Source organism: Bidens hawaiensis, unplaced genomic scaffold (assembly GCF_021521415.1).
Source record: "Bidens hawaiensis isolate Kalapana, Puna unplaced genomic scaffold, B.hawaiensis_p1.1 tig00022894_1, whole genome shotgun sequence".
Taxonomy (NCBI): domain Eukaryota; kingdom Viridiplantae; phylum Streptophyta; class Magnoliopsida; order Asterales; family Asteraceae; genus Bidens; species Bidens hawaiensis.
In genome coordinates, this window is record NW_027493580.1 from 234,788 (window position 1) to 306,876 (window position 72,089).

The 72,089-nt window shown below is 35.9% G+C and overlaps 3 protein-coding genes and 1 pseudogene across 4 annotated transcripts; 1 reads left to right on the forward strand and 3 right to left on the reverse strand.

The window, feature by feature from the left end:
• The first annotated feature begins 29,708 nt into the window (after positions 1 to 29,708).
• Positions 29,709 to 34,395, forward strand: LOC143566474 (enoyl-[acyl-carrier-protein] reductase [NADH], chloroplastic-like). Its single transcript, XM_077053166.1, has 12 exons — positions 29,709 to 30,160; positions 30,240 to 30,349; positions 30,436 to 30,491; positions 30,588 to 30,672; positions 30,787 to 30,834; positions 30,921 to 30,995; positions 32,692 to 32,803; positions 32,886 to 32,937; positions 33,041 to 33,092; positions 33,183 to 33,240; positions 33,779 to 33,877; positions 33,965 to 34,395. Exons 1-12 carry the CDS (start codon positions 29,890 to 29,892, stop codon positions 34,120 to 34,122), a joined length of 1,176 nt encoding a protein of 391 aa, XP_076909281.1. The 5' UTR covers positions 29,709 to 29,889; the 3' UTR covers positions 34,123 to 34,395.
• Positions 34,396 to 36,411: 2,016 nt separating this feature from the next.
• LOC143566475 (obg-like ATPase 1) lies at positions 36,412 to 40,748 on the reverse strand. Its single transcript, XM_077053167.1, has 12 exons — positions 40,634 to 40,748; positions 39,834 to 40,001; positions 39,548 to 39,671; positions 39,251 to 39,342; positions 38,753 to 38,851; positions 38,546 to 38,659; positions 38,397 to 38,461; positions 38,144 to 38,260; positions 37,948 to 38,023; positions 37,747 to 37,839; positions 37,362 to 37,412; positions 36,412 to 36,707 (listed from the first exon to the last, which is right to left on the reverse strand). The coding sequence occupies exons 1-12, from the start codon at positions 40,715 to 40,717 to the stop codon at positions 36,609 to 36,611; spliced, it is 1,182 nt and encodes a 393-aa protein (XP_076909282.1). The 5' UTR covers positions 40,718 to 40,748; the 3' UTR covers positions 36,412 to 36,608.
• Positions 40,749 to 45,518: 4,770 nt separating this feature from the next.
• Positions 45,519 to 47,898, reverse strand: LOC143566476 (DNA-directed RNA polymerase V subunit 5C-like; annotated as a pseudogene). Its single transcript, XR_013141238.1, has 4 exons — positions 47,622 to 47,898; positions 46,322 to 46,498; positions 45,930 to 46,043; positions 45,519 to 45,811 (listed from the first exon to the last, which is right to left on the reverse strand). The product of XR_013141238.1 is annotated as a DNA-directed RNA polymerase V subunit 5C-like (transcript).
• Positions 47,899 to 53,613: 5,715 nt separating this feature from the next.
• LOC143566477 (uncharacterized) lies at positions 53,614 to 54,481 on the reverse strand. Its single transcript, XM_077053168.1, has 2 exons — positions 53,757 to 54,481; positions 53,614 to 53,725 (listed from the first exon to the last, which is right to left on the reverse strand). The coding sequence occupies exon 1, from the start codon at positions 54,410 to 54,412 to the stop codon at positions 53,816 to 53,818; it is 597 nt and encodes a 198-aa protein (XP_076909283.1). The 5' UTR covers positions 54,413 to 54,481; the 3' UTR covers positions 53,614 to 53,725; positions 53,757 to 53,815.
• Between the last annotated feature and the right edge of the window lie 17,608 nt (positions 54,482 to 72,089).

Below are 72,089 nucleotides of genomic sequence, written 5' to 3' on the forward strand. Positions count from 1 at the left end.
TGAGAAGTAGAGTTGGATGAGCCACCAGCAGGCTTGTTGATCCCATGAGCTTTTAGAGCTTGTTTAACTACTTTGTTTGATGATGGTTGCTGACTTGCAGTGGACTTGAAAGCGGTATTCAGTGGAGATTGTGCAAAATATACTTTACCCCATTGATCGGATGAGCTGTAGGATGAGCTTGCCTGAGGAAAGAAGTGCCGATTCCTGCTCCTATAGAGATTCCTGCATGATTGAGTGAACTGATATGATTACCTAATTTGATCTTGTCGTCCATTTCAAATGACCTTATGGTGGAAGTCAAGTCAGACAATGATGTCCTGTCCAAATTGGTTGTTCTTTTAATGGTGATGACACCGCTGTTCCAAGTGTAGGGCAAAGAATTCAACAACTTATCATTGATTTCTGATTGATCATAAACAATCCTAGCACTTCTCATCTTGGTGACCAATGTCTCAAATCTATTTATGAGAGTTCCAACAATTTCTCCTTGGATTTGATTAAATGTGTTGAATTCAACTTTCAACATCACCTTATTACTATTTCTCATTTCCATGTTCCCTTCAAACTTATCAAACAGTGCATCCAAAAGTCCTTTGGCAGTAGTGTGCTCTTTTAACGTTTGAGAGATTTCAAGTGAAAGGCAGACACTCAGGGTTAGAGGTGCACAAACCGTTTTTTTAAAAAAACCGGTTCGGTTATTAACCGGACCGGTTTTTTTTGCCCGGAAAAAAACCGGTTCGGTTAATAACCGGACCGGTTAATAACCGGTTTTTTTCTGTCAAAACCCTAACCGGTCTAACCGGTTAGGACCGGTTTAGAAACCGTTTAGAACCGGTTAATAAACCGGTTTTTTTATTAACCGGTTTTTTAATAACCGGTTTTTAGGTTAACCGGTTTTTTTTTTTTTTTTTTTTTTTTAATAACCATTATTTTTTCACAGTATAAACAAACCGGTAACTACAAGGCAAAACTGACACCGCTCCTTGATTCGTCATCTCCGGCTGCGAACTACTTCCCGATTCGTCCTTCAAGGCCTTGCAAAAGGGCCTTTGTACATGCGCTTTTAAAGTGGAGTTTGCATCTTTGCCATAAAACTTCAAACAATGTTTGCATCGAGCTTTTTGGCTACCGTTAGACATTTCGCATAGGTCGAAATGTTGCCAAACATCATGGTTTCGTTTCGTGGGATGCCCCGAACGACCGTTTCTCCCGTGTTCGAGGCACCCATGTTGACGGATGAAGCAGCACTTTGGGAGGCCATGATAATCGACTACGAAATAAGAGTGGTATACTCGAGTATGAAATAAACGACTACGAAATAAGAGCGTATGGAGTGGTAATGTGGTATAATTGAGCGTGAGATAACAAAATAATCGCGTATGAAATAAACGTTTAGAGCGTTTGGAGTTGTATAATCGAGTGTGATCTAACCAATACCCAACCTAAACTATATATAGATGTTTGTGGGGGTAAAATGGTAAAAAAAAAAAAACGGTCCAAAAAAAAAACGGGCATATAGCCGTTTTACAACGTTCAAAAACCGGTTTTTAACCGGTTAACCGGTTATGGAGAAACCGGTTAACCGGTTTTTCCACAACGGTCAAAAACCGGTTTTTTTATAAACCGGTTAACCGGTTTTTCCATAACCGGTTATTAAAAAAAACCGGTTTTTCCATTAACCGGTTCGTTAACCGGTTTTGGATCTAGAACTTGTAACCGAAAGACGAACCGGCGGTTTGTAAACCGGTCAAACCGGTTTTTAAAAAACCGGTTTTCGTAAAAACCGGTTTCCGGTTTAAACCGGTAAACCGGTTCCCCAACCGGTTTTTTTGACCATCTCTACTCAGGGTACCATAGGCCTTATCATCAAGTATCATCTTCTTGTCATCATCATCATAGGCTGTGACGGGCTTATCAACTTGTCCATCAGCAGTTATAGTAGTGGGCTGGTGAGGACTGTTTTCAGTTGATCTAAGAAGAGCAAGGTCATTAATTCTTAGATAGGCCTTGAGCATCCACATGAATTCTTCAAAGTTGCTATTCCAGTTAAGCAACTTTGGAGGCTTGTTGGTGGTACGGGCTTCATTTTCAAATATCAAGTATGTTTTCAACATCTCAGGATCAGTTGTCATTTTGAAAATCAGAATTCAAATTAAACAGTCTGGCAATAGCTTCTGTTAAAATGTTCTAAGTATAAACGGATCGAATCGAGTTGTATTGCATCGAATCGAGATTGAAAAGGATCGAATTGAGCTTGAAAAGGATCGGATCGAGTTTGCAAATGAATCGAATTTAATTAAAAAGTCGATTTGATTTGTTTGAGATTTCAATTCAACTAGATTCAAAAGTTCTATTCGATTGATTGAAGACTTCGATTTGATTGGGTTCAGTTTTTCGATTCAATTGGTTTTGAATTTTGATTCGATTTGAATTCTCGGAATGTACAGTCTCACTTTTTTACGGATCTTCAAGCGAGTACGCTTTTCTTCCATTTTTGGAAACTCTTAAAACACCGGTTCAAACAAATTTCAGCTGATTTCAAACTTATAGAAGCACTTTGTAATACCGAAATCCACTCACAACACTTGAACAAACAACAAATCACAACTACACACTTCTCAAACACACAAACGAGACCAAAATTCAAGGTTGTGACCCAAGAACTACAACTAGTAGAGTCGAAAGCTCGTATACCAATTGTAGGTCCCGTAAATGAATCTAACAACAATTAAGTTCTTGAATCAATATCTCCTACTAGCTAACGGAAATCACTAGTAAGAAACCGAGATCTCGAATCTTGATGGTGTTTGGTTTATTACCGAAAGAGGAAAGATAGATAGAGTAGGGAGAGAGTTGGTAGATGGATAAGAGGGATTTAACAAAAAAAAGGTTATGTGATACATGCACATGTTTCCCTATTTATAGGAGAAGCATGCCATGCATCTTTTTATTAGGTTAGGCCTAATGGGCTATTGTTTACAAAGTCTCGGGCCCAAACATTGAAAGCTAGATTAATACATCGATAACAATGAAAATAAAACAAAATACTAATTAACAAAACTAGGCTTTAAAATATCATATATCATATTACATTGTATAATATTACATAAAACTATATGATATAATATCATAATGTAGTGTATTATATATATATATATATATATATATATATATATATATATATATTAAAATTTGTTTATGGATTTTCGTGACCCAAAGGATTTTCTTTTTTTTTAAGTTTTACTTTCATCATTTATACTCTAAAACCCTTTTAACTCATTTAATACCCATTCAATGTATTTTCTTTGATAACTTATTTTCACTAGCTTTAAAAAAACTGATTACACGATTATGGTTAATATTTACCTTTAATTTGATTTTTATATACTTTGTTGAAAACAAAGTTATATAAGTTTTTTTAACATAATTGAAGTATGTTTTTCCACTCAACATTTTGGTATTATTTTTTAACAGTCTTTTTTTTTCTTTTTATCATTGTAACTTATACTGGTGTCTATATTATTTTTGGCATATCACCATTGTATTGTATTTTATTTTATTTTATTTTTTCTTTATTTGTTGTAGGGAGTATTATAGCGAGCCGGCCGAATTCCCACCGGCCACATCGCACGAGGAAATTTAATTTGTTATATTTATAAAGAGAAGAACTAGATGCTGATATTGACTAAGAATGTTTTGATTTTGTCACTCCCCTTGGTCAAGGGGATACATATGAGGCATTGTTTCAAACTCATCGTTTAGTTTTAAAAAAATCGTTCGTCAACTTAACATGAGAGAAAAATTCAAGGGTATCCAAAAAAATGTTTTCGGACCTAGAGATGTCTTAATATTTCTTCAGTGGTATCCGGGTACATAAAATGTGGGGAAAATTTTTATATTGGCTCTGTAATTCGACCCTGAAATATCTGCCCAGATTAAAACATTTATAATAGACATAAAATTAAAACCAGACAAGTGAACTTTTATGCATCTGATTTATTCCTTCTGTTTTTTTATATTTTATTAAAAACTAGTATTTATATCGATACAAAAGACAAACGAGCAACAAGTACGCTGCTAGGCCTTTTTGGATAGCAAAACTAAATCATTTAAAAATAACATTCATAGAAGGTAGAGTCATAGCATTACTATGAAAAATTGATTTATTTGGTCGAATTAACAATAAAATTGGAAAATTGATTTATTTATATACTACTCAGTTGTAAAAGACGTAGTTGACTGGTATATAGTATTTATACCTAAGCGATATTGCACGTTTGTGTATTTCATTAATCAATTACAAAAGATTTAAAATGCACTTAAGCCGATAAAAAGAAAATTATTGTCCGATATGCATATTGCAAAATATTCTCCTTGAAATATTGTTAATTAGAATGACGAAAAGGGTAAACGCCTTCATGCTACCAAAAGAAAACGTAAAAGTAAAAAAACAATCTCAAATAATGGATTTGTTAAACAAGTAATAGTAATAATAATAATAATAATAATAATAATAATAATAAATAATAATTTTATAAAATAATATTTTAAATAATTTTGGTATCTGTTTTTTTTAATATATTATTCGAATGTGAATATGAAATTTCGGATATCCAAAATGTTTTATAATTCTGCTTCGGAATTTTTTAACACCCCTACACAACATCAGCTAATAAGATAGGCATTGCATACAAAACACAAATGCATACTAAAGCTTGTATAGATTAAATAATATTCATCCAATGTCAAACATCATGGGTTTTCTATCTCCAATCGTACAAACATTCTTAAGATTCATTACGACCCAATGACGTCTTAAATGACACTATTAACAAAGGTCTGACTTAATTTACAACTTTTTAGCCCAATAACTCTTGCTTAAACTTTCCTTTGCGTCTAATCCGACCCATCCAACCTCCACAGAATTTGCATTGCATTGTGATCCAATACGTTAGCCCACCATTGTTAGTAAGTTGTAAGCCCAATAACATGTGCTGAACTCAATATGTAAGCTTGATCCATCCTTACTGAACACCCAAAAATACCTATGATGCAAACTGGGCATTATAATTATCTACTCTAGTAATAATGATCTAGTAGTTAAACTTAGGGGCATCCATATATTTTCCCTTCTTAAACTTCTTTAATTACATATATCCTCACCATAAAAATCAATTACATATGTTCCCTCTTTAAAACATATATATTACACATATATATCCATTTTTATAAAAAAAACAACCTTTTGATTTACTATTTTACCCTTTATATTAAAAAGCTATATATAAATTAGATATAAAAATTAATCACCATCATCTTCTCCAAGTATTATGTCCAATTCCCCCAAAGAGGTAAATGAAAGAGCCCACGTCGTCTCCGATAAGCAACCACCGCACCACCACCACTTCATCCACTCCCTCTGCCACTCTTCTCGATTCCTAATTCGCAAACGAAGATAACAAACCAGCACACGCAACCCACCATCACCACCATCTTGTTTTACCGTTTTGCTAGACACGAATTCTGGCAAACACAACAACACTCAAGGTTTTAATATCTAAAGCGAAACCCACCCAAACAACTAGTAAACTCAAGAATCAAGCAATCGTTTGATTCTACAATCGTTTTGAGAATAGCGGGGTGGAGGAATTGGCATCATCGGTGGGGTTAGGTAGAGGGAAACGGTGGAAGAGGAGAGGGTGTTGAGCAAGTAGGATGTGAAGTTAAGGTTGGCATTTGCATCAAGAAAGGGGGAAATAGAGTATTGTGGAGGAGATGACGGTGGTTTCCGATAGTGTGAAGTGACCGGAAACTCGTCGAAAAATCAAGTCACTAAGTCTAGGTTGGAGAAGAAGATGTCACTCTTAATTATTAATTTATTTATTTATTTTCTTTTATTTTAATAGTTGTAAAGGATTTTTAAGCATTTTAGGAAGGGTAAAAGGGTAATTTAATATGAAAAGGGAAATTATGTAATTAGATTTTTAAGGTTGGAGAAATATGTAAAGGGGTATATATAAAAATCCCTTAAACTTAAATTGAGCCCATATAGTTAAAGTCAAGCAAGGTTATTTGATGTGGGTATAATGATGCTCTCACAACTAAGCTTTAAATTTATTAAACAAGACTCCTAAAGAAACCACACAAAACCGGCAAGTGTACCGATCACTAATAGTATAGCACTAAGGAAGTCCGAGTATCGAACACAATGACACTTGAAAACGTTAATGATACTTAACCCTAACCAAGACTCACCTAAGAATATTTAAATGATTTTTAATAATTAACTACTTAACCTAACTTACTTTAACTAAGTTAATTAGCTAGACTTAACTTAACTAAACACTTAACAACACTTGGAAACTTAACTGCAATCGGAGAAAACGTCTACCTACGTAAGAATCATATTGAAAGTATAATAAGGTAATGGATTGAAGAATCTCACGACACCGGTTCTAAAGGATGACACAACTAAGGTTCGCTCAAGAAGGTCAGATCACCTCTCGGTCTCACTAACAAACTCTAACTTATCTTAGTTGATTTTAAGAACAAACCGGGAAAACAAATTATTAACGTGTTCTAATGCCGACTCACCTCTCGGTCTCACCGACACACTAGCCTAATGGAAACGAATACTACGCAACCAAGGATAGAGGAACAATTCAACTTAACTTAAACTAGACCAACTAATCGCTCAAACACCCAAACCCGACAAGAACAAAACCCGCTCTCGCGCGATCTTAATTCTAACAAGTAAAAGTAATGCGACGAGTTTACTTCTTATCACCTCTCAGTCTCTAAGAAGGTGTTTCACAACTGATTTTATCTAATTAATTTACCCACTTATCTCTACGGTTGATCACCCCGCAAACAATCTCTAGACAGAAAGTAAAGAGTTCAAACAAGCTAAAATCAATCAAAACCTATTCAATTAATCAAAGCAAGAGGTATATGAGTATAACTAATAAATTCACAGCCAGTAAACACAACCTAATTCAATGTTAAACCAAACTTTTCATTAACAATTCAAGCCATGATGGTCAACAATCCATATTACTCATTAAAACCTAACAATATTCATCTAACCTAGGTAGAACTAATAAGTTTAGCCAATCATAATCAATGAACAATAGATGAAATAGATATAAATGATAAGCATGTTCATATAAATCTGATTACAAAAGGTTTGAATGCTTAAAAACCAAAAACGAACTCACAAACGTTAAAATAGTCAAAACCGACAACCGAAGGATAAAAGATGTAACCGTAAGCTTGTCCTCCTTGGTTTCTCCTCTAGAGCAGGTGTGGGATGGCTGGAAAATATGTTCTAAAATCGTTCATAGGGTATAAACCCTTTATATATGTGTTTAAACACCTCCTTCCAAATATAAAATAGGTTAAAACAAGCCTACTAGGTCCACTAGAAGACAAAATAGATGTGGTAGCTGATTCTTGAACATTGTTGGCAGCCTTGTGACATGTTGGAATCTACCAGATGCTTCTTGAATGGTATGACCAGGTCGCGTAGCTCTAACATGACATTTTCTGACGTTTTTCGACTTTCAGCTCGTTTATCTTCGTTTTTGCGTACCGGCTTCATCCGAGCTCCGTTTTAGCTTATGGGACCTATAATATACACAAACATGGGACCTATAATATACACAAACATTTAATTTCATGCAAGAAAAATTTATATTCGTTAACGTTTTACGCACAAAACAACCCAAAAACGGGATAAAAACGCTATGTGTTTTGCAACACATCATTATTAAAGTCACCATTATGAATGTACAATTTCTTTATGTTCTCTTAATTATCATTTTTAACTTTACCATATCATATGATTTTATGAACACCTTATATGTTCATATCATATGATTTATGAACACCTTATATGTTTTTATCATCATTAAACTGAATTTGGCGAAGATATGTTATGCAAGGACCAAAGGAAATCGTCATACCGTTGCCTTTTTAAAGTACGAAACAGACTTGATTCAAATTTGATTTCTCCTATTAGAAAAAAAAAATAAAACAACGATAAACCGCCACAATAATTACTCACTAAAAGTCATGTTTACAAACTTCTCTTTAATTGACAGAAATGCTACTTATATAAACAAAATTATTGAAAGTAAATGTTACAATTGAAATCAGTAGAACCTTTTTTATCATGAAATATCATCTAAGGGAGTATTATTATTATCAGTATTATTATTTTAATTTTCATGGAAAATCAAAATGGAGCATTGTTAGATCACCCGCTATGGGGCGTGGTCAAGGGTTATGGCGGGCGCCCTTGGGCACGGAACACCACCAAGGGGCGTCCTTGGTGGTGGGGCGCGGACCCAAGGATCATCCAAACGATGGGTGCGCTCTTGGTGAATGTGGGTCCCCCCTCCTCCTCAATGGTCGCCTAACGGTAACATAAAAATACTAATAATAATAATTTGTTTATTTTATGTATGATAAACCATTTTTTCAATTTTTACTCAACCAAATATCAAACTTCACTCAAGCAAACTCTCAAATTTCACTCTAAAAATCTCTCAAATTTCTACCATTGATCCTTTATCAAATTTCACAAGCTCGAGCTGTCAAACCCGAACCCAAACCAGTGGGATCCTTCTCAAAGGTGGTGGGCTAGTATGCTCGCAAACAACAATAACCCTACCAACTCTTTCTATGCCAACCAACATCTACCCGTAATGCCTCCAACCATGCAATCGTTTCCCAACGATATGTTGTATTGAATTCCAATGTCGTTTATGTCTCCGCCAACCTAAACCCAAACACCCCAACACCAGATACCCGAAACCCAAGTAGACAAACAGCAAGTTCGTCGCAGACGAAGTCATAAAAAGAATAAAAAGAAGGTTGATGTCAGTCAAACAACCACCGAAAGGGCACTGGGAAGATGATGAGGAAGCGGCGTTGGCGCAAGCGTGGATCGACTCATCCGAAGAGTTAATTGAAGGTAAATCATCAAATTATTTATATATATTTCACGTTTTATTTTTATATTTTTGTTTACTAATACTAAGCTTTTATATGTATCGTAAGTGACGGTAAACACAGCACGGTATTTTGAGAAGAAATACTTAGTAAGTTCTTTGAGATAATGGGTCGAGATCGCTACCGCGGGGATGATTCCGTATCCAACAAATGGAAGGCAGTGGTTTTAAAAATGAACAACTTCTCCAAAATTCACACTCGCGTTACAAACAATAAAGGAAGCAGCATGAACAATTTCGACCTCATTGAGACTTGCTTGAAACAATACAGGGCCCTTCATGGTCACGAGTTCAGTATGTTGGAAATTGGTGGAAATGCACGAGCTCGCCAAAGTGGCATCCAGTCCCAACATCTTCACTACAACCGTCCAAACGGTCAAAAACAGCGTCTACTTCAGCCAATCAATCGTCGTCTCAAGTCGGGTCGGATGCTCGTTCTCAATTTAACTTAAACGATAAAGGAAGCAGCACGAACGATGCCGACCTCATTGAGACTTGCTTGAAACAATATAGGGCCCTTCATGGTCACGAGTTCGGTATGTTGGAAATTTGGAGGAAATGCACGAGCTCGCCAAAGTGGCATCCGGTCCCAACATCTTCACTGCGACCGTCCAAATGGTCAAAAACAACGTCTACTTCAGCCAATCAATCGTCGTCTCAAGCCGGGTCGGATGCTTGTTCTCAATTTAACTTAAACGAGATTGATCCCGATTTCCTTTTTGATGAATCGGATGAGTTACCACGTCTGGTAGGAAGAGAAAAGGCCAAGGCGGTGGCTAGAGGTGGGGGATCTTAGTCTAGAACAACATCCTCGATGAGTTCCGATGTGAGTGCGCAGTTTGACAACTTGGAGCTTGCACTTAAAGAGTTTCACGATGAGAAATAACACTCATAATATGAACTCAAGAAAATACATGAAGAAAGAAAAGCGATGCATGCGGAATACAAAGCCATGCATGAAGAATGAAAGAAGGCTAACTCGCAGCAGCAACGAGAGAAGGATTTCAAGCTCCTCGCAAAAGGATCTCTCGTATCTGGATGGGTCCACACGGGCTTTTTTGGAGGGGGAAAACAAGGATAATGACAAAATATACAAACGAGGACGATGAATGTTAGTTCTATTTTTTTTGTTTTTTTTTATTTGTACGTTTTTCATTTTTATGTTTTTTTTATTTATATGTTTTTTGTTTAATTTAGTTTGATTTTTATTATTATTGTATTTTAAGTTTAATAAATTTGTTGGTTTTATGGTTTTATAAAAATAAATAAATAAAGTAAATGGGCTTCGAAGCCCCCTCATCATAGAGGGGCATCTTTGGGTCGGGCTTTGAAGCCCCCTAGTGCCCGCGTGGCGTTGACGTGGCACTGTAGAGAGGCTTCGAAGCCCCTCACTATAGAGGATGGTCTTATTATTGCAAAAATTCTCAAGAATGCATTGCTCGTTCTCCCAAAAATTTGTATATCCATTGTGATACGTTAAAATAGGTTTTAAAGCTTTAAGTCAAAATCTAGGTTACCAAATAAAACAGTTATAACTTTAGCATTTAACCAACAAAAGATAAATAATACTAATAATAATAATAATAATAAAGCATTACTATTGTACACATGGCAATCAACTAGGCTATTCACCTATGCATCCAACTCACCTTGTTTCCATTTATGTTAATTCCACATCAGTGTTTTGATACTCGGACCTGACTGGCCGGTCCGGACGAAACCGGTGAACCGCCGGTTAAACCAGTAATTACATTGTTTTCTATTAAATCAAAAAGATTGTGGGGGAAGGGAATCGAACTCAGGCATAAACGGACATGAATGCTCTAACGAAAACAACAAAGCCAACCAACCGTGCTTGAATTATGTTCATTGAGAAGAAAACAAATCATAAATATATAAATTTCAGTTGTTGATTTGTTTCATGTGCAATTAATTAATTGTTAAACTTAATAAATGGAAGTAGTTAATGCAAGCAATTAATGATTTGATTCCCTTTTTACATATAAATTTTTTTTCGAATGGTGACTTTCACAATTAAGATATCTCACTGCTCAAACACGTCGCGCCCCGCCACTCCCACTCAAGCCAACTTTGTTGACATGATCGGGACCCTCGCTGGCATCCGAGTTTGGCTTGGCGTTCCCAGTAAAACCCAGTTGGCTCACCCCGCCCGAAGGCACGACAGGTTTTAATGCTCTGGTAAAATCCGGTCGGAATCAGGATTCGAACCGGGACATCCGGGTCATCCATCATGTTCCTAGCAATTGAGGCAAATCCCCCTGGTTTTCATATAATTAATAGCTGATTTCAAATACAAATTACAAAAGAAAAAATTGAAACTAAACTAAAATACATAATATATATATTTATATCTATATATTATTTATGACGTTATCTGGGTCAATGTTCGGTCCGACCTTCAGGGTCGGTCCAACCTGTGACCCGGTAAGGAATCCACGTATACACTATTATTTTTATTCTAAATTTTAAATCCAAAATAGGCGCGACCCGTTTCTGTTTTAACCCGATACCCACTAATATTACACCCGTTGTTTTGTTATCAGCTCTATCATCCCTAATTTGTTTATACGGCTAGAATTGTTTTACATTCATGACCGCCTTCTCTCCAATAACTCTTGTTCGTAAATTGTTTATCCATGAAACTGGTGCGTCAACGATGACTGGTGTCTTCAATACATCTGTTGTATTAATTTTTCCTCCCAATGGATGCAGCAACGATTTTCGTCTTTCTCAATACATAAGCAAACCTAATTTGTTATTCCGGCCAATTGATGCAGATACGATCACCGTCTTCCCCATTTTCAAAATGTCCATCTTCTCCATCAAATATGTGTTCGTATGTATGTTAATTCTTGATTTTTATATTTTTTTGTATTTTATTCATTTTTATTTACCTAATATTTGTTGAAATTTGTGTTAATTATTTATTTAATATAAAATAATTTAATTTAATTGGAATTTTAGAATCTATATAAATAAAACCTATTTGTTTTACTGCAATTTTAATTTAGTCAACTATGTTAGTCAATTATATTAAAAGATTGTAAATTAAAACCTATTATATTTTTTTTTAGAATTTAAATATTTTTAGAAATTTTAAATTTTATAATAATTGTATTTATTATGCTTTTTCCTCTTGTAATTTGACTGTCATTTAATTTTATCGATTTGGTTTTTAAAATGTAGTCAATTTCTTTAATAACTGTTTCCTACCTTAAGTAACATTTTACTGCAATTCAAATTTGAATTCAAGTTTTAAATCGTTTGTAATTTTTGATTGTTTCAAAAATTATGGTCCGGATTTTGATTTTAATTTTAAATTTTATAATTATACGTGGATTTTATATATATAGGGTGTAACTATTTTGTATACATGTATAGGTTATACAGGTTATACTATATATATATATATATATATATATATATATATATATATATATATTTGTATTATTTATAGTCTTTTATATACTAGATATAATATTTTATTCTATACGCTTTATTCAATTTGATTATTTTGTAAAACTATTTCTAAATTTACGAGACTTAACAAAAATAACCTTCAATACTATTAAAGCAATGCAATGTTTCATATGGCGTTCAACTAGATGAGCTTGACAGTTGATTATGACTTTATTTGTAACATTAACCTTATTGGTTATTTTAAATTAATTAAGAAAATTCCTTATTTCTTTCGTAAAATATATTGATTAATTAACTATGATTCTTATATGTTTACTATGATGATTGATTTTTGACTTTATTATTTCTAATTATTAATATTAGTCAACATCTGTTGGTTAGGAAATGTATATAAATTCATAATTGTACTCAAATCTTTGATGTGACTTGAATTATAATAATTTAGGAATTGTCTATAATTATGGTGATCATTCAACGAGTGTAATTTTTTGTAGTTTCAAAATTTATGTTTCTTATTATTAATTCATTAAAATTTAAACTATATTATATTAATTATTATTTATAACTGTTTCTAAACATAACAAGTTTAACAAAAATAGCATCGTCTGTTTTTACTATTTAAAAACGTGAGTTTATAATCATTCTTCACATTCATAACAATTTTATTCCTTTCAAACATCTTAGTGTAAGTTATTATTCATCCCTTATTTACATATTTTTATATGAAATGTTGTATTGTAAGGCCCCGCTACCGGTGCCTCACTTAGGACGTTGGATTTACTCATAAACACAGTTCTAAATATCAGAGTTAATTAAAAACTTTCGTGGAATATAAAACTTTCATAAAACATTATATAATAATTCATAACTTGTCTTAATCAAACACTCTTGTCTTTCAAATTAAACATCAAATCATAAAAACAACTTGAGTCTTCAGATGCCAGCTTCTTTATTCCACTGCCATGAGCCCCGCTCAAGCTAGCTGCTTCATCCTACTCACCTGCGTGCATACTAAAAGTCAGCTACGCTGAGTGAGTTCTAGTTAATCATTGATGACCGTCGTTTTAGTCATTCGATAACCCAATTAAACTAAATAGTTAGAGGAAGTAGGGTATCATATCCACAAAAAGCATGTGGTAAGTATTACAAAGTTTGTTTGATTTTTAATATAAAATTAACTAAATAAGATGGACAATTGATGTCAAGCAAAATTAGAAGATTGATTTAAAAAAAACAATTTAAAGAAAATGCAACCTCCTCCAGGTTTCAGGTTATAGGTTTGACACAAAACTCGTTTCATTAATTGGACACCACATGGACATGGAGTTGGAAAGTCGGTTAATTTAGGTGGTAATCAAAAATAGATATTTGTCATTGGATCTTTTATAATTCAATTACCCTATTTATTAGTGTGAATCGACCTACTCTATATCACCCAACAAGCTACTAGGTTTTGTCATCAACCAAAACAAATTGTAAAGTAAGGATTACTAACACAAGTAAATAGTTTAAATAAACCAACACATCAATATGTTCATATAACGTTGTCAATGTCAAGAACAAATCCAAACATGAATAAAATTGAGAAAGTGTTAAACCCAAACGAGCCGTTCACCCGGAGAAAGTTACCATGAGATTAGCCTCGCGTCATGATGATTATCACATCTTGATTTTCGTGCATAACAGCCATGACGCTGCTCTTTTGCGTCAGCTTTTGCGTTCTCTCGTCACACAAGGATGCCGTCCCCCAAGAAAAAAACTCCCCCTGAACTGAAGCCCTATTCTCTCTTTTCTAATTGTTGTCATGTCTGACCCATGAAGCTCATGGCTATTAATGGGCCCCGGTTTTACTTCGTTGTGGGCTAATAAACGTTTATGGTGAGTGCTCCAAGACTTGTTTTTGGTAAATCAATACTTCAATCCATATACATTTCGTGAATTACTATTGTCACAATTCATAAATAAAAGTCAACTAGGCAATCAATATTTTGTGTGGCTTCAAACATTAGTCAACGTCACTTTTATTATTATTATTATTATTATTATTATTATTCAATCTCGAATCGAGCGCGATGAACTCGATCTTCTCAAGACTCCAAAGCATGCTCGTAATTATTTCCAATAAGTGTCTTTAATGCTCAATGGCCTGAATACAAAAACACGCTTGAAGTACCAAAGTTCACATAATATTTAAACTAAAACTAAACAAATAATATAATAATATACACAACTTTTGCCCGACCATCACATCCCCACACTTATCTTTTGCTTTCCCTCAAGCAAACTCTCATGCAACACATACACCTCGATCGATGATTCATAAATTACCAAGATTAATACTAGTGAGGTATAAGGTCATACCCAATTCCCAAGAACTGACACTGTCAAGGTTGATAACCCACCAAATAATTTAATGTTACAATTTAAAACTATGGAACCGCCCAAACAAGTGTACTTTGTTTCCGGTTAAGGCACAATGGTCATACCCCTCATAATATAATATCTCTCCTCTCGGTTTAATATCTGAACCAACAAAAAATGTGCTAGTATCTCTCTGCCCTCTATACCAAGTATGAACACAATGTAATAAGCTCGGAAGCAAGTCATATCTCCACCCATTACCCACCGGTTGCATAGAGAATAGAACTAAGGGTTTTTTTGTGGCTTAGGTTAGGGTGTGGAAGCGGATTTATTTAATAGCTTATGGTGGATGAGACCCAATTTATTCAAACAAACAAACAACTCACTCACTATTATTTATAAACGACAGTAACTCAAACATCGACTCTTTTTGAGCTTTTCTTTGATTTTCCAACTTTTTTTCTTTCTTTCTTTTTTTCTCTCTTTTTTTCTTTTTTTTAAAACAAATACTTACATCAATATATACAAACAACTGAATCGAGACATACGTACATTGTGTACTATGATCGACAAACAACTTATATACAACTCTTGACATACCAAATTTCATCCACAGGGTTAAAAATAATAAAGTCCAAGGCAAACACGGCTTGTAATGTGGGTTAAACAAACGAAAGGGAAAAGGCACAAACTTGGCTCCTAGGGGATAATGTAAGGTTGGGAGTATTTTTATTTCATGTAAAGGCCATTATATGTGGGTTTCTACAGTCCTATTTTTCCATACAGGTGGTGGTATTAAGAACTCGAAATGCATGAGACAACCAAGTTCTAGATATCATGGACATACTGGTTACTCTCTATAATGGCACCCGTACGACATGTGTATATACTATGTATTATATATGTATTATATATATGTGGTCAACTCGCACACGTACCGGAGGAATAAGGTTGCCGATATAAACATGTGTACCTGTCCCCATGGCTCGTTATCCCCATTTAAACGGTCCATTTTATTTATATTTTTGAAAAACATTTGCATGGGAAGACTTTCGAGAAGCTTAAAAACTGACCATGACCAAAGACCTCTATTTGGCATTAATAATAGCAATACATTATTTACAATTCCGGCTTTTGCGCACAATCAATGCACTCTAAGACAAAAAATTAATTTTTCCCCCATCCCCAAACTTGAGGTTGACATTGTCCTCAATGTTTAAAATTTAGCATTACAACGAGGATGGGGTTAAAATTGAATGATTATAAATTTTAAAACCGGGCTTATTGTGATTGTCCTAAAAATTATACAACTATACAATTACACTTTTAACAATAAAACTAATAAAACAAAAAGAATTATGAAAACAAAATCACCTGATAAGAAAAATAAGCCACTCAAATATACTCTTGGTTGCGCTCAACAAACCCGGCTCCTCAATTCACTCAACAGTATCTGCAAACTCTCACACGTGTAGAAGCACGCTTCTCACAACTGTTAGGATATGTCTTTTAAACCGGTTGCAAAACCGTTAATTTTAATTACCAAGCCCAGTTAAATAAATTTCATAATTAAATTTGTTAAACTAGTAAGATTGTTAAAAGACCTAACTCACTTTCGTAGGAATCACAATTGCATTTAGCGTATGCAACAAGCCCTTTAACCCCCCCCCCCCCGGTACCCCGGGTGGACGAGTGAGGTCTCGTGAGGGTTTATAGTGAACTACACCTACAAAGTTCGAATACAACATAATATACACGTACCTGAATACAAGGTCGGGTTGCCTCTCGGTTAGCGCTAAATTTTTGTTAAGGTCTTCAGCCAGACCATACCTTATGTGCCATTCATGGTGGTCTCGTAGGGTGCTTGCCTCCTTCCGCTCCTAAACATGTTCCATTCTCATCATTAGTTTCCTAGACTAGATCATAAAATTTGCAAGTTTCTCTGTAATAGTCATACTCCAACGATTTCTTGACCTTTTTTCTTCTTCTCCTTGACTTCTTCTTCTCTTTCTTTACATTTAACCTGTCAATCATAAAACATTCTTTCTTTTCTGTTTGATTCTCCTTGTCAGAAGATCCACACTTGTCAATTTATGAATAGATAAATTAGAAAACAACTTTAAACTCATTTTATTTTCCCCGAACCTCATTCTAACCGTTCCCTCAGCACAGTTAATAATAGCCTTTGTTGTAGCTAAGAACAGTCTACCCATAATAACAATCGGTTGTATATTCTTTACACAATCAAGCACGAGGAAATCCACAGGATAATAGAATTCACCAACTTTTACAATCACATCCTTGACAATCCCCCTAGGACACTTAGGAGTTTGATCAGCCAACACCACTGTTGTTTTAACTTTTTGTAGAGGCCCAAAATCATACTGATCATATAAAATCCCCGGTAAAATACTTACACAAGCTCCAAGATCCAATAAAGCCTTATCTAATTTAAGATCACTTATTTGTATTGAAATAATAGGTGTTCCTGGATCTTGAAGTTTCGGGGGAAGGGTACCCATCAAAACGGCGTTCACACTAGCAGTTAAATCAAATTGTTTAGGAAACTTGTGACGTCGCTTGTAGGTTCTTAACTCTTCTAAACACTCAGCATGATCAGGACTCGCTTTAATTTGTTCAAGCAACGGTTTATTTATTTTCACTTTTTCAAAATTTTCCCACTTTTCACTCTTAGGTTGTTCCCGTTTACTTAATTTTTTTGGTGCAAGTAAAACCATTGAATATGGAACTTTCACATTCAAATTACTAATTCCAGAAAACATGTTATTTGAATCACTTTCAGACTTTGTAAAACTTTTAACTTCATGATCATGTTCACTATCACCCTTAGACTCGGTTATATCATTCACCCCACCCTCAACACATTGTGGTGAATGAGTTTCAACAATAGAAATTTCAGAAAGAGGACGAGTACTTACCTCATTTATGTGGATACTCGTTATGTTAGACGATTTGTGAGCTGGACATATCTGAGTATCACTACAAAGCTTACCTTGATCTCTTCTAATGAATGTCACTTCTTCAGTTAATTGTCCAACCTGCTGTGACAATGCCTTGATTTCCTTATCTCTAATCTCGTTGCCCTTTTGAATATCCATCATTAACTCAATAATTGTATCCAATTTTTCATTGATGGAGTTATCATCTGACCCATGCTGACCCATTTGCCTATTCCCTTGATCATGCCAGTTGCTTTGGTAGTTACTTTGACTTCCTTCATAGCAATTCTGAATTGGTGTCTCAAAAGATCTTGCATTCTGATGTGGTGGCCCGAACAGTGAGGCGTTCTTTGGTAACCAACTCCTTTAACCGGGGCTATGTGATTCGACCTTAGCACTCCATCCATATAATCATCCTGACCCTGATGTCCTCCATAATCGTTCTGCTGATCACCATTATACATTGCCGACCGAACTTGACCCGATTCTGACCTCTTTGATTAAATGGTGGCATTGAAGACACAATCTCATCATATTCATATTGGTTTTGGGTTTGAGGATGTGGCTGGTCAAAGTTTAAAAATTGTTGGTTTCGTGAGAATGATGGGTACAATGGGCTATTTAGTGGACTTTGATTACTGTAATAACTCATAACCGAACTACACGTATGTTGCCAACACGATAATAAGTTCCTGCACAAGCAAAGACAAGCAATACCACGCGTAATACCAAACTTAAACAAAAATAAATAAAAAGAAAAATAATTTTTTTAATATATATTTTATTTTTTTTCTTTTATTTTTAATCAAACAAGTAACGCACTAGCTCCCCAGCAACGGCGCCATTTTGATGACCGTCGTTTTAGTCATTCAAAAACTCAATTAAACTAAATAGTTAGAGTAAGTAGGGAATCGTATCCACAAGAAGCATGTGGTCAGTATTACAAAGTTTGTTTGATTTTTAATATAAAATTAACTAGATAAGATGGAGAATTGATGTCAAGCAAATTTAGAAGATTGATTTTAAAAAAAAAAATTAAAGAAAATGCAACCTCCTCCAGGTTTCAGGTTATAGGTTTGACAAAAAACTCGTTTCATTATTTGGACACCACATGGACATGGTGTTGGAAAGTCGGTTAATTTAGGTGGTAATCAAAAATAGATATTTGTCATTGGATCTTTTATAATTCAATTACCCTATTTATTAGTGTGAATCGACCTACTCTATATCACCCAACAAGCTACTAGGTTTTGTCATCAACCAAAACAAATTGTAAAGTAAGGATTATAACACAAGTAAATAGTTTAAACAAACCAACACATCAATATGTTCATATAACGTTGTCAATGTCAAGAATAAATCCAAACATGAATAAAATTGAGAAAAGTGTTAAACCCAAACGAGTCGTTCACCCGGAGAAAGTTACCATGAGATTATCCTCGCGTCATGATGATTATCACATCTTGATTTTCGCGCATAACAGCCATGACGCTGCTCTTTTGCGTCAGCCTTTTGCGTTCTCCCGTCACACAAGGATGCCGTCCCCCAAGAAAAAAACTCCCCCTGAACTGAAGCCCTATTCTCTCTTTTCTAATTGTTGTCATGTCTGACCCATGAAGCTCATGGCTGTTAATGGGCCCCGGTTTTACTTCGTTGTGGGCTAATAAACGTTTATGGTGAGTGCTCCAAGACTTGTTTTTAGGAAATCAATACTTCACTCCATATACATTTCGTGAAATACTACTGTCACAATTCATAAATAAAAGTCAACAATGCAATCAATATTTTGTGTGGCTTCAAACATTAGTCAACGTCACTTTTTTTATTATTATTATTATTATTATTATTATTATTATTATTCAATCCCGAATCGCGCGCATTGAACTCGATCTTCTCAAGACTCCAAAGCATGCTCGTAATTATTTCCAATAAGTTTCTTAAATGCTCAATGGCCTGAAACATAAAAACACGCTTGAAGTATCAAAGTTCACATAATATTTAAACTAAAATTAAACAAATAATATAATAATATACACCACTTTTGCCCGACCATCAATCATACATCATTCAATACATACACTTACCTTTAATTATGCATCCGAAGATACATAATAATTACTTTACTGACTTACCTTCATTACATCATTTCATACATAGATTCGTACTTATTACTTTCATACTATATAATTACTGTCCATTCTATCTCAGATATAATTAGGGTATGATCCCTCTTTTATTTGTCTATCTCAGATATTATTAGGGTCTGATCCCTCTTTCCTTTGTCTATCTCAGATATTTAGGGTCTGATCCCTTTCTTGTCTATCTCAGATATTATTAGGGTCTGATCCCTTTTTACTCCTAAATATTATTAGGGTCTGATCATTTTCTTCTCTATCTCAGATATTATTAGGGTCTGATCCCTTACTTCTTCATCTTCGTACATACTGTCTTTACATACTCGTAATATACATATACTCATATTTTATACATAATCTAACATACACATTCAGTTATCATATACATACCTCCCTTGTCAATACGTGCAATATCCGAAAATCATTCACGTACATACAAGCTTTCATTCACATTCAAAATATACATACATAAATAACATATATATCATACATGGCATAGACTTACCAATTAAGGTAAGTGTATTAACTATCACATCGAGTATGCACACAGCCCCGAAAACATAAAAAGGAATGGGGCTAGAAACTCACCTGAACTCGGTTAGGCTCATCGTTAATGGTAATCCCTTTCTTTAGTTATGCATGGCTAACTGTATAACAATTACGCGTATTAATTACTATCACCTTCCATAACGTATTTCTAGTATAATCGTAATGTAACATCTTGTTTTCTAGTTTCGGTTAATAAAATGAGAATATGAGTTATTATGAGTCGGGATAGTGTTGGGTAAATGGATATGGGTTATGGACTTGGGTCATGAAGGAAAGAAGAAAAATACTTAGGCTTAAGCCCATGATCCATAATTATATAAACCTTAATTACCCATTTTTCATTCATTTACACATATTCCATACACCACCAAAACACACACTTAGCTCTCTCTCATCTTGCTCTCTCTCTCTCTAGCCAAAATCACCAAGGAAAACCAATCCTGATCCAAGGTAATGATAGTATGATATTGTATTAGCTCAACCCGTTAGATTTAATCACAAAATGATGAGCCGACACTGTTAAACCGTCAAAGTCACGAGATCCGGGTGGAATCGGGTGTAAACTGAACCTAATATGAGCTTAGGGGTCGCCCTAGCTCAGATCTGGATCGAACAGGACGAAAAACGGTGGAAAACGAGCCAGATCTCGTTTTTCCGATGAAACCGCGTTTTTCCGGCGACGGGGCCGGAAAGGCGGCGGGTACGAGGAAGGGAATGTCAGAGAATGTTTCTGACATTCTCTGACCTAACCCTAATTCGTTAACGGGAATTTAACAAATTAGAGGTGATTCGTCAACGGGAAGTTAATGAATTAGAAGCAATTCGTCTGATGATTCGTTAAAGGAAACCTAACGAACTAGACTCAGTTCATGTTCAAGTTCGTTATAGATAAGATAACGAACTAGATCCCAATTCGCATTAATCATTCGTTAAAAGAGATAACGAATTAGAAGATCAAATTCGCTACATGGACTAGTTCGCTATATGAACTGATTCGTCAAGGGTCCAGTTCGTTATAAGGTCCAAATCGTTATAAGGACCAGTTCGTTACAAGGACCAGTTCGTTATGATAACCCAATTCGTTAAAAGCAAATTAACGAACTAGAAGTTTGAGTTAATGACAGAATGTTCCCTGGACTTAGAGAAAGAATGAGATAATTACATATTAGTCCTTGGACTTTGATAATTGATTAAAGATACCTTTAAAGGTTAACGAGTAACGATTAACTAACCGGAAAGGGTTCAATGAAGTAAAACCGGCTTAGACGCTTAATATTAATTAAGTAATTGATAAGGAGAGCTAGAGTCGTATTTAATATATGTAATGATTAAATAGTTAGTCGTGCACATCTAAAGAAAGGAATAACAATTAACGGCGAGCGTAACCGAATTCAGGTGAGTTTCTTGCCCCACTTCCTTTTTATGTTTTCGGGGCTGTGTGCATACTCGATGTGATAGTTAATACACTTACCTTAAGTGGTAAGTGTATGCCTTGTACGATTTATGTATGATGACTTTTTGACGATGCATGAACGATCTTCGGATATTGCATGTACCGTCAAGTGATAGTTAAAGGCATGATTGATATGCATATATGATAAGTGAAAGATGTATGTATGTTATGATGATAGAACATGAACGATCTTTGGATATTGCATGTGTTGCCAGGTGATAGTCAAAGATATAACTATATATATGTATGATATATATAAAAGATGTATGTATGTTATGATGATGGTACGTGAACGATCTTCAGATATTGCACGTAATATTAAGAAAGGAATGTAAAGACAGATATGGTACAATGTACTAAATATAGGGAACCGACCCTAATAATGTCGACGAATGTAGGGAACCGACACTAATAATGTCGGAGAATGTTGGGAACCGACCCTAATAATGTCGACGAATGCAGGGAACCGACCCTATTAATGTCGGCGAATGCAGGGAACCGACCCTAACAATGTCGGCGAATGCAGGGAACCGACCCTAATAATGTCGGAGAATGTAGGGAACCGACCCTAATTGTTGGGCCATAATTTGGTTAGACTGACGCATATCAAAAGGCCATGACATGATCAAGACTAAAGTGACATAAACGAAGACGAGTTGAAGAATTGCATTATGATTATGGTGATGTAGTACCGAAATCCCTATGGATTTCGGTTGAGCTTGGGCTATGTATGTAAACCGAGATCCAATATGGATCTCGGTGGGCTTTGGGCTATAGTTGGGTTAGTGTGTTGGATACCCTATATAGAGAACATGTTGTATAGGGTTTTAGGGGCTAGTTCAGTGGTTGTTGAGCAGAACCAATATTAAATCAGTAGTAGCCACCATCCATAGAGAAAACTCATGTACCAGACGATTTGTTAATATAATCGTGTGCATTTGGAGTATTATTGTTTTCATATATTCATATCGTTTGTATTATTGTTCTTGAATCACCACGGTGTTTGGATTCCGCACTAACATCGTGTTCGGGTTGATATCATATTGTAGTGATCCAGATTCGGGACTTACACCAGGGAACCGACCCTATTAATGTCGGAGAATGCAGGGGACCGACCCTAATAATGTCGGCGAATGTAGGGAACCGACCCTAATAATATCGGCGAAGGTTATAGGGCGGAATGCTATTTAAAACGTATATGTATGAATGAAAGTATGTATGTAAGTATGAAAGAAAGAATGAAAGTACGTATGTATGTAAGTATGTAAGTAAATATGAAGGTATGTACCATCGGGTGCATATGTAAGTATGTGGATGTATTGTATGTCGTCTGATTAACTAGAACTCACTCAGCGTAGCTGACTTTTAGTATGCACGCATGTTAACAGATTGAGACAGCTGGTTTGAGTAGGACACATGGCAAGATTATAGAGGCTGGCATCTGAAGATTTGTAATGATGTTTTGATACTATGTTTTTATTATGTTTTAAAAAGACAATGTTCAAATATTTGTAATGAATGGTTGACTATTATTATTATTCCACGAAAGTTTTAATTAACTATGATATTTAGAACTGTGATTATGAGTAAATCCAACGTCCAATGTAGGGCACGGGGATCGGGGCCTTACATGCAACCCTCAACGAACGGGGGTCCGGGGGCAGCGCCCCTGGCAGCGAGGTTCTAGAGGCGGCAGCCTCTAGCGGGGTCCAAGGGGCAGAGCCCCTGGCTGGGGTTAAGCTGCCAGGTTAACTTGGAAAAATTTTATTTTCATTAACTGTCTTAACACATTTTCCATTAGGATTTTTAGATTATTATATTATTCTCTAACTCATTCGTTATAACAAATTAGGCCTAATTCGTGATCTGAACACAGCCTAATTTGTTATCTGCCCATGATCTGATTCGTTATCTTAACATAGCGAATTGGGTAACTAACGAATCACTTGATTCGTTGTCTTAACATAACGAACTGGGTGAGCTAATTCGTTATCTTGACATAACGAATGGGCGAGTAACGAATTACCCGATTCTTTATCTTGATCCGTTCATAATAACGAATTAGCATCTGTTCTTATCCAAACTTTGACTAAGGGGTCAAGGTCAAAATTGGTAAGAACAGACGCAGTCAACCCTATTAGATCTGCGATTAATCCCTCAAATCATGATGAAACAGCATGATTTTGGTATCATTGAACTCAGATTCACCTCGCCTACAAACCCCAATCCACTAATCACCCAAATATTGCGTTCTACACCGTGCTATTTGAACATTTATACGTACGGCTCATTTACCGTCGATTAATCTATCAAACTTTAACGGATTTTACTGGGAGTCGTTTCGTTTGATTAGTTTTTATCATATCTACATATCTATGGATTCTAAACAAGACGAACACGTGTTTCTCTATAAAACGTACCTTTAACGAGTCGTCTACGAGCACGATCTAGTATCGATATAGGTTTGGTTCGACACCACGTTCTAGCATCAACAAGCTCGGGTTTTCACCTTCGGATCTTGGCTTGGGATATAGGATGGTGTTTGTGTGTGTTTTTCAAGCTGTAGGCTATGGTGTAGAGATGGATAAAAATGGAAAGGTTTAGGGTTTAAGGGGTATTTATATTCCTTTAAGCCCATGGACCAAAGGCCCATTCCATCTCTTATTCCATCTTCTAAAGTCCAAGCTCGCCCTCTTATAGTTTATTATCTAAACCGATGCACGACACATTATTTGAATAAACGAAATTTCATTTATTATTATAACCAAAAATAAAAATAGGATGTTACAAGTATTTTCACTAAATCTTTTTTCATTTTATTTTAAATAGCTTACAATGAAGGTTTAAACATTTACAATGCAAGTTGTTCGTACAATTTTATCTTACCAACACAATTCAATGTTTTGTATACAACTGATGTTTGTTTAATTCATTTGTTACTTTCAGAGCTCAATAGAGGTTCAAACCTTCACCATAGGGATGAGCACGGTACCGGTACCAGTACCGAAAATACCGATCCCGAAAATCGGAAATTCTTGGTACCAGTACCGAAATATACGGTTCGGTACAGGTACGGTACCGGGATAATACCGGTACCGAGGGTAAAATATCGGAAAATACCGGTACCGTACCGTACTGGTACTGGTACCGTACCGATCCCGAAACTTAAAACTTTGGTACCGATTCGGTACCGATTTTGCTCATCCCTACTTCACCATGCTTAATGAATTTGATGCACTCAAAACCTAGCCACGCATCGTTAAGGTTAGGGTGTTAAAAGTTTGAGTCATATACTGATTTTACCTGTTTCAAATTTGGTAAAATATGTTTGAAGTTAATATTTGACATTCGGATACGGGATATTTTGGAAATTTAATGTGGGTTAAATTTCTAAAAAGGCATTTTGGGCATCATGGTTTGTTTTAAATTACTAACTGGTCAAAGAAAGAATTGGTTATGGGTCTGTTTGATTTGTTAAATTATTTTGCATCATGAGCAATTTTGGAATTTTCTGAAACTCTAAATTTGTCAAAAGGGGTTATGTTGTCATTCATTACTCAGGTTAGCTTAATTTTGGTCTTCTATGCTTATGTTTCTGTAATTTATATATTTTAGTTTTCAGTTTAATAAAAAAAGCAGACTAATTTGCTGATTGTTCAACATTTTTGAAAAATGAGGGTCAATATGTAAATATAATGATCTTGTGATGGCCATGGTGCTGTTTATGTTTTTTTTCTAAGTTGCTATTGGTTTTAATAAATCTTGATTAACTGAAAGCTTATGTCACAAATATTTAATATATCTTCTATATTGTGTGTAACACTGGCTTTCATTATTAAACATGTTATTATTTTTATGGTATATTTAATTTGGATGATATTGTTTTTTAAAATTTTCAGATGGTGAAACAAAATGAGTTTCTTTTGTTAGAATATTTGAAGAAGTTGATGGTGGTTTAATATGAAAGAACATGTTTAGGTCTTTTGTTGATGTTTTTTGGTCGTTTGGTGTACACTAATTTATTGTAACTTTAAACTTTTAATATTTAAACATTGTAAATTGTTTTGGTCCGAAAGTTGAAAAAGTTTTGTGTTGCTGGAATTTGTTTTTTATATTTATTATATTTGTTGACATGTTTTTTTCACTCATGTGTAATGCGGGCCTATACCCTAATAATAATAATAATAATAATGGCATGGTCTAAAGCATCCGAACACCTAATCATACGGCCCTTCTAAGCTTATTAACTTGAACCTGAAAAACATGGCCATCATGCCAGACCACCATCAGCAGCCCATCTTTCTCCAACCCTCACCCTCACTCTCTGGCTTCTCTCTAAAATTGAAGCAAATGAATAGAATTATTGAGGATTAAAATATTTTATACTTGAGATTTTTACGTGGTCTCCGTCAAACTATCTTATGAGTCAAATGGTTTTAATTAGGGCTGTCAATTTATGACACGGACATGTTGACACGACACGACATGGGTTTTAACATATTTTGGTTTGAGCTTAACATGTTGTGTGTCTTCAACAAGTCGACATGTTTAAGACATGTTAAAATTTATGTCCTAACATGTTAGACCTGTTAACCTCTTAATAACATGTTTGGATTTTTAATTTAAAAAGATATATATATATATATATATATATATATTTATATATATATATATATATGCCCTCCTAAAGTCCTAAACCTAAAGTCATACTTATATACAACATTTTACTAATGCCCGTCAGAACTCGCTATTATATTTTTAATGGATGTTATGATTTGCATCTATGGTTTTTTGTTTCAAGTATGTTATCGATTTGTGGTTTTTTTGTTTCATATATGTTGAGGATTGTGGTTTTTTGTTTCAAATATGTGATGGGTTATGTGTTAATTAAGACATTTATATTTGTTTTGAAAATTTTTGTTTCATTAAATATGTTTTATTCATTGTATGTTAAAGAGGTCCATTAACAAGTCTTAACAGATTAACCTGTTACTAAACAGATTCGTGTTCGTGTTTGGAAAAATGACACGATTAGTTGTCATGTCGTGTTCGTGTTTAGTTCAATAGGTCATCATGTCTTCTCATGTTGTGTCTAACATGCTATGACAACCCTAGTTTTAACCTCACTCAAACCGTTTTACTAAAATATAAAAGACATTTTCAATATTTTGAAGAAGAGTTAAAACACCATGTAAATATTAGTCTTCTTTTCATAACCCTTACTCTCTTCCGTTAAATCTACTAAAACATTATGTATAAGCGGATTACATGGTTCTTGACATCATATTTATTTAGTTATGGGAATAAGGGCATCTACAAAAACCTCCAAACTCCAAATCTATGTGGCATCAAGTGGACAAGGAAGACACAAACTTCATTGGTGTGAAGTAACGTTTGTGGGGCGGGGTCTTTGTCTATGAGAAAAACTTGAAATGTGATGTGGCAATTATGTGACGGCTTGTACGAGTTTGTTGTAGTATATTAGGTGTTGTTTGTTTTTGAAGACAAAAACTGTCTGCAATCTGATTTCATCTGATTTCATGTCTGCAACTGAAGATATGGTCTGAAGGTCTGCAATCTGAAAATATAATGTTGTTTGTTTTATAAACTGGATATCGTCTGCATAAGCTGAAGATTAGTTACCTATCATATATATCACATTGGATAGAAGTCATTTATTGTCTATAAGCTACTAAAATAATTGGTGGTGTACGAACTATGGAAATGAGTGGTGGTGTACAAACTATGAAAGTGGATGGTGGTAGACGATTGTGGTAGGCGGTGAAAGGTAGCGGTGGACAGTGGGTGGTGCTGATAGGCGGTTGTGGTGGGTGGTATACGGTGGTAGTGGACGGTGATGGTGGTCGATAGTGGGTGGTGGTGGTGATGAACGGATGTAGAGAGTGGTGGACTGTGGTGATGCCGAACGGTGGGTAGTGGTGGTGGTGGCGGATGGTGGGTAGTGGTGGACGGTGGCGGCGGACGATGGGTGGTGGTGGCGGCGGGTGGTGGGTGGTGGCGACGGACGGTGGTGGGTGGTGGGTGTTGGTAGTGGACGGTGGTTGTGGCCGACGGGGGTGGTGGTGGTGATGGAGATGGACGGTGGTGGTGGTGGTGGTGGCGGACGATGGGTGGTGGTGGTGGATGGTGGTGGTGCGGCGGACGGTGGGTGGTAGTGGTGGTGTTGGACATTGGGTGTTGGTAGGATGTTAAGAAGTGTGAAGAAGTTTGAAGATGGTGGATATTAGCTTATTTTTTAAGAGCATAAAAGCATTTTTCAGATCTTTTTTATCTATTTAAACAAATTGTCTTCAAAGGCTTATGTCTGCACGCCCGCAGACATAAGCCTCTTGCAGATGTTTGAAGCAAAAACAAACACAACCTTACACTGAACCTAAGGAAAACGGGAAACAAGTTGTGCGTCGTTATCCCCCTTTTAAATTACAAAACTCATTCTTTTAAAAACTACTTTGATTGAACTTGAAGTCAAAACATTACTATACATAACCCATTGAACTTGGCTAAGTAACTCCGCATCTCAGCACGAGCAAAACCAAAAGTGTTAATACAAAAGGTATAAACACATATTGACTGTTAAGACACGTCTTCTCATGTTTAGTAACTTTGCACGAAGCTGTTTTTAAAACATCCTATCGTGAAACAACTACTCCATCTCTAAGCTCACTAGAGGGGAAACCTCTGGTTTTCTTCATATCCATTCAAAAACCGAAGAGATGAACTTACATCCAACGTGTCAGTCAAGAAATTCACACTTATGAACCCATGGGCCCGCATGGTATAAACCCTATTGTTTGAAATGCCAACTATTTCAGTCTCACCAATCTCTCACCTGTCATTTATTTCGATACTTCCAAAGCTCTCCAACGGCCCTCACGAAGCCCATCTCAACTCAACAACTATTTCTTTCTTCTTTGTTTTAATCGACCAACATCCCCCCACTTATTTATATACTTATTATTATTATTATTACACAAACACTCACACACACAAACTTGAAACTAATATTATCCCTGATCGGAGAGGTAATAATAATAATCAACACTCAACTTATGTTATGTTACATTCTCCGGTTTACTTCCGATCTGTTATTTATGTTGTTAATTCAATTTCTAATTGTAATTGCATTCATCTGTGTAAGCCTTCTTTATTAGGTTCGAGCTGCAAAATGCAGATTAGGTTATATATATGAAATGCTATGTTACTTTATGAACTGGAGTGTCGATTAGATTAGAGTGTTAATAAGTTGATTTCTTCGATTCGAAACTGTATAGAGTTGGTTTTAAGTATAGGGGAAAAGGACGATGATAACTATGTCAAATAAAATTAATGCAATTTGAAAAAGTTTGTGTCGTTTTTTTTTTTCGATTAGAAAAGTAATTAGTTTGATTATGATGATCAAATTTGTAAACCTAGTAGGCGAACCGACAGTTTGGTTTTTATTTTCGTAAAAACCGAAGATTTGATTTGGTTTCGGTTTTGCGTGTAACTAAAATCGGAAAAACCGAACCGAATTTATGGATTTTCATTTTTTAGTTTTATTTTAAGAAATCCGTAAGAATTTAATAAATATGTAGATCAGATAATCTAGCTTAAATATATGATAATCGATTAGTTATTGATTAAGAAAATATTTTAGGCCCAAATTCTTTATTTTCTGCCAAAACTTTTAAGATCAAGTGGCAAAAACCGAAACAGAACCTAACCTTAACTGAAACGGAATAGTTTTAAAAAATTTCAAAAACCGAAGTTTTGGTTTTTGGTACGTGCTTAGCCCAAACGGACTCAAACCGAACCGTGCACACTCCTACTGAAAAGTAATTAGTTTGACTATGATGAAAAAAAGTTGTAAATGTAGGAGACGAAAGTAAGAAACTCTTTGATCTGCATTTTATTATTATTCATGTTAATTGTTATGATTCTTGTGTGAATTGCAGGTTCAAGAATAACTTATTGAAATGGCGACTACTACTAATATGCACATTGCTGTAGCAAGACCCTCTGCCTTTTCTGCTCGTGAAGTTTCAAAACCGGGCGTTGCAGTTTTCAGTAGTAACATTAAAGGGGGGTCATGTGCAAGCCTTAAAAGCTCATGTCACATCTCTTCTACACAATTGTTATCTCAGACTGTCAAATCGAGTCCTTTGAGATTTGAAAGGATGATCACGAAAGCCATGTCAGATTCAAGTGACATCAAACCCCTTCCAGGGCTGCCTGTTGACCTAAGAGGTTAAATTGTTGCAAGAAAATAGTCGAATACCTGACTTAAAATAATATTAGATTTACTAACCTATGAAGTTATCTGCAGGAAAGAGGGCATTTATTGCTGGTATAGCTGATGATAATGGATATGGTTGGGCGATAGCCAAATCTCTAGCTGCTGCTGGTGCTGAGATTCTTGTTGGCACATGGGTCCCGGTACGTTACTTATCCTAGTTCTAGAATAGCAATCCACAAGTCACTTGAAAATGGATTTGTTGGTGATCACGCTTAACCTTTTTTAGGCACTCAACATATTTGAGACTAGTCTTCGAAGGGGAAAGTTTGACGAATCGCGTGTGTAAGTGTTTATATTCCATCATGTTTTTTTCATTTACTTTAGTATAATATGGCGATAGAAGGATTGGTCAGCTAAGAAGCATACATGTCATTTTAGGTTGCCAGATGGATCTTTGATGGAAATTACTAAAGTGTACCCATTAGATGCTGTTTATGATACCCCTGAAGATGTTCCTGAGGATGTAAGTTCACCCTCCCATAAGTCAAACATGTTCTTGACTTCTTGTAATTTATGAAAAAAAAAGAGAATGGTGTATTGTTTGTCGCATATCCATAATGCATGCTGAATTATGCAGGTGAAAACAAACAAGCGTTATGCGGGGTCCTCAAAGTGGACGGTTAAGGTATCAGTTTATTAATCTTATTTGAGTTGTTCTCGCTTCTATGCAACGTCAAACATAACTGTAAAGTCAAAGTTTACTTTTTGTAGGAAGTAGCTGAATCTGTGAAAGAGGATTTTGGCAGCATTGACATTCTTGTGCATTCATTGGCCAATGGACCTGAGGTATGCTTTATATTTTACAATATTCCTTTTTTTATTGATGATAATTATAATATATTAGCAGTCTAGCACATGTCATCATGTTTATCACTTAATCTATGCATGTAATTTTTTTTCACTCATAAATTGCAGTAAAAGTAGCAAAATGGGTGGGTTGGCACATGTTAAAGATTGGTAATTTTTATGATGTGGAACCTTTTTTTGTTCGAACTTATTAATCTTTTTTATAAATAGTTCGTGTCGAGTATGACCACATAACTATAACGATCTATTTTCTAATACAGTCATTTAGGAACTTGTATAGTTGTATGCATCAATAGACATCGAACAACATAATTCCCATTTGGCCAATTCTTATTTTAGCTGAATTTGTTGATTTGGCTCATTTGACCCTTTTCGGTTAAAACTTAAAACACAACCCATATCAACCTGGGTTTTAAAAAGTTTGCCGGGCCACAAAGCGGACTCTCGACTTGAGGCTGCTATGGACTTTTTTAAATGTAATAAAAATTAGTTGGTAACTATTAATCGTGTAGCGGTGTAGGCTATTTATGTTTATATGGTTACCATCTGCAGATGTCAAAACAGTTGGGCCATTTAGAATTGTGTTTGTAGTCAAGTAACATGCTAAACATGTGATTAAGCATCCTCGCCAAAAATGTTTTCTCCCCATACGATCAATAGACATAGACTGATGAAATCTAAAGGACAAAGATTATGTAAACACGATCAATGGTCATTATTTACAAATATTATGTTATTTAGGTTTCATATTTATATGTTTCCTATATTTGGGGGTAATATATGTTCAGTAAGGAAGCTTAATCGCATGTTTATCAATGTTATTTGACTTAAAAACATAGTTCTAAATGGCCTTAACTGTTTTTGACATTTGTAAATGGTAATATAAACATAAATACACTACATGAGTACATGATTAATAGTTACCTACAATATTTTACTACACTTTAGGGGGCTTTGATTTCAAAGTTCACTTCGGGCCCCGAGGTTGAGCCAGAGAAATATAAAAATACCTGAATTGCGCTTTTTAAAACTAAGATATTGACCCGTTGGATTTATTCACCTCATTTGATATGTTTTTTTAGCTGAATTTGATGATTTGGCTCGTTTGACCTGTTTAACTTATTTGACATGTACCTCTTTAGGCTAGGTTTGCCAATTTTAGGGGTGTGCAAGAAACCAAAAATTTGAACCGAAAAATCCAAACCGAGAAAACCGAACTGAAACAATAACCGACAGTTTGTTTTAGGTTTTTGTGAAAACCAAACTAACGGTTCGGTTTTGGCTTTGCATGTAATAAAAACTGAACCGAACTAAATTCCTAAATTTTTGTTTTTTTTATTTTATTTTTTATATCAAGTAATTTATAAGAATTTAATATGTAACTCAAATACTTTTGGTCTAATGTATAATAGTCTGTTATTTTACAAGTAACAAACTTATTTATACCTAAATTCATTATTTTTTCCAACTTTTTTTCGGCCTAAAATTTTCAAGCTCAAATGGCCGAAACCGAACTGAAACCAAAACTGAAAGATTTTAAAAACTCCAAAAACCGAAGTTTTGGTTTTAGCCTAAAATCGCACCACGCACACTGCCCAATTTGGCTCATTAGACCTTTTTAAGATAAAAACACTACCAGCATCAAGTCAACAACCATTTGACCTTGACTTTGCAGGTCAGCAAACCGCTTCTAGAAACATCAAGGTACGGATATCTTGCTGCCATCTCTGCATCAAGCTATTCCTACGTATCTTTGCTCCAACATTTTGCCCCAATAATCAACCCAGGTACCATTCTCATCTCTTTTGACTGGTCTAAGTCAAACTCATTTTTTAATTCTCAAACGTCAACTTAATTGGCATATTGCAGGCGGTGCTTCAATCTCTCTGACCTACATTGCTTCTGAAAGAATCATACCCGGGTAATTAAATAATTTCTTCTTTTTTTAACAACTTTTGTTTCATTTGAATCTTGTTTTAGAAAAGAAAAAAGAAAGACTTAAAATTATTCACTTTAAAAAACAGATACGGTGGAGGTATGAGTTCAGCCAAGGCTGCTTTGGAGAGTGACACACAAGTTAGTTCCCCTATCTCGGTTTTTTATTCATGCTGATTTTTTTTATTATTAAATTAACTTTTGAGAATATTTATTAATTATGAAACACAGGTATTGGCATTTGAAGCTGGAAGAAAGCATGGAATCAGAGTAAACACAATATCTGCAGGTACCGACACTTTACAGAAAATAATTTGTTTATAAGACAAATTAAACATAAAAAATAAAGAGTTAATTTCATATATACCCTTATAAGCTTGAAAATTTTCATATACACCCAACCAAAACTAAAAATATCATATTAATGAATTTTACTTAATGACCATTCTACCCCTTTCCATTATATTTGTATAAACCTTATTTTAAAGTTGTATTTTGATTGACATTGATGATATATTTTGAGAAAATTATTGTTTATCGGTAAAAAAATTAAGTTAAAAATTGGTAGTATATATGAAAATTTGAAGTGCTCAAAAGATATGGGTAAGATGGTCATTTATTAAAATGGGTAATAAAAATTTAAGCCAAAGATATGATAATTTGAAGTGTTTGAAAGATATGGGTAAAATGGTCATTTATTAAATTGTTATATTGAATGGGTATAACCGATATTTTAAATACTTTTTAAGGGCATATATGGTATTTTTCATGTTTGTAAGGGTATATATGAAATTGCCCCTAAAAATATCTGTTGGTCATATCTTCAGGACCACTAAGAAGTCGTGCTGCAAAGGCGATTGGTTTTATTGATATGATGATTGATTATTCATCCGAGAATGCACCACTGCAAAAGGAACTATCAGCAGGTGAGTCTGAGTTTGAACCATCACTATATAATGCACATATATAATTTATTAATTATGTGATGCTTTAAATAATTTTAATATAAACAGAGGAGGTGGGAAATGCGGCTGCTTTTCTAGCATCACCTCTGGCTTCAGCCATTACAGGGACGGTTTTGTATGTAGACAACGGGCTGAATGCAATGGGAGTTGGAGTTGACAGCCCGGTTTTTAAGGATCTTGACATCCCAAGAGCCGACAAACATTAAGATGGTGGTGAGCTAGTACAATGTTGTTTGGGTTTTTCAATAAAATTGTAGTTTGATAGTGTTGTTTGGATTCAGTTTTACATTAAGATGAGAAATTTGATGGTCGGTCTCGACATTGTATGTGACAGCCATGAAAACATTTCTAGAGCGACTTATAATCGTTCAAAAAGGACTAAAAGTGGTAATTTTGATGGGGCTTATGCCAACATGCATTTGTCGATGGAAACTAGGGATGACATTTTTTTCGATCGTACTCGTACCGAACCGAAACGTACGGTATTTGGTACCTATTTTTCTCAAATTTGGCATTTGATGTTTCGGTATTTAGTGTCGATTGGAAAATATATAGTTTTACTTGGGTATCAGGTATCGATACCCTTACGTTTCTTGTTTTTCTGTCAAAGTTGATACGATTTTTCGGACAACTTACATATTTTAGTTTTGGTATTATTGTTTCTTGATTATGAGTGAATCTTAATATCTTATATGTTTTTTGGTTTCTTGATTACCCTCGGTTACAATGAATTTGATACGAATAATGGAGAGTAGGAAAAAAAAATACTAAACCGGTACCAAAGAGAGGGCCGCACTGAACCAATAGAATCGGTATGGTATTCGGTTATCATTTTTGTTCAAATTTTGTGTCAGTATTTTCATTACCGGTTGCGATATAAATCACATCCCTAATGAAAACTAGAGAGCAGGGAACCAATCTGATAACTGGTAGAAAGAGAGATTAGAGAGAGAGAACATAATTAGGTCACAAATCAATCGATACTGTTATTGAACGTTAATACCGAAGTACAGACTGACTAACTAACTCATATCACTATTATACAATGACACCTACAGTCCCTCTACTTTTTCAAGAATACAAACAAAACCCTCAAGACTACTTTGACTTATTGACTTATAACCAACAAACCACACAATCCTAGTCTTACATAAGCTATAATCTAATGGCTCTAGCTAAGTAGTATTTAAAAGTAACTAGTATTGAGGACTTGCGCTTTGCGCTGGACCTGTAATTGTAACTGTAATTTAGCTAAGCCATAGGTTCCATTCGTGCAAGTAGTTCTTAAAAAATAAGTAAAAGCAATATTTTTTTAATGATAAGGATGAAAAAATAAGTTAAAAACGATATGATTTAAAGATTAAAAAGTATTTGCATTTGAACAATAATAAATTATTTATGAGTACAGCTTCAAAAAGTATTTACATTTGAACAATAATAAATATATTTTCAAATTATGGTCCATTTTAAATTTTTACTCCTCCAACTAGGCCTGTAAACGTACCGAACGCTCGGTGAACTGTTCGTGAACCGTTCGGCGAGAAGTTCGTTTATTTAATAAACGAACAAACATGAACACAAAATTTGTGTTCGTTTAATTTATGTTCATGAACGTTCGTTTATGTATTAATAGAAAATAATTAAATATTATCTGGATATGTCATCCGCTTAAAGGTTTTATATTTGTTAATTTATGTTCATTTATGTGTTTTCATATTTATGTTTGTTTGTGTTCATTCATATTGGTTCATATATGTTTATTTATGTTCGTTTATCTTTGTTTAGTTACGTTAGTTTAGATTTTAAACAAACGAACACAAATGTCCATTTTTAAATAAACGCACTTGAACATAAATTTTTGTTCGATTATTTATAAAGTTAAATGAACGAACACGAATATGTCCTTGTTCGTGCTCATTCGATTCATTTACGGGCTTTCAATATTCACATTGATGAATACATCGGTCTTATTCTCTAGCCTCTACCGGTTTTATTTGTGTTTGTTTGTGTTCGTGAACCGTTCATGAACACATTAATTTTCTTAATGAACGAACACGAACATAAAATCTCGTTCGGTAAGTGTTCGTGAACCGTTCGTGAACATAATATTTTCTTAACGAACGAACATGAACAAGGCCCTGTTCGTGTTTGATCGATTCGTTTACAGCCCTACCTCCAACTTGTATGCACAACAAAGGTTCACACTTGACACACACAAATTCATCAAAATCAAAATTCAAAGTAAGTTTAAAACAGGACCGTCACAAAATCAATGATTTAGTGTGCATTCACCCTTGTCTCCTACAAAGAACCGAACAGATCTACGTTCTCCTGATCATGAATCGCTTTATGAACATTCATAATCATAAACGTAACGAACAAACAAGATGATGCCCATAGAAGATGATGCCCATGCTCGTTCATTTATTACATCAAAAAGCTTCGTGTCAAACAATGAACGGTTGTAACAAAGCACAACTGATAATTTGGTACATGCATGCCATTCTATATTTCATAAAATATTCAGAATGTTAGCAACATCATCTTCAAACAAAGGATAACAACTTATGTCAAAAAAACATTAGTACCAAAAAAAAACTGTTTCTAGATAATACAAAGTTGGTACACAATCCAGATAAAATTGTGGATAGCAAGCAAATCAAATGGCAGAATAACAAACCCCACCATCGCCTCACTTCTTTCCGCCACCGGAGACGTTAAATTTGAAAAATATAATATCACCGTCTTGAACCACATAAGTCTTGCCCTCCTGCTTGTACTTGCCAGCAGCCTGAAAAATAAACCATCAAGACAAATCACAATTGCAACCCGTTGTTTTATCTTTAACGAGCTCAAATGAGTTAACCCAACAAATGTAACTAAAGGGGATAATTTCGTATATCAGATCAAAACATTGTATATCATATTTATCCAATAAAGAATCATAATATCAAATATACTCATTTTCAGATTGGGTATACGTGATATTAATTTTTCCAGTTAGGTAAATACAATACTATGCAAGTTTTCATGGATGAATTGGCCCTAACTAAAAAATAAAATGTATGAAATGATCAAACAGGCTGAAGGTAATGTTTGGTTAAAATTTTGAATTTTTTTGTAATAAAATTTTTTTGTAATCATATTTAACATATTAACTATTTATAAACTCCAAAAAAATTAAAAGTGTTTGTGGGTTGGCCCAATCAAATTGAGCCAAAAGTTATTGTTGTTAAACAAATGCTTTGATGTAACAAGATTGTTTTGTAATCATGTTTAACACATTTATAATAATAGTTATACATATCACATAAACCATTAACTATTTATATACAATAAAACTGTAATTGTATCTTTTATAAATGTTTGTTCAGAATATGTAATGAAACCCCGCAGGGGAAAATGTAAAATATATATGTTAATATTAGTTACTAATAAAAAATACCTTTACAGCAGCTTCGCTTCCAAGCTCTTTAAGATCCTCAAACTTCATAACCTGCAAAATCCCAAGTGAAATCTCAGATCTTTCGATTTTCACTCTTTAATCTCTAGTTTAACAATTACTAATACGCTAATTGAAAATTTAATGTAAATTAAAACACCAATAAAAACTTTGAACTTGTATAGAATTTTGTAAAAGTTTCTTACATGGCACCTCAAAAGAATAGTAAAAACAATGACCGTCGTATAAAAGTATGATCATAACGACCATTAGTCGATAAAGAACAATCTAGATTTAAAAAAATAAGAACCTCGATTTGACATCTTGTAAAAAATTATGAAATTGCGGATTACGAAGGGGGAAAAAAAGAAATAAAAGAAAACACTACCTCAGCACAAATAAACCCTCTTTCAAAATCAGTATGAATTGCTCCTGCTGCCTGAGGAGCCTTACTTTGCCTTCTAATTTGCCAGCATTTCACCTACATGGGGCATATTACATCAACTTCAGATTATATACTTATTCAGAAATAAAATTATAATTTGTGTTACAACTGATAGATAAAAAAAGGCAAAAAAAAAGGCATTGCCTCATCAGGGCCAGCAGTGAAGAAGTATATAAGGTTAATAGCAGAGAATCCAGTCTTTATAATCTTTGGAAGAGCACTGTGACAAAAAAAGAAACAAAAAGATGCAGTTGTTATTGTCAAAATGGATGACATATTTGAATAAAGAGTATAATTAATCAACTATTTGTATATTCATAAAAATTATATCTAAACTAACCTTTGAACCTTGTTCTCTTCACAGTATTTTGCTGCTTCATCTTCTGGCAAATCAGCAAGATTTCTTTCCAAAGCACAGCTGAAAGGGATAATTGGCTCACCTCCATGCTCTTGCACCCTAAAAACAAGTACTTATTTAACATTTATAATAAAAAAAATCCAAATCTGTACTTTAAATTCAAACATAATGAAATTGAGTTTCTAATATGCTTTAGAACCATGACAAGTGAACTATTGTTGATAATCAAGCATACCAAGCATGGATTTTGGGAAGAAACTTATTTTTTTTCCTCTGATAATCTTTCTCGTTCATATTAACCTGCACAAGAAAACAGCACATGTTCAAGTTAAAGAAAAACTACCCCCATGTTTCAAGATATGTTAAAGTGCCTTATGATTTTACCAAATAAACAACAGGTTTCGCAGAGAGCAATTGAAAACCATTCAAGATTTCAATTTCAGCAGCTTTCCAGTCCCCTAACCTGACATCTTTCCCACTCTCGATCCAGGTTTTGACCTGCAGAAAATAGACCAAAAAACTTAAGTAATTTCATTAATAAAGATGTGTCCTTTCTGATTGATTTAGATAGGTTTTAAATGTATAAAGTACCTTCAAACACACTTCATGTTCTACTTTTAACTGTTTGTCATTGCTCCTCTTCATGCTCTTTTCAAGATCATCAATTCTTCTTTCCATGAACTCAATATCCTTTACCATATAAAAGAAAATATATAAGTTGTATAACTAACATTAGAAAACATTCTATAATTCAGTATCAGGTGCGGATAAAACAGAAAGAAACTAAAAATATAACTCAATTCATTCATCTTTACAATCTTAAGGTTACAAGTATATGGCTCTAAAGCCTACCAACTATATGCTCAGAGATAGCAAAAAATAGGTTTAAATAACTGTCTTCTCTTGTAAAACAAAGCATTTTATAAGAGATGAACACTGCAACTGTGACAATATAGTGTCCATACATGTAAAAAAAGAAAGATAGTTTATATAGCAATAATAATCAACAAGAAAGACACAAAAACAAGACACTTTGATATCACATAACATAAAGGCAGAAAATTGAGCTCATATAATCTGATGGCATACCTTCAACCGCAACTCTGCAGTTATAACTTCTAAATCTCTTACAGGATCCACAGAGTCATCAACATGTATAATATCAGGGTCTTCAAATGCACCTATTATCAATACAAATATAACAAAAAAGCAAATGTAACCAACAGAATGAAATATGCATAGTGCCTTGAAACTTGGTTCATGCATGATAAGATCCAAACACAAATCGCATAACTTGATGTATGATCATCAATATACATGACAAACAGATCCCAGATGACCTAACATAAGTAGTCTAAGAAGAAGAATACAAAAATGATATCTTACGTAAAACATGGAATATGCCATCAACGGCACGAATGTGAGACAAGAAATTGTTTCCAAGCCCTTGTCCTTCATGAGCACCTTTCACCAACCCAGCAATGTCATGTATCTCTAAAAATGCAGAGACCTGCCAAAAACTCACTTAAATTAGTGTGAGATTCAAACAGCAATTTGGCATACTTGGAATTATAACAGTGCATAACTCGATACATAAACACAGTAAGATATGTATATATACACATACACGAGTTCACAACTGTATATAGAAAAGGCAGTGCATGTATATTACCTCACTCTTTGGCTTGAACAGTTGACAAAGCCAATTAAACCGCTCATCAGGAATATTGACACGCGCCTCATTAGGTTCAATTGTACAAAATGGAAAGTTCTCAGCAGGTATCGACAACTTAGTGAGGGTATTGAAGAGAGTAGATTTCCCAACATTTGGCAGTCCAACCTGAAATCAACAGCAGTATATAACAAAATAAGTTCATATTGGATATAAACATCTGCATACATCTGTTTCTAACAATCAGCAAATATAGCAGTACAGGGTGTAAATGAGACTAGCCTGAGCTTGTCTATGACTCTAAGCTCGAGACCGGCTTTTTAATCACGAGCTCGACTTGTTTCGAGCTATATTTCAAAAGCTCAGCTCGTGAGTAGTTTTTCAAGCTCTGGCTCAACTTGTTTATTATTTATCAACTATTTTATAATAAATGTATATAAGTATTATAAAACTATACATTAATGATATTACAAATATAAAATTAAAACAATCTAAATAACAGGCTCGTTTACTAAACAAGCTAGTATATAGGGTCGAGCTCATTCAAGCTTTCGACAAGGCGATCTCGAGCAGCTTAATTACTAATTAGTAATAGTCAGATTGTAGATAAAATATGACAACTGTTTCTATCAAGTATCAACATCAGGAAACCCTAGCAAAAGGTTAAAGTTGGTCATTTGGTAATAATACTCAAATCAACTAGCTATAGTAACATAACAGAAACATATTGATAACGAATTACAGTAAATTAGATCGGAAACAGTGTGTATAAAAAGAATGAAAAGTGGCAGATAACGAACGATTCCGATCTTGAGATGAGAAGAGAAACGGCCGAGGATAGGACGTTCAACTGGTGCTTCCTTCTTCCCAGCTTTTGGAGGCATATTATTCTCTCTTCTTCTCACGATTATTGAAACACAGGAATTGAGATGATGATGATGATGATGCAGCAGCAGCTGTGGGAGCAAGACTGCGCTCGATATTTATTATTTAGGGTTTATAACAAACACACTCACTACACTATAAACCATTTTATTATTATTATTATTATTATTATTTATTTTAACATCAATCAATGAAAAAACTCTCGCCTCGTCATCAAAAGCAGTGGCGGAGCCACAATGTCCACACCGGGTTCGGTCTTTTATCGGTTTTATATACAACATGTAGTGTGGAACTAATAAGCGAACTCATTCTTTTACGGTGAACGAACCCGGTATCATTTAAAAAAACATTCGAACCCACTAACTTAGGGATGAGCAAAACGGGCCAGTACTGGTGTACCGAATCGATACCAAGTTTTTGAGTTTCTGATACCGATACCGGTATTTCCTAAATTTTGCCTTCAATACCAGTACTGAACTGAACATTTCAGTACTGGTATCCGCTCATCCCTACACTGATTATGAAAATTTTAGTTAAAATTTTTTTTAGTAATGAATATTTCTTTTATAAAATATAGAAAACTTAAAAGAAATTATAAAAATTACCAACAAACATTATAAATTGGCCAGTAGGCCTTCGACGTAGAATTGATCAACAAACCCAACCCAATTAACCTTTTTAAACATAATACCTAAATAATAATTAAATATAAAATCAAAAACAAAAACAAGACCGGCCAACTTCCGGTTCTATTTATTGACCAGGAGAGTACGTTCTTCGTCTCATCGTCTTCGTCAGTTCGTCTCGGGGCTTCAACCATCGCCTCACGACCTCAACACTCATGCACTCATCTGACGGAGTTCAACCAGACAACAACGGCCGACCGACTCTTTCTTTCTATTTAATACGACTTTGTGTATTTTTGAATGTTAATGATGTGTTTTTGTTATGATAGTTATATGACTCTTTATTTATCTGACCGAATGACCGACCCGAAAACTTTGGCGCCGGAAAAGAATCAAACATCAAAAATCCCAAACCCATAGACAAAAATTTCCAGCTCCGCCACTGGTCAAAAGACACCTTGGTTGAGAGTTTTCTTAGGTGCCTTTTGACGAGTAAAACTCATTCAGTTTGAGGATCCAGCTAGAATCGAACCTAGTCATTGCATTGTTTTTTTTTACGTTATTAAATTAAAACGATTGTATTTACTAGTTAGTGTAACTACAAGAAAATAGTGTATTTATTAGTTAGAGTGAGGCAACATAACTCTCCAAATTTAAGTAGTGTGTTGGTCTAACACACAAAAAAGTTATCGTTCCAAAAAGAAGCTACAAAAAAACTAATAAAAAAGTGAGCTGGAAGGCGGAAATGGAACATGACTGACCCTGACCCTGACCCTCGTGGCCTTAGCCCATAGAAAAATTCAAGTGAGCTTAGTTGTTTGTAAGTTAAGTAGAGAATATGAGGAAACAAGTGACCATATGCTTACTTTATGTTACTTTGGCCTATTGATTTGGTAATTTGTGAGTAATTGAAGTTGAATTTTCCTCATTTATAGTCACTGGTTAGGGACATGTTAATGTAACATAACTATAGCAACATGGATAGGAGGAAGGTTAAGATGGGCTATGGAATTATTCTTACGTCTCTTTGGTGCATATGAAAAGCAAGTAATGAGTTGCTACACTCGAACATCATGGCTAGACAACTAGCGTGGCTAAAACTATGGAGACGATCAAGTCTATAGTGTCTTTGGTCTTGGATAAAAAATAAGTCTTCATTTATATATTGTGGAAAGATTTTTGTAATTTTTTATTGTAAGTTGGTTGTTTGTTTTGGCATTTAATGTCTTGCTAGTTTGTTTAATGAAAGTTTTCGTTCCAAACAAAAACAAGTTAGTATAACTACAAATTACTATTTAAGAAAACTATTTGCAATCATAGTCTCTTTTGCTATATAAACGTGTTTTTTTTATATTTATTTTTGCAAAAATGTTCAACCTGATCACGTATGATGTGGTTGAACGGTTGTGTTGGAGGAAATGTCTATCAATGTTCATCCTTTTGTCCCAAGATTTCAGATGGCGAAAAGTGGGTTTGAATTCGTCCATCTTTGTTCAACCAGTTATGAAATTGTTAGTTATTTGTTGGTCAAACTCCTGACAATACAACTTAACATATTATTAGCTTCTTAAGTTTTTCTTTTATGAAATGTGTTAAAAGAAAACGTTAGTTATAACTAATGAATGAAACAAGGACCATCCCACCATTTGAACGATTATTAGATTGATAGATTTGTTTGAAATGTGGAGGTGTCACATGACTATATGTGACATAACACCTCTATAGAGAATGAATATTATCATTTAGGAGCCCTAGGCGACGACGATCTATCAACGACGACGTTCGGCGACTTCTATGGTATGGCGGTGGTTAGACGTGGCGACGGAGACAACCGGTGTTTCCGGGTTTCAAGGTGACGGTCAACGAAACCTTTGTCTTCACCTTGCATGTGTCATAAGGTGGTCCAATGGGTGCACTTAACCGATGGAATGAACTTTGTGGGCTTTGGGATGGCAGTGGTTGAACATTACAATAAAACTCATTATCTTATTGTAGCTTGGAACATTACTTCTCATATGAAGAGACCCTAATTATTGATTATTTGGGGTTTTTTTTTGTTTGAACTTCCATTTTATCTTTGTAACATGTTACTTCTTTGTAATGTGTTACTGATATCATATTGTTTGCATATGCATATGCTAGGATTATGTGTGTTTGCAGATGCTAGCATATGCTAGGATTACTTCTTTGTAATGTGTTACTTCGGTGCAATTTGCATATGCTAGGATTATGTGTGTTTTAAGGGTCTAGATTATCGGAGTCGTAAGCATGGCTATGATTCCTGCTCTAGGCGCTACTCATTTTTTTGGGTGTGGATGCTTAATTTGCTCTTTGAAATTGTATTTAGCAGCTTGGCAGTGGAGTTGTTGTGGCAGTTGTCTTTTGTGGCTGACAATGTTGACGGTACTCAAAACTTATCTCAATGATGGTGAGCGCAAGGTCATTTGAGATTTCTTCAAATATAGATTCGATGGGTTTTTCGTAGGTATTTTCAGATGTTCAAGGCTATGTTAGTGAGCCGATATTTTATTCACTATGGCCTCGGCTAATTTGAACCGTGATTCTGTTCGCTACGGTTTCAGCTATGATGGCGAGCTTCAGCTCATCTGAGCCGCAATTTACTACACTATGTTTTGGGCTATGATGACTTGCCTCATCTAATCTGAGCCGCAGCTTTATTCCCTACGATTTGAGCTATGATGATGGGCCTCAGCTCATCTGAGCAACGATTTTACTCACTATTGGCATCATGGTCTTTGATGGTTGGACCACCCCGCAACACGGGGATTTTTAATACTAGTATAAATTATAAAACTGCACTTTTTACACCAAAATAATCGAACTTCATCTTTTAGACATTTTGATGATTAAAGAAACAAAATGGATTGTTCTCTCTTTCACGTTTGTGTGTGTCGAAGCATGAAATGAATCTGACCTGATCCATGACGATGTTCCCACGGATTTCGAGATGAAACGAACCACGCCTTTATCTTCTTCTCCGGTTGCTTGAGATCTGCAATGGCTTTTTGGGGGTGTGGAGGTGACTGCTAAGAAATCTCAAGGATCTCTTGTTTTACAGACACAAAAATATATGATGGCAGCTCTTATTGAGCATCCCCTTAATAAGGAGGTGAAGACCTCCTTATATAGAGAGCCTCATGGCCACCATCATGGTACCCTAATGGGCCTAGCCCAGTTAGGGTTACCTCCACAAAACCCCCTCAGCCCAATAACATTGTATTAGTCCGTATAATAAAATAAGCCAAACATAATAAATTTAGGGTCGTAAAACCGGGTTTAGTACCATACCCCTACAGTGTGCTTTCTCAAAATACTTCAAAAATAATTTATAAGTTTATTTAGTAGTAATAAAAATATAAAGCATAGAGAGTGATTAATAAAGGTTTAATACAACACTTTGTAAAATAAAATGATCGTCAAGACTATTCAATGTATTTCGTTTAATGATTCATTTATTTATTTGCTTTCTTGCAATTAAAGATTTTGATGCAATCATTTTGCACGTTAGTATGTTGCTCGAACTTGATTTGACACGAATCCCAGTCAACATGGTTCGGTTTTGGCAGTTTGACGGGTCGAAACAACTTTATTATTAAAAGGGTTGTTAGTTTTTAACAAATTGTTTTAGAAATATAATATAGTTCATACAACTAGTACTTGTACATAACCACATAATATTCTAAACACACAAAAAAATTGTTAGATGGCAAATAATGTTATGGCCGGTTCAATTTAAACGATTAGTTCAACTTCCAATGTTGACCGTACCGTCAAACAGTTAAACCGAAAATACCAAACCATGATTCAAGCCGTGTAGACCTCCAACCGACTTTCTTCGGTTTATGCGATTCATTGGGTCTAGCGGTTTATGAACACCTTTTGTCTTTAGTCACAAAGATTCAACAAAGTAAAGCAAGTACAAAAAAGTATTAATTATACTAGAAAACACAAAATATATTTCATAGAATAACAATCCCAAGTGTCATGTAGCTACCACGTACATCATCATCATCGTACTCAGTATATCCCACCAATAGCAATGCTATGGTAGGGTCTGAGGAGGGTAAGATGTAGACAGCCTTACCTCTATCCCATAGGGATAGAGAGGCTGCTTCCGGTGAAACCCCCGGCTCGATAGTGTAGCTACCAAGTACCAAGCCTATAAATAAGACCGCAAAACGAGTAATTCGGGGATGATGCAAAAACGCGGACACGATTAAGTCATACTAGACAAAAGGAAGTAAAGGACCTTTAAGAGTCATATTAATGCAACTATCATTATGTTAATCAAACCAAAATAACTAACTGGCTTCGAGTACTTCATCTCACACAACGATACGTGACAAACGAGCCCGTCATCTTGCTGTTATAACTGATCTTGACCACCTGCTTCTTCTCCAGCCCATAGTACCTAGCTATTGCATCACTCTCAAGCATATGCGGAATCTAAAAGTTACACGTCATTTGTTAGATCAAAGCTTGTTTATTCGAATCATTTGTAGTTCGTACCGAAGATCTTAAAAATGTTAGTTTATGTATGAAAATGATGATCGTAACTAATTGCCTGATTCTCGTCAATTTTGAACTTCACAAGCAACTGTTCTTTCTCTTGAGCGGTCAGTATTTCATGCTTTGGCATTGTAACATGTTTTGTAATGTTCACAAACAGGTCAGTAATCTGGAAACATGATCATTACATCAGTATTCAAACTATACATCTCACAATTCAAAAGGTTTAACAGTTTCTAAATTACACATACTATATATTATAATTATATTTCTTAAGATTATAGAATTCATTAAGAAAGAAAGACTATGCATAATACATTTTTCGTTTATTTGTAGGTAACGCTTATAAACTTAAAAAAACACATGAACATGTATATAAATGCATACTTGTATTTAAAAGGTATAAGTATTTTTGAAAAAATGAATCATTAATAAATGGAATCTTACTGGGAAAGTTTCAACTTAGACTGGACATGATTCGAACTCTTTGCGAGCATAATGGTTCATCTTGCCCTCCAAAACAACGATGATTCGATGCAGGCTATCTTTGTTGAGAATGCTCATCAAAATGTGTGTAGCTTTGGCTTTGTTTACCTCCTCTGGACCAGCAAAAACCACCACAATCTGAAACAATAAACAAAATCTGGTCATTGAACTTATTAACCAGAGTATTGTGTGCACTAGGGTTTATTATATCCATGGTTTAAGATTGGCACAGTTAATTGGGGCATTTTGTGAATACTGATTAGGATAGTGAATAGGGGTTTAAACGAGGTGAGCCGAGCCCAAGCTCGTTTAGACTTATGAGAGCTTGAGCTTGAGCTCAAGCTTGGTTTGCTTATTATCTATAAATTAATTTATAAAGGCTTTTAGTTATTTGTACATATTTTGAGAAAAACTTTAATCGAGCCTAAGCTCAGCTCGAGCTCATGTAGCACCTTAAACAATCCAAAGCTCGACTCAAGTTTGGTTGTGCTGGTGCAAACAAGCTGAGCAGCTATCGTGCTACTCGAGCTCTGATTGATAAAAAAGCTTGAAAAGAGCCAAGCTTTTTCAAGCCCGAGCCTCAAATAAAGCTCGTTAAGTTATCGAGCCCGAGCTTGAGCCTTGTACGGGAAGCTTGTTTAGGCTCATCGAGCCTTGTGTGTTTTTAACTTAACACTTCATAGCTGAGCTTTGGCTCGTTTAAGGTACTAAATGAGCTCAAGCTAAGCTTATGCTCGTTTAAGGTTTTTCTTCAAATATATAAAAAAAAGGGTTATAAAATGTATACAAATTAATAAATATATAAATGAGCTAAGCTGAACCCAAGTTTGTAAAAACAATCACGAGCCGAGCTCGACCCCTGGTAAGGCAAAACGAGCCGACCTTGAGCTTTAGAAAAAAAGGTCGAAACGAGCCCTCGTTAGTCAAAACGGGCGAGATCGAGCCTGGGTAGGCTTGCTTACACCCCTAAATTTAAGAAAATCCATCAATACCACTAGATCAAACACCACTTGGTGGTGAATGTCATCGTCATCATTATCATTATCATCATCATCAAGATATTTAATAGCAACGATTTTAAAATCCCTAAGCATAAACATTTCAACAACAAAAAATAATAATAATAATAATAATAATAATAATAATATAAAATCAAATTAGTAAAACATTAAACTTAATAATAATAATGCGTCGCCGTTTAACACCTTCCGTACACTCCATCACAAACACACAAACCCTAACAAAGCCACCATTACGTTACCTTCTTCCACGGCTTCGACACCAACGGAACACAAACACGAAGCTTATCAACACCAATACCACCCTCCGCCACGTCACCAACCACCTCACGAAACTCGGTAACCGACCGACTCATCAACCTCACAGCCTCTGTCTTTCAACATCTCAAGAACCGTTCGGCGTGCAAGGTAGTACCGGTGGCTGTCCAGCGTACCGGTATCGGCGTTGTTGAGAATGCAGCTGGTATGGTCAGTGGTTCTAGGTGGACTCACGTAACCCACTCCGGCACGAGTAGCCATATTAATATTATTGTTGTGGTGAACACTGCAAAGGTGTTATTTGATTTTGAGAAGAAAAAGAAAGAAGACAAAAAAGCGTTTTGTAATTCCCGGGGAACTCTCTTGGGTGGACTTCACGATGATAGTCAGTCTGAAGTTTTCTACTATGCCTTATTAGTTCAAAGACCGGGCTTGGGGGTTGGTCTCAGTGGTCAAAGAAAATGTACTAGTGTGCTGTCTTAACATGCAGAAATTGTATTAGACTGCTAGCTTTACCAGCGGTAGGAGAGTTAAAAGACGGTACATGAGCGAAGTAGGATCCTCTTTTTTTGTAGCCCATCGACGATATTCTTTGGTTTTGGTAAATAACAATTTGCATAAGCAAAGTCGAATATTTGTTACAAATCTAGATACTCCAGCACTCTCATCTCTAGTCTCTAGCTATCATCTTAGTATATTAGTCAAATATATCTTGTACTTTCTTGGGCCTAACTAAGAAAAGAGAACAAGAGAAGAAAAGCAAAAGCAAATACGACTTTCAGCCAGGCTGCTTCATTCAAGTCTAGGACTTAGGCAAGACTTATCAATCGAGTAGTTATAAAGCAGTTTAATCGCATTTAGCGTCTCTCACTTAGCTCTGATCTGGTGTCGTCGCTCACAGTCCAAGAAGAGTAGTCCTTTCATTGGCTAGGGGGATTACGCTTAATGGGATAGACCGATCATCGCTTCCTTCCTCTACTAGTTCTGGAGTCAAGCCAGCAAAGAAGTAGACTCTTTCCTTTTTCACTGGCTAGCATCATAGGGATATTCGACGTTTAATGAGATAGTATAGTTCTAGACTAAAGCTAGCAAAAAACGAATTGGGATTGTTGTAAAATGGAAATGGGGTCACATGGGGGTGGTGTGGGTGTCTTTTTTTTTTTATATTATACGTTTTACGCGGTGGTGGAGTATGTTAGATTTCAAACTTTTCTTAAAACGTTAATTTTATTTTACAACAACAGACCTCCACAAAACCAATTAAAATAGTATATAATATATCTATACGTGTATGTGAGAGACAAAGAGAGAAAGTTGTCCACCTCACTGGTCTGCAAGAGCAAACCTTGTTCCAAAGACCTCCAAAACAAGGAAGTTTGTAACTCACCTCGTCCGCTGTACATCACGTAGATCTAGACCTTGAGTTCCACACCCTGTTTTGGATACTCTCAAGGGTGGGTTCCAAAGTCGTTCCCTCTCACATGCTCATATAAATATTATATATCCATATATAATTTTAATAAAATTTGTGGATGTTTGTTGTTATGAAAGAAAGTGGTTTTTTTAGAATTTGAAATCTGATGTAGAGCTAGTATTGGTGGTTTGTGAAGGTTTTTTCTTATGGATGCTCTTACTACGCGTCCGACGAGGATGCAGTCGGCATTGGTTCAAGTTAAAAGTTTATGGCCGAAGTTGAAAGTCTCAACAAAATATTATTGTAAACCTATAAAGTTTTTATAGTTAAAGTTGAAAGGCTAAAAATTTTGTGGCTAAAGTTTTGTGGCTAAACTTGTAAGGCTATAAGTATTGTGTAAAAAATTGAAAAGACAAAAGTTTCACTTTCATAGCAAAGGGTCAAAAGATAAATATTTGAAACTTAGGTGACAAAATTATATAACTAAAAATAAAAACTAAACTAGATAAACTGTCTTTAGTTATGCATAAGGGCCAAAAGATACATTTTTGAAAGTTGGATGAAAAAAAAAACTCTAATGAACTAACTAATAGATTATAGGGGTAAAAAAGGTGCAACTGTTCAAAAGTTAGGTGGCAAAAACCTAAAGAACTAAAACATCCAACTAGCCTAAAATAAGGTGGAGAAGTTGGATTAATGGGGTGGTTTCTTCAGCTCGTTCCTTAATTATGGTGAATGGGTCGCCAACTTTTGAGTTTACGTTCACTAGAGGCATTCGGCAAGGTGATCTGATTTCCCCATTTCTCTTTATTTTAGGCTTTTTATCTATGGAGGCGTTGTCGGTTATGTTAAAAAAGGGGAGCCAACTTGGATCATTTCAAGGGTGGTTTTAAACGCCTAATGGTGGTCCTCTTTTGTCACACTTGTTGTTTGCAGATGATGCCTTAATTGTGGGTGAATGGTGTCACACCCCGACCAAATGCGACAGAACATGCCGGGGTGCAACGGATTTCTCAAGAACACCATGACACTATTAAAGTGACAATATTTACTCAACTTGTTTATTTCATTCAATAATCACAAATACAACTTGTTCATGATAAAACACAAACAATTTCATCAAAAATAAATTTATTAAAAGTATCATAAAGGTTTAATCTAAGTGATGAGTCTTCAATCTTCACAAGCAACATAAAAGTAAACCTGTAGCATGCATAAAAATAGATTTGATCAACACGAATGTTGGTGGGCAATACACTAGTTTTTTATATATGTATATAATGAGACAAAAAATCACAATTCACATGTGTAAATAGAATAATGCAACAACCATTGTAAATGTAAATTAAATAAATGTGGCTCCTTTCTATTTGGTAACAACCAAAATACTCGGAGAATGAGGCCTTATTCTACTAGCACAAGGCTAAAGTAATTAGGGGTGCGTATGATCATACTTATTAAGGCTCAATAACATAAAAATAACACTCATGCACATAATCAATTTGAGGCATAAACAAAGATCGAGCAAATATTTGTACAAACACATGATGTTGAATTGTGGATTTGATAATGAGATCATAAAACAAGTAAGTTTGAATATGATACGCATGCCACCCCCAAAGTGTAAAAAGGGGGGGTGCGATTACTCACATGAAATAAGTAACTTGAATGATTAGTTTGCGGTAAAACGAAAGGTAAGTTCAACGAACAAGACCTTAATTGAGAGGGTCTTGAGTTAGTAGATGGTCTTAAAAGCTTTAAAGTAAAATAACATGATAAGTAAGATAAATAATTAAAGTTTGAGGGCTAAAGTGTAAATACATAGGAAATTAGAGTAATGGTTTTTGAAAAGTAAGTTTACTCGAAATCGGGTCTCGGTATTCTATTCATAGTTTTACTTAAACTTTGTTAAGTAAATATGTGGGGAAATGTTTAATGCAATAGTGCATGACCCCTTGATAGATAATTACCAAAACGAGATTTTAATGAGTGTTTGGTTTAGTCGATTCGGGTCTTGATAAATTGTCAAGTCCGAACTCAACATTCCAAAGTGATAAATTTCATGAGATAAATTATTTAAAACAGAAACTTAACTAATGTTAGAAGTTCTATTAAAGAGAAACTCCAAACACCAATGTTAAGCGAGTGTTTGGTTTTATTGGTCTAAGTTTGTTATAAGATCAAGTTAGATCCGACATACCAAGTACTTTAAGAAAACATTTATAATTAGTTTGTAAAAGAAAACCCATTAACGGAAAACGGTCAATTTTCAAGATTTCTGTTTCTCGATAACTATTGCTATGATTTCTGTAACAATAATGAAGTTGACGAAATTGACGATGAAGTCACTCCGTGTTTATCAAAATCTTTCTCCTCGGACAAGTCGAAAACTAAAAATCACCGGAGATGATGAATAAAAAGAAGATATGATGATGATGATGAAAAAGAAGAAAAAAAAAGAAGAGAGAGGTTGGAGGAGAGAGAAAAAAGTGTTAAAGAAAATTACAAAAAAATTATTCTAAAAGTTTAGACCGGAAAGAAGAATTTATTTAAAATTTGGACGAGAAAGACGGATTCCCTTTAAATTTGGACGGGAAAGACGGATTCACTTTAAATTTGGACGGAGCTGACGAGATTCAAATCTTATTAAATCCCGTCGCTCCAATCCAAATTTGTTAGTCCATGAGAATATTGATTATTATTGGGTTATTTAAATACCCTCTCTTCAAATGGGTCATTTTAAGGAATTTTCCCTTAAAGAAATAGTTCTTATATTTGAAATTTGAATAGAAGGTATAGTTAGGGTTTTAAAATTACGTTTTAGTGTTCAGGATCTACTCTGCTTTCGTGGCTGTAGGATACTTGCATAGTTACATTGACGAGAAATTAAACAGTAAAATTGTGAGGAGAAGCTATTTCTGTAAATTATATTGACCCGGTAATCAAAAAAGGAAAAAAAGTTAATGCTTCTCTTTAACAAGTAATAAATTCGTTTCTTTCAAATCTAAAATATATTTGAAGTGTTAATATAAAGCATCTCTAATCAAACATTCATATTAGGCGTAAAAATGTATCTTCTCATATGTCAATTTTAATACTTTATTAACTCGGTAATAAAAAAAGGAAAAATAATAGTAATAACAAATCCTAATACGGATTTTCCATAAAAGATTTCATAATATTTTTAATTAATATTTCATAGTAACAAGAATTTTCTTAAAAAAAGGATTTTGCATAAAAATAACTTTTAATTAACATTGCATGTATGGGTGTTTATTGGATCGGATAATGGATTATTCGGGTTATTCGGTTCGGGTTATTCGAATTTGAAAATTTTTATATCCTATCGGAAATCCGATCCGAATCTATCCGAATTCATTTCGGATCGAATTCGGATAATATCCGGATAATTCAAAATTATCCGAATAATCCGAAATAAACCTAATATTTTTTTCTATATTTTAAAAACCATAATGCCACTAAAAACATGTTTTTTATTCGGATTAAACAGATATCCGAATAATCCGAACAATTCGAATTTTTTCAAATTCCATATCCGAATCCGATCGGATTGATCCGTCTTATTCGGATCGGTTTATTTGGGTTTCGGTTCGGATTTCGGTTTTTTTCAAATTTCAGATTTCATGAACACACCTAATTGCATGTCACCTTTTGACTTTTTTTTGGAACTATAAATTTTCTTAATCCTTATCATCTGTAGGACTTAAACCCAAGACATCTTCTAGCTCCCATACCCAAAACCACCAACCTTTAACTTTATGCATATAAGCTTGTACAAACCCCGTAAGGTTATGCAATTAATGAATAACCAAACAATCAAACATATATATAACTGATTAACTAGGGTTTCAAAACCTCTTAGATATCGTGTTGTAGTTACATCCCTTCAAAAATAATGACATCATGTGGGAACTCATCCCAAAGGCAAGTAGTACCTACATATGTGCTCGAATAATAAACATGAGTCACATCCAAATTTCAAGTATGCATGATACAAGTAAAAAGTATTTAGAACAATTGGACCATGATACCTCCCAAATACAGTGAAGTGAAAAAAGGAAAGTAAATACAGAACTTACCTAAGTACATATGCGTGTGGGGGTGGGGGGTGGGGGGGGGGGGTAGCCTAGCTAAGCACCAGAAAAGTGCACATGCGTAATCACCAAAGTCCTAATAAAGCATATCACATCAACAAGTATTAGTTTTTGTGTGTGTATAGCATGTTTATGTGTATAAATCTATGATTGAATATTCGATTTTTAACAATTGAAATACGTTAATTAAATGTAACTTGTATGTTTTTACATAATGTATTGATAAATAAATAGTTGTCTTATTTGCATAGAAGGTATACTTAGGGTTTATGATTTTTGGTTTAAGTTTGACAAGTTGATTCCAACACTATTGAAATGAGTTCTACTGGCATTCGTTTGATCAATGGTTTCCCGGTTTCATTTGTATGAGAGTCATTTATAGCTCGATCCTAACACAATACACATATCTACCAAGTTTGTCAAAATTTTATCTTTTGCAAAAATATAACAAGTTTAAGGAATAAAATTAGATCAATTCGACATAACATAAAGATCAATCATTAAGTAGTAGCTTATTTAATATTTCTGGTGATACTTATAACACAAAACAAGAATGTGACTAATTTGCTACAACTTCAAACCACCGGTACCATTTCAGTCTTTTAGCATCCAATATCATAAGAAACACATCCTCGCAGCTCAGGTCCGTTCAGTTTATTATATTCAAACATTTGATTGGGAGACTTACGAACGATCCATCAACATGGATCATGCCATTTCCGCTGAAGTAGTTATTAGAAACATTAAACAATATAAGGTTGGGGAGATTTGCGACATCCGCTGGAATAGGACCGGACAACTTGTTGTCGTTTAATCGCAAAATTGCTAAAGACTTCAACTTAGCAAATGACCCTGGAATTTTCCCTTGAAAGTTGTTTTTAAATAAATCCATGGTGATTAGGTTTGCCAAGTTTCCTAATTCCGTTGGGAGTTGACCTTCGATGTTGTTCCCATAAAGTTCCAGGTGCTGAAGATACTTGAGTTCACCAAGCTCCGGAGCTAAAACTCCACCAAGATTGGTATTCTCCAAATCCAGACGAATAACGTGATCGGTATAGTCACAGGTAACATGATACCAGGTACACGGATTTTCTAGGTTAGGATCCCAACTTTGTAAGACGTTTCCGGGGTCGGAAAGCTTGGTTTTCAAAGCAAGTAAAGCGGTTCCTTCATCATTGGTGCATAGAATAGGAGTGAGAGGTAGCAAGATTAATAGAAGGAAGATTTGAAAACTAAAAGAAGCCATTTTTATGAGAATTAAGGACTTTGGATTGGGGTTATAATAACAAATGTGTAACGCGTGTATACAGTTTGTTGTTAAGACTATTAATATATAACAGCTTGTTGTTAAGAAAGACTATTAATGTTACTATTTCAACGTACGAAATTGTAAATGACTGTGATTTATAAATTATTAAAATAACAAAAATAAATTCATTACTCACGTTGGATGACACTTTTGATTCAAGATGCCACGAAAAATCCTTTTCTATTCCTTCCTTAGTTACTATTACAAACAAAATAAAATAAAATAAACTAGCGTTTGGTATGTCGGAATGAGATTGAAATAGATGGATTATTGTGAGAGAACGAAAAAAAAAAGATTTGATTAGTCCATGAAATGAAATCATCCATTACCATCTTTATCCCCTTAAAATACCCCAATTTATTTCATTCAACGCCCCCCCCCCCCCTATTTTTTTCTTTTTTTTTTCCATTTTGTTCTCTCTTTCATATATATCATCTTCACCACCCTCCTACCACCATCACCCACCGCCTTTTCACCGCCACCAACACCCACCACCATCGCCCGCCACCATCACCAACCGTCGCTCCCCGCCATCACCACCACCGCTCGTCACCCACCGCTGCTGCCACGCACCGCCGCCACCGCCACCACCAAGTATCCACCCATCGCCACCGCCACCCACCACCATTACCGCTCACCGCCCACCACCACTTACTACAATTTTTATTTTATTTCAACTTTTCTAGTCTACCAAACAACAAAGAGTAATAACTTATTCCTATCTAACATGGGAACCAAACATATCAATAGACTGATAATGATTTATTCCATCACCTCATCCATTCCGTTTCTTCGCGCATTCATTTCATCATCCATTCAACTATCCCATACCAAACATAACCTAAATACTGAAAGAAAATACTAATAATAAATATGAGCATTTGATGAAAGTAATATTAAGTAAATATTGTTGAACCTTTAATTGTGCATCTTTGACTTGACATTCCACATTATTTCGACCTGGTTGAATACTTTTCGATGGATCCTCATTACTGGTCGGGTAATGGACCTTTGTGGTGTGTTGGGTATGCTAGATTACAAGCATGTCACAGCCCCCTACCCTATACCTCGAGAGGAGAGCTGTGAACATGACTGGTGATATCGATGTTTATTAAAATGTTGGGCTAACAGAATATTTATCAGAATCAGAGTGTAAAACACCATGATTGTTATTTCTTAACCGGGATAAAACCCATATTTATACAAAAATAAGTTTTATAGGGATGGCCCCTAATTTACAAAACATATTTCTTTATTCTGGTTACATGCCACTTATTTAAGCTGAAAGGTCCGCTGACATCAACCCTGTGTCCTTAACAAGTCACCTAAAAAATGCTTAAAAATTCTTGATAAGCAAGAAATAATGGTGAGCAAAGGCGGAGCTTCCTTAGGGCCAGAAGGGGCCTTCCCCCCCCCCCCCCCCCCCCCCACACTGTTTTTTAGGTTAGAAGTGTATATGATTTTGTAAGTTAGTAGTGTTTCTTTACTTTGACACTCTTAATTTATTGTTGGTAGAGATGGTATTTGAGATGAAAAAGAGGAGTGAAACAAATAGGTTTTCTATAAGTTTTTGATCGTCAGCTAGAGTTATATGTCATGGTTGTTGACTGGTTGTTGAAGAAAATACTAGGTGAAGTGAAGAAGATGCCCTAATTCAGTAAAGGGTGTTGGGCCTTTTTAAAGTGAAGTCAAGACCCATATTCATCTTTTGTTACTTAAATCATCATTAACCACAGAAAAAAATAAATAGTTAATTTTTAAAGTGAAGTCAAGGCCCATCGCAACAAATAGCATGAGTTTTTAAAAGACCATAACTTTACACGTTAATATTTTTTTAAGAGAAATCTGCATCTTGTCTCCCTGGTTTATATCGACATTCGACGGGTTAACCACTGAAAAAGATTTTGCGAAATATGGACCACTGTGATATTTGGGCGGGTCAGTCTGTCTCCTTGCAGTCAGTTGACTGACCAAAAAACGTTGAATTTACCGTTTTACCCATGAGCCTATAATTAATCCTAAAACTAAATACCAAGAATTCATGTAAAGGGTGGGGTTCGAACCCCCGACCCCTCGTTTAAAAGCAGACAACACCAACCAATTGAACTGAACTAACATTTAATAAAACTACACAATATGTAATATATATTAAGCATTTGAATTGAAACTATATATATGCATGTTTCTTGTATATATATATATATATTCTGTATATATATAATCTGTATATATTCTGTATATATATGCAGATTTCTCGTATATATTTATGCACGTTTTTTAAACGACGAAACAGCTCGTTTTTTAGTAAACTTTTCACTAAAAAACGACGAAACCGCAAGTTTTTTAGTAAAATTTTCGTTTAAAAACGACGAAACGGCTCGTTTTTTAGTAAACTTTTCACTAAAAAACGACGAAACGGCTCGTTTTTAGTAAACTTTTCGTCCGAAAACGACGAAACGGCTCGTTTTTTAGTAAACTTTTCACTATAAAACGACGAAACGGCTCGTTTTTTAGTAAACTTTTCACTAAAAAACGACGAAACGGCTCGTTTTTTAATAAACTTTTCACTAAAAAACGACGAAACCGCTCGTTTTTTAGTAAACTTTTCCTTCAAAAACGACGAAACGGCCCGTTTTTTAGTAAACTTTTCACTAAAAACGACGAAACCGCTCGTTTTTTAGTAAACTTTTCGTTCAAAAACGACGAAACGGCTCGTTTTTTAGTAAACTTTTCGTCCGAAAACGACGAAACTGCTCGCTTTTTAGTAAACTTTTCACTAAAAAACGACGAGACCGCTCGTTTTTTATTGTAATTTTAGCTTAAAAACGACGAAACGGGTCGTTTTTTATTGTAATTTTATCTCAAAATCGACGAAACGGGTCGTTTTTTATTGTAATTTTAGCTCAAAAACGACAAAACGGGTCGTTTTCTAGTAAACTATACGCCCGAAAACACCGAACCGACTCATTTTTTAGTTATCCCCAAACCCGATCATGAACACACAATGAACACAACCATTCTTTTATATATATTACACAATACATAAACACATACACAAAACATAAACACAATACGTAAACACAATACATAAACACATATATCAAACACCCGAATTATGATCTTCAGAATTTACGCGCCGACCCCGACCCCGAACACTACGGTAGGAGAAGTGGGTCGAGATTCCACGTTCTACGGAACGCCAAACGGACTTGACCGGCGACATTAACAACAATCCGGACGGAAATTCTTATCCGAAACCGGATTCGGAAACTCAATGCAAGTGGGACTCCGATTAAACATGTGAATTGAATAATGAACACGAAAACCATTGTACGGCGGTGGATGGCGGCGTCGGATGTGGATGAGGATGGCGGCTCGGCGTGGGTGGTGGCGGCATGGGTCGGTGTTGATGATGGAGATGGCGTCGGTGATGGTGTTGTTTATGGTGATGGCGGTGATGGTGTTGGTGATTGGTGATGGTGATGGTGTGGTGTATATATATAGATAGTGGGGAAATTGTGGGGAAAATGTAGGTGATTGAGTTGGGTAAGAAACGATGAAGGAAAAAGGGAGGAAGGAGAGGTGGAGAAGGGGGAAGAGTATGGAGGAAGGAGGAAGAAGATAATACCCGGTGTTCTGACTGTCATTTTTCCCGGCAAGCTGGTTTTTTCAAGGTTTTAAAAAATATAACTAACAAAGGGGCACAGATGTGACCGGCCAAATTTATCTTTGTAAAAAGTCTAAAATACCCTTCAACTCAACGGCCTTTAACGAAAATATTTAACGGATGGGCACAGACTGACCCGCCCAAATATCACAGTGGTCCATATTTCGCAAAATCTTTTTCAGTGGTTAACTCGTCGAACGTCGATATAAACCAAGGAGACAAAATGCAGATTTCTCTTTTTTTTTTAAAAAAAAATTGCATCATAAAAACGAACATTTTATTCTCTTTTATTTGAGTATCATATTTGTCACACCCCGACCAAAGGCGGCGGAACATGCCGGGGTGCAACGATTGCTCATAAGCGCATGACACTATTTAAAGCGACAATATTTAACAAACTCATTTCATTTCACAACATCGAAAATGTCACATAACCAAATATTCATAACTCAAATACAACAAAATATAGCAAATCAAATATTGTTCATTTTTGCTAATATCCTAACGGTATTTGTGATGTTTTCTTCACCGAACTCCATAATCAACCTAGATGCAAACCTGTAACATTTCATAAAATAAAGTTTATCAACACAAAGGTTGGTGAGCAATTCATAAGTTTGAACAATAGATATATAGTATAAAAAGCCACAAAACTAGTATACAAAACCATAAATAATAGCTATAAACTTGGATAAATAGTTATCGCTAACAAGTTAGCGACACCCAACTATAAGGGGTTGCCAAATAGTTTAGGATTTTATAGTTATCGTTAATTGCATTACGTTAACGACACCTTGCCATGAGGGGTTGCCAAATGGTCTAGGATTTATAGTTCCACCATCCAATAGCGATAAACACATAGTCAAATAAGCATAGAACACCAAATCGAGCAATTATTCAAGTAAGGTATACAACAACGTTTGTGGTTTAAGACCCCAAGTATAAAACATTTAGTTTAGATAAGTTGAAATGTCACCCCCAAAATAAAAGATAGAAAACGGGGTATGAAGTTACTCACATTCAAGTTTATTGAAAGATTGATTATTTGGAGATTTGCCGGAACGACGAGTTTAACGTATGAAGCCTAAATAAAAGAAAGTATTGGATTTAGAAAGGTTGTCTTGAAGATCTTTAAATAAAATAATTGTTACAAAAACTAATCAATTAAAGTTCAAGGTTTAAAATGTAACTATTTAAGAATTTATAATAATAACCCTTTTAAAAAATGTAAGTTTGCTCAAAACCGGGTTAAAGTATCTAACCTTAATATTTACTTAACCAATGTTAAGTAATAAGGTGGGGAAAATGCTAAAATGCAAGTTCCATTAGGCTAAAGATACTAAAACGGGTTTTTAACGAGTGTTCGGGTTGTCGGTTCGGGTCTTGACAAATGGTCAAACCCAAAGTCAACTTTCCAAAATATTAATTGTTATGAGATAACTCATTAAAACCTACTAACACTTAACCAAGTATGTAGATCTATTGTTTAGAACTAACAACGCACGTTAAGCGAGTGTTCGGTTTTGTCGGTCCAAGCTATGTTATGAGATCAAGTTGGATCCAACTATTCCAAGTACTTAAGAAAGTAATTAAAATCAGTTTGTAAACTATTTTTTTAAAGAAATATACAAGTCTTGATAACTAAAAACACACTTGTGTGTCTTAAGCGAGTAAAAGTCGATATAGTTCGGTCTCCATCTCACAAATAGTTTATAGATGGTTTCTACATGCCCAAATATCATAGAACTTGTATATTGGTTTTATAAATGAAGAAAACTTAAATTTTACAACAAAAAAAGTTAACTACAAGTCTTTTAAGCAAAAGTTTCGGTTTAGTTCGGTTTCCATCTCCCAACGAGTTCATAGATGGATTCCATATGCTTAATATCAAAGAACTTGTAAAAATGATTTTGAAACTCAAATTTAGCAATGAACATGTTTAAACAACTATTTTAACAAAACTAGTAAACAAAAGTTCGGTTTCCGGTTTGAACTAGTTTCGGTTAAACCGAGGTTAGTCTTATACAAACCCACACCATGGAACTTGTAAATAAGATGAACAAACTAAAGGGTTAGAAGTTAGTCATAAGTGATATGTATAATAAGTTATGTGTGTGTAAATATATATCAAGAACACGAAGTCCTCCATGAAGCCTTGCCTTATGACATTCGAAACTTAACCAACCAAAGTCGGTGAAGTAACAAATAAAGGAAACAAGGGGTGTGTATTATATATATGTTGTACCACCATATTCAAGAGTTAGTAATGTTAGATGAACAAGTTAGAATGAAAGACTATAGTTAGTTTGACTTGAGAAGTCAAAACTTCAAGAATACATAAGAAATAACAACCTTGAATCTATGGAGTTTGAGAGAGTTTTTGGAGATGTAGCAAGAGTAAAATGAAGAAGATGGGTGTGTATATATAGGGAAGGAGTGAAGGGTTGGGTATAAAGATTCTTTTATGGTTTGCATAAAAATGGGTATGTTTAAATGGTCAAACAATGCATAATATAAAAAAATATATTTTATATATTTTAAATGACAAGATCCAATATTTTATATATTTGAAATGTTTGGGTTACAAACGGGTCGGGTTTACATAACAAAAGTGACCCGAAATTGACGAATGTCACAATATTGTTATACTTCTTTAACTTTAAAAAACTAACATATTATGTAAATATTGGTTAGGATCGACTACAAGTCGAGTCAAGCAAGCCCGGACCATGTGTAAGACCAAATAAGGGTCAGAACGAGTCAATGCAAAAAGGGTTAATTTTGTTCGGTTCATGTTGGTACGGTTTTGAGTCGAAAGTGTTCAAGTCAGAATAGGTTTCGGATTAAAACAATGCACCGCGCGAGCCCCCAACTAGTTTTATTAAAAGCTCCAGCTACTCTACCAAACAACTAAATATTTCTAAAAAGCTACAGCTACCAGCTACAGCTTCTAGCCAACAGCTTCCAGCTAATAGCTTTCAGCTACAGCTATCATCTAGTTTTGCTAAACATACCCAAAATGTAAATTTCAATAGTTTAATTTAATACTAATAACAAAGTCTTAAGAATCTTATAATCATATGTTTCTTTATTAATTTGTTAAACTTACAATATAAATAAAACAGGTTAGCCTTTTTGGTCTGTAACTTTCAACCCCCCCCCCCCCCCCCTAAAAGTTTGTCCAAGCTCCGCCACTGATGGTGAGTATATTCATTTGTAAATAACACATTTTTACAATTACAACATTAAGATGTTTTTACACCAGCCTCCTTAAAAATTACCGAAAGGTACTTATCACTCAGCTATATCTGTGATTGTGGTCATATTACTAAGTGGTTAACACTTGTTTATGTTGGAACCCGGTGTATCAATCTATAACTATAACAGATCTCAGATCTGTGTTAATACAATTAATACCTTAATTGATAGATCTAGCTCATAATTAACTGTAATTCAGTGTTATAGGTGTGTATATGTATATGTATTATCAATAGTAGTTGGTATAATATTAAGATTGAAGATCGAGAGAGTATTTGGACAGCAATTCGATAATTAACTCTCTAAAAAACTTAACTTAAGAGTGAACAGGGTTCACTATAAATAGAAGACAGGTCTGGTTCGCTAACATCCCCTAGCGAACCAGAACCTACTTCGTTACATACAATAAATAAGCGAAACACCCCTTGATTCGTTAACATCTCCTAACGAATCAGGAGGGAATAAGGTTAAGTCTTAGTTCGCTAACATCCCTAGCAAACTAGACTGTATACATAACGAACTAGATAATACTTAAACAAATTATTACATTAAATATTAAACAAAAACGTTAACGATAATTACAAAGACTCAAGACGCAAAACCGTGCACTAACAGACACCCCCTCGTCTTGAGCTCTTTGTCTTTAAGTTACTTGAAGCGCTTGGACCGCCAGTCTCTGCAACTATGAATTCCATTTTCATAACAGACACACACAACGCGTTGGAATTGCATAGCCAGGTCGTGTAAGGCCCCGTTACCGGTAACCCTACTTTCGTGTTGGATTTACTCATGAACACAGTTCTAAATATCAGAGTTAATTAAAAACTTTACGCGGAATATAAAACTTTCATAAAACATTACATATCAATTCATAATCATGTCTTTAAACATTCCTCTTGTCTTTCAAAATCAAAACGTAACTTATAAAACATATCGGATCTTCAGATGCCAGGCTTTAGTCTTCTGCCATGTGTCCTCCACTCAAGCCAGCTGTCTCAACCTACTCACCTGCGTGCATACTAAAAGTCAGCTACGCTGAGTGAGTTCTAGTTAATCATACACTACCATGCAATACCTTGTTACATACATACGTACTTAACCTCATAACTTTCTTTCATACACACATAAGTACTCATACCTTCATTCTTACTTACATACTTTCTTTCTTACTTACATACTTTCTTTACATTCATAATCATACGTTTTAAAGAGCCTTTCGCCCTATAACCTCACAGATATTATAAGGGTCTGGTCCCTAACATCACAGATATTATAAGGGTCTGGTCCCTAACATCACAGATATTATAAGGGTCTGGTCCCTATCATCACAGATATTATGAGGGTCTGGTCCCTAACATCACAGATATTATTAGGGTCTGGTCCCTAACATCACAGATATTATTAGGGTCTGGTCCCATGTTTTCGAATATTAGTAGGGTTCGATTCCCTCTTCGTTACCATACAACCATACATCATACCTCGAGTATTATTAGGGCTCGGTACCCCTTTTGTAACCATACAACCATACAACCGTCATTTCCTTCTTTTATTAACTTTCTTACGTTCATACACATAAACATACATATCATACTTGCCATATTTATAACGTTACAACCTGACAGTACGTGCAATATCCGAAGATCGTTCACGAACCATCAAGCAATCATTCATACATATCACATATATCACCTATGGCATACACTTATCACTTTGGATAAATGTATTAACAACACATCAAGTATGCACACAGCCCCGAAAACATAACAAGGAATGGGGCTAGAAACTCACCTGGATCCTGTTACGCTCGCCGTTGATTGTAATTCCTTTCTTTAACTGGGCTCGGCTAACTGTATAATATTTACACATATCAATTACTGCTACTACTATTACTACTACTCATTTTCGATAACCGCCTTAACACATTTTCCATTAGGTTTTTAATTTATTTCATAAACGAACTTCACTTCAGGCGAATCTTGGAAACAACTTGGTTCTGGCTTGATTCGATCGAATAGGAACACGTTCGATCGAATACAACACGTTCGATCGAATAGGAACACGTTCGATCAAACAGGAACACGTTCGATCGAATAGGAACACGTTCGATCGAATGAGTTGGAGACCATTCGGTTGCTTCCCTATTCGGTCGACTGGACTTGTTCGATCTACGCATTCGATCGAATGGACTGATTCGATCGACTGGTTCGATCGAATGAGTCTGATTCGACTCCTTCAAGCTGGGCGACGGAGAAACCCACGGGTTTTCCAGATTTTCCAGATTTTTGACCCAAAATCGAAGTTTTTGACATGGAAATGCTCGGGATTGAAAGGGCTATCGATTCCTAGTACTTTTAAACACAAAAGCTTGCATTTTGACACCAAAACAAGGCGGTTTTTGACCCGAAAACTCAAGTTACGTTTTTGCTCGATTTGAGGCCGAAATGGTTATGAAAACGGATGATTTTCGAGAGGGACTTACCAAAAACGATTAGGAACAAGATTGTGGACTCGGATTTGTGATTTGAGAACTTTCTCTCTCTAGCTTCTCTATCTAGAAATGAGAGTGTTTGGGTGGGTGTAAGTGAAGGAAGATGGTGAAAATGGTGGAAGTGTCAAGAACTTTCGTTTATATACTACGGGTTTGGTTAGGCTCGGGTTGGCTTCCTACGGGTCGAGACAGGCCGAGTTCATAAAATAACTAAGCCCAAGACCCGTTCCTTACTCGACATTAAATAACTAAAACGTGAATTTACTAAACATAACTTTCTTTTATTTATCAATATAAAAATTTTAGGATGTTACAAGTCTTCCTCCCTTAAAGAGGTTTCGTCCCCGAAACCTAACTATTACATAAACAAACTAGGGTAAAACTTGCGCATCTCATCCTCGACTTCCCAAGTAGCATCAGATCCCTTGCGGTGTTTCCATATCACTTTGACCAAGGGTATAATCTTGTGACGAAGCTGCTTCTCCTTGCGATCAACGATCTTTATCGGTTGCTCGATGTAGTTCAATTGTTCATCAACCTCAATGTCCATTAATGGCACGTGAGACGTGTCATCAGCTAGACACTTCCTCAGATGAGAAACATGGAAGGTTGAATGAATTCCTTCTAACTCATCGGGTAAATCCAGTTTGTAAGCTACTTCACCCACACGTTTTACAATCTTGAACGGTCCAATGTACCTCGGACTCAACTTTCCTCTTTTCCTAAAACGGATAATCCCCTTCCAAGGCGAGACCTTAAGCATCACATAGTCGCCAACGTTAAACTCAATTGGTCGTCGCCGCTTATCCGCATAAGACTTTTGTCTGTCTTGAGCGGCTTTCATTCTTGCTTTGATCTGATCGAACTTTGAAGACGTTTCTTGAACCACTTCTATACTTCCCATTTCCTTCTGACCAATCTCACCCCAACACACCGGGGTTCTACATCGTCTACCGTACAGCATCTCAAACGGTGGCATACCAATACTCGAATGGTAACTGTTGTTATAGGAGAACTCTGCCAGATGCAGATGATCATCCCAATTTCCACCAAAATCTAAAACGCAAGCACGTAGCATATCCTCAAGGGTTTGGATCGTCCTTTCAGACTGTCCATCGGTTTGAGGATGATACGCCGTACTGATGTTCAACCTCGTCCCCATAGCTTCATGAAATTTCTTCCAGAACCTCGAAGTAAACCGTGTATCCCTATCAGACACGATCGATAACGGTACTCCATGCTTGGTTACAATTTCTTTAATGAACAAGCTTGCTAACGTTTCTGACGAGATGGCCTCTCGTATGGGCAGAAAATGAGCACTCTTGGTCAAACGGTCCACAATCACCCAGATGGTATCATGATGCTTAGCTGTACGAGGTAGCTTAGTTATGAAATCCATGGTGATGTGTTCCCATTTCCACTCAGGTATCTCTAGCGGTTGCATCTTCCCATAAGGCTTTTGGTGCTCGGCCTTGACTTGTAAGCAAGTTAAGCACTTACTAACATAATCCACTACATCACTCTTCATTCCTGGCCACCAGTAATCTCTTTTCAAGTCTTGGTACATCTTTGTAGCTCCAGGATGGATTGAGTACCTTGACTTATGAGCTTCATCTAAGATTCGACTTCTAAGATCACCATGGCGTGGAATCCACATACGGTCAAATCTAGTTTTAACTCCATGAGTGTTTTCCATCAACTCATCTTGCTGGCCATAAATCCTTTCTTTCTTTTCTAACCCTTCGTCTACTAACACTTCTGACTGCACTTTGATGATTTCTTCAAAAAGACTTGAGTTCATGATCAACTTGTATGACTTCACTGTTGCAAGGACTTCCTCATTCTACCGACTTAACGCATCAGCGACCACGTTAGCTTTACCGGGGTAATACTTAATCTCACAGTCGTAATCCTTTATCAATTCTAACCATCTTCTCTGCCTCATGTTCAGTTCTTTCTGCTCGAAGAAGTACTTTAAACTCTTATGATCTGTATAGATAGTACACTTAGTGCCGTACAGATAATGCCTCCATATCTTAAGAGCATGCACTACAGCTGCTAACTCCAAATCATGCGTCGGGTAAGTACTCTCATGGACCTTCAACTGTCTAGACGCGTAGGCTATCACCTTCCCTCGTTGCATCAACACGCAACCTAACCCTTGATGCGAGGCATCAGCACAAACAACAAAATCCTCATCACCATCGGGTAAAGTAAGGATTGGAGCTTGCGTGAGTCTCTTCTTCAATTCTTCAAAGGCTTCCTCCTGAAACTTTCCCCAATTGAATACTATCGTCTTACGGGTCATACCGGTCAGCGGTGCGGCTATCTTGGAGAAACCTTCGATGAATCTCCTATAGTAGCCAGCTAACCCTAGGAAGCTTCGTATATCAGTCGGATTCTGCGGAGTCTTCCAATTCGTTATCGCTTCAATCTTAGCTGGGTCCACGGTAATCCCCTCCGGATTAACCACATGACCTAAAAATTGCACTTCCCTTAACCAGAACGCGCACTTCGAAAACTTGGCGTACAACCTTTCTTTCTTCAGAACTTCCAATACCTCTCTCAGATGCTCGGCATGGTCAGACTCACTCTTTGAATAAATCAATATATCATCGATGAAGACGATAACCGACTTATCCAACATCGGTCGACACACCCTATTCATCATGTCCATAAATGCTGCAGGAGCATTTGTTAGACCGAATGACATTACAAGGAACTCGTAGTGTCCATACCGCGTTCGGAACGCTGTTTTAGGGATGTCTACCTCTTTCACCTTCAGCTGATGGTAGCCTGATCTGAGATCTATTCGTGAGAACCAACTCGAACCTTGCAGTTGGTCAAACAGATCGTCAATCCTAGGCAAGGGGTATCTATTCTTTACCGTAAGCTTATTCAACTCACGATAGTCTATGCACATTCTCATACTTCCATCCTTTTTCTTCACAAACAAAACCGGTGCGCCCCACGGAGAAACACTCGGTCTGATAAAACCCTTGTCGAGGAGTTCTTGCAGTTGGGACATCAATTCCTTCATCTCGGACGGTGCTAGACGGTAAGGCGCCTTCGCGACGGGCTGGGCTCCTGGTACTAGATCTATCTGAAATTCTATCTCTCGCTCAGGTGGCAACCCCGGAAGATCCTCAGGGAATACTTCTGGGTAGTCGCGCACAATAGGAACATTCTTCATTTCTTTCGTCTCGGCCGTAGCGTTGACAACATACGCCAGGTAGGCACCGCACCCTCGCCTTAACAAACCCTCGGCTTTTATCATCGAAATGACATTAAGCCCATAACTCTCCTTATCACCATAAACCGTCACCGCACTACCATCCAATGACTTTAACCTTATCATCTTACTTTTACATACTATCTGAGCCTCAAACTCAGACAACCAATCCATACCCAAGACTACATCGAACCCTCCTAAGGCCATAACATACAAAGTAACAGGGAACTCATGTCCCTCTAACTCTATCTTACAATTCTTCACCATTTTTGTTATTTTCACCGAAGTGTCACTTGCGGTTTCTACTACAAAAGTTTCAGACACTCGGCAGCCTTTCATTTTAGCTAGTTTACTAAACGTCGTAGCTACAAAACTTCTATTCGCACCAGAATCAAATAATACAGAAGCGGAAACATCGTTCACTAGAAACGTACCTGTGACGACATCCGGAATCTGCCTGGCTTGTTCCTGGGTCAGCATGTAGGCTCTAGTTCTGGGCCTAGCTTGATCGGCATCCTTCTTTCCACTACCTCCAGCTACACCTTCAGTGCACTCCCTTGACATATGGCCTGTCTTGCCACATTTGTAACATGTTGGCTTCGCACTGCACTCATTGGCATAATGCCCTACCTTCCCGCACTTATAACAGGCATTCGACCCCATTCTGCATTCTCCACCATGAGCCTTTCCACATTTGAGACAAACATTAGAACTTTTACCCCACTTGCATTCACCACCATGCCTCTTTCCGCAGGTCTTACACGATCTCTTCTCCCACACTTTCTGTTTCTTATCCCTGGAGTTCCATAACTGAGTACCGGGTCGTTTAGCAGGAGTGACCCCTTTCTTCTCTTTCTCTTCGTCCCTTTCCACCCTATCATCCGCGGCCACGTCAGCATAGACCATTTCCGCGAGTCCAACAGCCGAATCAAAAGTAGCAGGTTGAATCGCCCTGACTAACATGCGGACCTTTTGTGGCAACCCCCTCACATAACACTTGATTCTCTTGACCTCAGTGTCAACCATGTCAGGCACCAACCTAGATAGTCGGTTGAACTCCGTGGTATACTCACGATGCGTCATCATACCGGCTTTTAAATTCTGGAACTTCATCTCCGTTCTTTCAACCTCGGCATCTGCACAGAACTTCTTCATTACCAACTCTTTCAAATCTTCCCACTTCATCTCTTTGATCTCTTCACGGGTCTTCCTCTGCTCCACACTCTCCCACCAATACATAGCCTCATCTACGAATGACTGAGTAGCATAACCCACAGCTTGGTCGGGACGGCATTCGCTAATGCGGATAACCTTGTCCATAGCGGTTATCCACTGGAGAGTAGCGATTGCGTCTCCTAAACCAGTCAGCTTAGGCGGGTCACAACCTTTGAAGGACTTATAGCTGCACCCACCTTGTCCTCCTCTCCTATCATCGACTTTCACAGACTTATCCCCACTCGAGGCCCCTCTTTCACCTTCCCCATCCCTTCTACCATCACCACCCGCCCCTTCAGCAGTTCGCTCACGGCTTCCAGCAGATCCTTCGGGATTCAGGTTCTTCACAGCAGCAACTACAGCCTGAACGATGGCTGCTTGAACTGCGGGGCTAAGTTGAACTTCTTCGTTGTTGTTCTGGTCTCCTCCAGCTGCGCTTCCCTCATCTTCGGTGTGGGAAGCTTCTTCCACCGAGGGTTGCCGGACAAGACGAGGCCTGCCACGACGCCCAGTGCGACCCCCAGTTTCAACAAATTCTCCAGCTCCAGCCATCAGTATCCTATATGAGAAAACACAAACATCATCACTCAAGGAACTATTTAGTACAAGGATAGTAAGGCTAACAGGTAATAACAGTGGCCAGTTGTGTTTAGCTGATCACGTTACTTTCCGTGTCCTATACACTTCCCTTTATGAGTCTATTTGTGCTGGGTCTACTTAAGCAGTTTGTCAAATCAAACAATCAATTATTCCTATCCCTGACGTTCACATATCTTTCCTTTCTCATTAATATATATCATTTAATCATACACCTTACCTTCACTGATCTTGCTTGAGCGACACATGGCATTCTTGAACTGGCATCTTCTTTCCTTTCTTACTTAAATCCCATTCTCTGTTCGAGTCTAAGCATGTAGGATGCTTAAATCTCTCGAACTTTGCCCTGATACCAACTTGTAAGGCCCCGTTACCGGTAACCCTACTTTCGTGTTGGATTTACTCATGAACACAGTTCTAAATATCAGAGTTAATTAAAAACTTTACGCGGAATATAAAACTTTCATAAAACATTACATATCAATTCATAATCATGTCTTTAAACATTCCTCTTGTCTTTCAAAATCAAAACGTAACTTATAAAACATATCGGATCTTCAGATGCCAGGCTTTAGTCTTCTGCCATGTGTCCTCCACTCAAGCCAGCTGTCTCAACCTACTCACCTGCGTGCATACTAAAAGTCAGCTACGCTGAGTGAGTTCTAGTTAATCATACACTACCATGCAATACCTTGTTACATACATACGTACTTAACCTCATAACTTTCTTTCATACACACATAAGTACTCATACCTTCATTCTTACTTACATACTTTCTTTCTTACTTACATACTTTCTTTACATTCATAATCATACGTTTTAAAGAGCCTTTCGCCCTATAACCTCACAGATATTATAAGGGTCTGGTCCCTAACATCACAGATATTATAAGGGTCTGGTCCCTAACATCACAGATATTATAAGGGTCTGGTCCCTATCATCACAGATATTATGAGGGTCTGGTCCCTAAAATCACAGATATTATTAGGGTCTGGTCCCTAACATCACAGATATTATTAGGGTCTGGTCCCATGTTTTCGAATATTAGTAGGGTTCGATTCCCTCTTCGTTACCATACAACCATACATCATACCTCGAGTATTATTAGGGCTCGGTACCCCTTTTGTAACCATACAACCATACAACCGTCATTTCCTTCTTTTATTAACTTTCTTACGTTCATACACATAAACATACATATCATACTTGCCATATTTATAACGTTACAACCTGACAGTACGTGCAATATCCGAAGATCGTTCACGAACCATCAAGCAATCATTCATACATATCACATATATCACCTATGGCATACACTTATCACTTTGGATAAATGTATTAACAACACATCAAGTATGCACACAGCCCCGAAAACATAACAAGGAATGGGGCTAGAAACTCACCTGGATCCTGTTACGCTCACCGTTGATTGTAATTCCTTTCTTTAACTGGGCTCGGCTAACTGTATAATATTTACACATATCAATTACTGCTACTACTATTACTACTACTCATTTTCGATAACCGCCTTAACACATTTTCCATTAGGTTTTTAATTTATTTCATAAACGAACTTCACTTCAGGCGAATCTTGGAAACAACTTGGTTCTGGCTTGATTCGATCGAATAGGAACACGTTCGATCGAATACAACACGTTCGATCGAATAGGAACACGTTCGATCAAACAGGAACACGTTCGATCGAATAGGAACACGTTCGATCGAATGAGTTGGAGACCATTCGGTTGCTTCCCTATTCGGTCGACTGGACTTGTTCGATCTACGCATTCGATCGAATGGACTGATTCGATCGACTGGTTCGATCGAATGAGTCTGATTCGACTCCTTCAAGCTGGGCGACGGAGAAACCCACGGGTTTTCCAGATTTTCCAGATTTTTGACCCAAAATCGAAGTTTTTGACATGGAAATGCTCGGGATTGAAAGGGCTATCGATTCCTAGTACTTTTAAACACAAAAGCTTGCATTTTGACACCAAAACAAGGCGGTTTTTGACCCGAAAACTCAAGTTACGTTTTTGCTCGATTTGAGGCCGAAATGGTTATGAAAACGGATGATTTTCGAGAGGGACTTACCAAAAACGATTAGGAACAAGATTGTGGACTCGGATTTGTGATTTGAGAACTTTCTCTCTCTAGCTTCTCTCTCTAGAAATGAGAGTGTTTGGGTGGGTGTAAGTGAAGGAAGATGGTGAAAATGGTGGAAGTGTCAAGAACTTTCGTTTATATACTACGGGTTTGGTTAGGCTCGGGTTGGCTTCCTACGGGTCGAGACAGGCCGAGTTCATAAAATAACTAAGCCCAAGACCCGTTCCTTACTCGACATTAAATAACTAAAACGTGAATTTACTAAACATAACTTTCTTTTATTTATCAATATAAAAATTTTAGGATGTTACAGGTCGTAATCTTCACGGCGCTCAATCAAAATCTGCTTCTTGTATAGCACATCATCGTCTGTTTCAGATAAATTAACCAACCACATCGGGTCGATTATCTTGATCAGTTCAGTCTCCAGTCCTCGACCAAGAACAATGACGGCCTCGCCTGTACGATTGTCATAGTACCATTGGTTGAAAGAGAGATGCATTTGTTGGGGCATCGTCTTCACCGGAACCTGCTTCAATGTCTTTGGCAGTTTAATCTTTAGGACAAGTTTCTTCCAGCCAGTCCTCGAATCAATCTCGTCAGTACGCTTACGTTTCGGGACCTGAGGCTTAAGAAACTTGAAGCCATTATTAACCTCGAATAGTAAGTGTTGATGAAACCACTCAGCTATTCGGTAACCCCCACGATTGATAAACGGACGTCTCACGAGGGTACAAACATCTCACCGCGGCAAAGTAAGAACATCCATCATCTTTTCGTAATACTGTACACCTTTCTCCCACTTTATTATGCATACTTTAAGCTCATAATCATACAACCAGGAGACAATATCACCATGTACCTTGGAAACCGTCTTGAAAGAGGTCACTTGATTTGCTTTGACCCATGCAGCAGTGTCTTTCCTTTCTTGATCAACATATCGATACGCACTAATAATTTTACCCACTTTCTGACGTTTGAACCATATTTCAATATCATCATCAGTTATTTCTGCAAGTGAGTGAACTGTCCGCTTACACTTCAAGATCT

Excerpts from the sequence above, each read along its gene's own strand:
- LOC143566474 (XM_077053166.1), top strand. The coding sequence starts at position 29,890 with ATGGCGACTACTACTAATATGCACATTGCTGTAGCAAGACCCTCTGCC. Across the intron at positions 30,161-30,239 it reads GCTGCCTGTTGACCTAAGAG|GAAAGAGGGCATTTATTGCT; the intron begins GTTAAATTGTTG and ends AGTTATCTGCAG. Across the intron at positions 33,878-33,964 it reads GCAAAAGGAACTATCAGCAG|AGGAGGTGGGAAATGCGGCT; the intron begins GTGAGTCTGAGT and ends TAATATAAACAG.
- LOC143566477 (XM_077053168.1), bottom strand. The coding sequence starts at position 54,412 with ATGGCTTCTTTTAGTTTTCAAATCTTCCTTCTATTAATCTTGCTACCT.
- LOC143566475 (XM_077053167.1), bottom strand. The coding sequence starts at position 40,717 with ATGCCTCCAAAAGCTGGGAAGAAGGAAGCACCAGTTGAACGTCCTATC. Across the intron at positions 38,660-38,752 it reads AACATGAAGTGTGTTTGAAG|GTCAAAACCTGGATCGAGAG; the intron begins GTACTTTATACA and ends TATTTTCTGCAG. Across the intron at positions 38,462-38,545 it reads CGAAACCTGTTGTTTATTTG|GTTAATATGAACGAGAAAGA; the intron begins GTAAAATCATAA and ends TTTCTTGTGCAG.